Source organism: Brachypodium distachyon, chromosome 1 (assembly GCF_000005505.3).
Source record: "Brachypodium distachyon strain Bd21 chromosome 1, Brachypodium_distachyon_v3.0, whole genome shotgun sequence".
Taxonomy (NCBI): domain Eukaryota; kingdom Viridiplantae; phylum Streptophyta; class Magnoliopsida; order Poales; family Poaceae; genus Brachypodium; species Brachypodium distachyon.
In genome coordinates, this window is record NC_016131.3 from 21,677,782 (window position 1) to 21,746,279 (window position 68,498).

Genomic DNA, 68,498 nt, shown 5'->3' on the forward strand with positions numbered 1-68,498 from the left:
TTAGTGATTATTGCTCATCACTTTTGAACAATTATAAGAAATGATGGGGTTTTCTTGTCATTATTCTTTGATATGCACTGTACTACTTGAAGTTTTTTCTTCTCTTTTTACACATCATTTGCATCATTTGTATCTGCACAAATGTTAACATCCCTGATTCCCTGTTCTGTCTACTTTTTCCCCCAACAATAGTGGACTGAGAATAATTACTTGCATTCTCGCATCATGTTTTCCAGGACAAGATGGACCTCTCATCTCAGGATCAGACAACACAACAACAACAAAAACGAAATGGCCGAAGAGTAGTTGGTAGCTCTCAAATCTGGACAGTATGTAGCTTTTCCCTTATTCCTCTCACTCGGTAGTCTTGAGCAAAACTAAATACTGAAATATTCTATTTTCTACAGCGGTATGGTGTTCTGCTACCAAGCCAGCAGACAAGGAAGCTAAAAGAATGGGTCCTAACTGATGAACAACAACAGCTAGTCAGTGCTAGTGGCCTTGGACATCTTGCTCTTACCACCGGATTTACCATCGATCGTTCTTTGCTTACAGCCTTTTGTGAGAGATGGGACAATGAAACAAATACTGCACATTTCATGGGATTTGAAATGGCTCCTTCTCTCCGTGATGTTTCATACATTCTTGGAATTCCAGTGACCGGTCATGTAGTGACTGCAGAACCCATTGGTGATGAAGCTGTGAAGCGGATGTGCTGTCATTACTTAGGAGAGAGCCCTGGTAGTGGGGAGCAACTATGTGGCTTGATCAGATTGACTTGGTTGTACAGGAAATTCCATCAACTGCCAGAGAACCCCACCATCAATGATATTGTATTTAGCACCAGAGCATACCTTCTATATCTGGTTGGCTCTACCTTGTTTCCTGACACAATGAGGGGATTTGTATCCCCAAGATATCTACCACTTTTGGGTGATTTTGGGAAGATACATGAGTATGCTTGGGGGGCTGCTGCCCTTGCTCATTTGTATAGAGGATTGTCTGTTGCAGTAACGCCAAACTCTACCACCCAGTTCCTCGGCAGTGCAACTTTGCTCATGGTACTGTCTCTTTTGTGTATTTCTTTTGTTATTTATATTTTTGTTTATACCCTCTTCTTCACTAATCAGAGATTCCATTGTTTCCACAAGGCCTGGATTTATGAGTATTTTCCGTTAACTCAACCCCAACAAAAGAATCAGAACACCTTACTGCCTCGGGCATGCCGATGGAACTTTGGAGGAGTGACACGTGGACAGAGAAAGAATGTTATGGAATGGGGAAAGGTTTTCGAGCAGCTTCAGTTGTCTGATGCAAGTCCAGTTTACCTACTTTTATAAAATTATACCTATGTTTTATTTGCTGCTGAATTTATTTTACCTTCATTATTTTTCAGGTCAACTGGAATCCTTACAAAGACATAAACCCAGCTATTGTTCCAGGCTATTGCATTGCAGCAGATAACGTTTGCTACTCCCGTACATGGCTAATCAGCTTTAACATTAAAGAGGTGTATGTACCTGACCGGTTTACTAGGCAGTTTGGGAGGGAGCAAGGTCGCCTCCATGGGGTGCCAATGTGGGCAAGAAGAACTTGGAGTAAGGGGAAGGACTGGAGGATTGAGTATGCTCGTGAGATTGAGGACTTCCATCAATTGGTTGGCTGTCATTTCACCCCTTCTGCAGAAACTAATATCAACTCCCTCCCGAATTGGTCTATAGCCGGACAGAGTACTACAGGATGCAGTCGGAATGCCCCTCAAAACTTCTCTGTGATGGTAAGCCCCCAGTAGGAATCCATTCATTCATACATTTTTCTAAAGCATTTTGATTCTTGATATGACCGTTGGTTGTGGGTTGTAGGTTGAAGATCTGAAGAATGATCTCCCAGTAATTGATCGCTATCTGGAGGGACAGTTACTGCCTGTGGAGGTCGCAAGCTTCCTAGAGAGGGTCAGTACGATGATCAAAACTTACTCCCCACCACAGAGCAGTCAAAGAAAAGAGCAAGCAGCCCAGGGCCAAAATCGCACTGTTAGTGCAAAGAACCCAAGAAAGAGGGTAAAACCTTTGATCGCTCAAGATCCTTCGAGCCCTCAGGATTCCCTGCTATATCAAAATCCAGGTGTGCTGGTACCTAATCAGGCTACCAAGAGTAACAGGGTGCTGGATGGCACTGTACCTTTGCTAAACGGAGAAGTGTTCAAGGAACATGAGGCCATGGATCCCTGGCAAATGTCGCATTTGGCGGCGGAGTCCTCTTCCTCACCAGACTCTAGCTCCCAGGAATCAAGAAAGCGGAGGCAATGCCCTGACGAAGCCAGAACCCCAAGGAGTAATGAAGTCCTCCGAAGGAGTGGAAGGCTCTGCGTGCAGCTCAAAATGTTCAAGCACAAGGACGGAGTGGGGGCAGAGGAGACCAACCCGATCTTTCTCTGATGGACACCGACATCCCTGGCCGGTTTTCGCATTGTACAAAGTAGTGGACAGCTTGTGGGGTTCTGGGCCTTGCTCGTAGTGAGTGAAACCCAGCCTTTTGCGTTTTAGATAGCTTATCTCTCCCTCTAGCTTATGTGCAACTCTGTGGTATATGCACTGTAGGATGTCCTCTCCAGTCTTCGGTAAATCTGCAGCTCTTTTCTAACCTTTGTGTTGTGTGTTGTGATGACGCCCGAGCCTTGTTGCCTTCTGTTTTGGTGCAGACATGCAAGTGCTATGGTCTCTCGAGCTGATCTACTTTGATAACATCCAGACAATACACCGTGAAAGCTGGGAGAAATATCGTTTCCAAATAGGGCCTACTTGTTTCTCAGTTTCTAGTTTGTGTGGAGTAGTACCATTGGCATTGAGGTCTGTTTGATTCGCACGATTCCAAGAACGTGGAAGTAGGAAAACATTAAATGCCATAGCCTATTGAAACATGGACGAATAATTGAAAACCGGTTTTCCTATTGACAAGTTGTATGTTTCTTATTTAGAAATCAGTCGACTTGTTTGGCCGTCAAATCTTAATTCAACGGCTGGCAGCTGCACGTTGAAGAATGAAGAGTGGAGATGTCATCTAGGTAGGGTTTTGATACTTCATAAAATGAAATTTGATCACGTGTCTGAAAAATGACCACACCCATTGAAAACAGTAGTTGTTTGATCCTTTGTGCTCGCACACGCACAAAAGCAGAAATTTGTAGGGAAAGAAACAAAAACTTTCAAGAGGTTGAATTCAATGAAAAACGTTTTTATGAAATTTGCATGTAAAATGGTCCACGGGAAAAACTCCTATGCTTCTTATTGATTTTGTTCTTAATTGAACCGTTTTGATACTTCGTAAAGTGAGATTTGATCGGGTGTCTCAAATACCACGCTCTGAGAGGAATACATTGCTCTGTGAACGACAAACAGATTAAACTAATATCCCTAAAAAACAGATTAAACTAATAAACAAAGAAATGTTCCCTGAGTTAGATACAACATTCGTGCACGAGGGCAGCCAACCGGTCAAGCCATCTCAATAACACATACTCTCTCCGTCTAACAAAAAATGTCTCAAGTTTGTCAAAATTTAAATATATCTAAACATGACTTAGTGTATAGATGCATTCAAATTTGGTGACGTATCCTGTGAAAACTCTGGTTCAGTGAAAACCTGAAAACTTCTGTGAGCTGTTGGATCAACATCGTATGGTTCAGATCAGAGGTGGGATTCCCACAAGCTACTTAAACGCACTTCTGTGCAAAACCCCCGGACTAAACCTCCGCTTCACGTATCGAATTCGTCGCTAGGAGAGATCCATACGTCGCCAGGAGAACCGATGGAGCAACGCCGGCCGTCTTCCCTCCCTCCGCGATGGCCCCCACGAAGCTGCACCCTCACCGACGCCTACCTTCTGCCCCGCATCCTGCGCCCTCCGCCCGTTTTTCCCTGGCCTGCGCAGGCCACCGGCGGCAGCGGTCGCCAGACGTTGGCCGTGATGCCCCGTTCTCCTCTGGTCCCGTACGGGAGAACACTGCCCGCGCAGGCCACCTTCGAGATCGCTTGCCGGACGCCAACAATCAACTCCTACCCTCCGATGGCCACGGGCAGGACTTTGCCGGCCACGTGCGGGAGCACTAGACCTCCGCCGGCCACGTGCGGGAGCGTTCCCCTGTTTCCAGCTATGATCCCCCGACCTCCACCGGCCCCTAACGTGAGCCATTGTCCGACTTCTGTCGTGGCTCGTTCTTCAGAGCACGCTTCACCGCAGCTCGTCAGAAGCAACACCCTCGACCAACCTTTGATCACGAATACGCACCTGCCTCCAAGCAGCAGTACAGAGGTATGCATTGGAATTGGTTGACGGCTGCTTTCGTTCATTGATACCAACTGATCGCTGCACTTTCTTATTTTTATTAGGTTGATTGTAATTTGGTGAGGAATACTAATTTTTTTACACCATTGAATTCTACTCAGAAGAAATAAAACAAGTGGCATGTCATCAATCTAAAGCACTCAAGAGGCAACTAGTAAGATGCCGAGATCCATCGATCTATAGACTATAACCCCGTCTCCTAGTTCTACGTCTTCTACCACGGCAACCAACCCTTGAACCTCTCGTCCACCACCTGCGGCTGCTGTTCGTCCACCTTCTTTGGCCGTCCGTCACCGATGACGCCGACATCCCGCGCCTTCTTCTTCACAGGCAGTACAGCAGCGACCCCTTGCTCCCTTCTTGCGCACGGTTCGTTCTTTACAACAGCAGCAACCGGTGCCGGTTTGCGAAGCGGGCGGGCGAAGCAACGTTGGGCAAGCGAAGGTGTCGAGCAAGACAAGGATCCGCACGCCGCCCTTGGCGAGGCGCGGGTCGGCGCAGGCTCCGGACGCGTACGCCGATGTCTCCTTCTGGGCCGCGGCCACCGCGGCGCGGTCGAACTCGAACGCGTGCTCCACGAGGGGGATCACGTCGGCGGCCAGGGCCCGCTCCACGCGTTCGGGGCTGCGCAGCTTCCGCGACGGCTGCCGGCGGAGGGAGATGTCGTGGGCCACCTTCTCCGCCATGACCCGGTGGGCTGGCCCGGCCCCGGCGGGCAAATGCCTCCTGATGACGACCCTGACGTCCGCCATCAGCGCCGAGGGGCGCGATCCTGCAGTCGAGCCGCGTCGGCCACCGCGGCTTGACGACGACGGGAAGAAGGCGGCTGGACAGGCGAACTACTGGAACTGCAGGAAGACGCTTGTCCATGGCGTCGCGCGCACTTTCAAACCGTAGCTTGCTGCTAGCACGGTAGCTCCACGCAAGTCGATGACGATGAACAGATGGAAATTTCGAGGAGCGAGACGAGTAGGGGAGCTCGCATATATGCAAGGATCACAAGGAATGGATTAGAAACATGTTACTGATTGCTTGATTTGTAAGCAAAATGAGGTTGGATTTTTTCTAGCTCGGTTGGACTTGTTTTTAAATATATTTATTAGAACAATATTGATTCATGAAGCAAATTAAATATAATGAATCAATACAATTGAAACAAACACAAAAAATGAAGATACTCAATAAATTAAAAGCTCGATTTATATCCATCGTTCGCATTTTTATGTTTCTGCATGTATTCGGTGGCAGAATTGCATAATACCATATCTACACAAGTTAAACTAACCTTGTAAGTTTTGAAAATCCGCTCGAGTCGTCCACTTCTGGTAGTGGACACGTAAAACCATTGGGCGCATCATGACTGGAGACACCCTTTGCAAGGCAAGCAGTGATACCGTTGTTCTGTCACTAAATTAACAAAGAAAAAGACCAAAACATGAAAAGACGTGTGATGTGAGACTGCGACATCTCCACAGCCAAAACGCCACCGCTGATAACACACAAACCTAAAAAAAAAGAGGCACGCCATCACCGGCGTAGGTTCCTATCATCCCTTTGGGATGGAGAAATTATGGTTTCTTGTCACGCGTGAGCGCTAGTGAGATATGGTGGTAGGTTCTTCAAATCAATTTAAGGTTCGACAACGGCATTTGCGACCCCGTGACACTAGTCCTTAGGAGCACATGCACCAAGACTTCCTGACTATCATCGACAAGGTCAGGCCGGCTTCGGTATGGGAGTGGCGACATCATGCGCATTCTGGTGGCGGTAGTGGTCGTCCGGTGGTTCAGAGATCTAGATGTAATTTTTATTATGTTTGAAATGACTTGTACTTTTTGAGTAACTTTATTAGATTTGTGCCTTTTGGCAAACAAAGACTATGAGCGTCCATATATGACTTATTTGACTCGTGAGCTCTGTGGTTTTGCCGATTCTTGATTGCGAGCCCAACTTAATTTTGTTCTTGTGAGAATTACCATAACTTTATTCGAACTCAACAACTATTACATGTACAGTTATTCGGATTATATGCTCCCAAGAAATAACAAACTAACTCTTATTACTAAGAATTACGATGAAATATGTCAAACACATATTCTCCAAGGTATCAATCTTTGCAATACGAAATATTGTCAAGGCTTCAGCAAAGGGACTGTAATTAGATCAGAGCGGCAACATCGTCAATCGTACCCTTGCATGAATTACTTTACTATCATCAAAGGTTTCAAAAAGCCCCTTGTGTCACCCATCCAAAAAGATTGAAACCCATGAGGGCTGAATAATGTACTTTGGCAAAGAATGATCCTCTAAAGGTACAAGCTGCCGAGACATAAAATATCCACTGGAACGCCGGAGAAGTACTCCAAAGGCACAAAAGATCACACCAACAAAGCACCGTAACACAATCCAAAAATCTGCAAGACCGGACACATCAAACCTGCAGTGACTAAAACTCTATGCATGGCCTCATGGCGCCACCTGTCAAGACACCTCCGTAGAGGATTGCATTGCCACTGATGAACACACCATGCACAGGAATGGAGCTAGGGATCGATGTTGTGCCTGTGACCTTGATTGTCTGCACAATGTCGTCAAGCAAGTTGCTAAGCCATCACCTCGATTGTCTGCATTTAGCATGTAAAACGAATCAGAGTTTGTTTCTTACAAATGTTGATTAAGTCTCGGAGATGCAATTTCGAAATTCTGAAGGGTTGAGGTTTGAATGAGTCAAAAAGAAGAATATATATCTTCAAAAGGTTACCTGTGCGTTTGCGTGGCTAGATTTAGTCCATCTGTATTATGTGGTTTTGTCCATATTTTATATTTAGTCTTATTTCTCTGGAAGGTATTTTCTAGCGCAATCAACTTCCAGTTAGAATATAACAAAAAGATATGCCTTTAAGAAACAAATTGTACTTTAGTAGTCATGTATTTCCACTAATCATGTCGTCAACAGAACACCCTTTGTACCGGTTTGTTGGTAAAAATCTCAACTAGTCTTAGCTGTAATAATTGTTGGAAAACGATGGAATTTTGATGTTCTACAACAAAGTAGTATATGCCATCTTCATCTGTCTTAATGACACAATCTTGTAGCCCTATACGACCACTGGTTCAGACAGAGTTCCTTAAAAATCATCTCAGAGGACAGATTACTCACCAGGGAGGAAGATCGGCTAGAAGCGTCGAGCCCCCTCGAGCACGATGGTTCCGCCATCGGCAGCAGCAGGAGATGCTTGCGCGTGGGTGGACACCAGATTTACTTACGGTGGACTGCTTCCCGCCTCCGGCTACAGTTCAGATTGAAAACGAGACTGGCTCGGTTGCAGCTCGAAGAATTCCCGAGCTGATTCAGTTCAAGACATCCCCTTCTCTCTCAGGCGGCGGCGTGGATGGGTGGGACCGAGCATGGGCCAAGGCCCATTCTGTGCAGGTTTAACTCCGGCCTTTTTTTTTCAAAAAATATGCAACCTTTTTTTCCTGCTCTACTTCTTTTAGTTATTTTTATTTTTAGTAAATCTTAGAGCGGTAAATCTAAGTGGGGAACGAGCCCCACCATGTCTTAACAGGCGGCGCGCTTTACGATTCGCGCGGGCACCATCTAACGGCCGGCGCGGGGCCGCGTGGGCGCTAACGGGCGCGCGGGCGGTTACCGGGCGCGCGGGGCTGCAGCAGTTTTGGATCCGGTTTTGATGGGTATTACACGTTTACTACGGGCCCACTTGTAAGTCACAGGCCGTTCATCTTGGAGAAAGCGCAGCAACCACCTGAAATTAATCCCATTTCCCCCTTCCGTTTCTCTCTCTCCCTCATTTTCCTTTTCGGTTTCCTCTCTCCGCTTCGTCCCTGTCGCTCCCGACCACGATTCGGCGCGCGATTTCGCGACCGCCGCTCGCCGGCGACTGGTAACCGGCGAACCAGCCTCCCGCCGTCTCCGCCTCACCCGGGAGCTCCACACCCTCTCCTTCAGCGCCTCGCGCACGGTAAGTCCTTCCTCCCGACGTCTCCGCCTCCCTCGGTATCAACGGCGCCGCCGCGTTTCCAGCCGCCATGGCGCTCGAGCTCGTAGCGGGGGCATGGCGGCCGCGTTGCGGTGTAGATCCCTGACATGCAGAGCGAATGGTGGGCGGTAGTGGGCGAAATTTTGTCTGCGGGTATCACGAGCGCCACCGCGTTTCCGGCCGCCATGGCGCTCGAGCTCGTAGCGGGGGCATGGCGGGGGCGTTGTGATGTAGATCCCTGACATGCACAACGAATGGTGGGCGGTAGTGGGCGAATTTTTTGGATGCGGGTGTATGTGTTGGGGATAGCATATGGAGAGGATTACGTGGGGATTAGGTGTTTTTTGGCTTCGGTTGACATGCACAGTGAATAGGGAGGGGGAGGGGTGGCGAATTTGTGTGCGATTTTGCCTTTTTTGTTTCATGGCACATGCATAGGATTTCTAGGGTTTTTGTTTCATGGCACATGCTTATTATGTTGTTGGACACTATGCTGTTTGGGGTTGGTGTCCGGATTAGCATTGTCTGAAATCAGAGGGTTTGTAGTGTAGTTAATTGATGGATTTTCAGATGCAGGTGGGGTGGACTCGTTTTGTACCGATTTTTGTTCGTGCGATTTTTGTTTCATGGTGGTTGTGTATGGGGATCGAGTGTAGCGGTAGGTAGTTGTCTGATGATGCTTTTCATAGTCATGTTCATGATCTGGTTTTTAGATCGATTCCTTTTTTGCTGCTGTTTTGTTGTTGATCCAGGCTCTCATTAATGGGGGCTAATGGGGGCTTTTGTTTGCTGTTGTGTGGTACTCCCTCCGATCCTAAATTGTTGTCGATATATTACATGTAACTAGACATTTTTTAAGAACGGAATAGATACATCCATATTGTGGACAAATTTGAGTCAAGAATTTAGGATCAGAGGGAGTAGATTTCCATTTTTCTGCTATATAAATGTGAAATGTGGGACAAAATGTGTGGCTATGCTTAATGCCTCTGTCCTTGCTTAGATTAAGGTTTATTTACACTTGCTGGATGGTGTGTGGAATTAGATGGTGTGTGGATTTGTAACAGTTTTTCATGTGTTTTATCCAGCAATGGCTAGGCGAAAGAAGGCCCGGGTAGGTGACAATTCTCCAAAGAAGGATGAGAACAATGTTCGTACACTTAGCTAGATTTATGAGTTTTTAATACTAGCCATTGTTGTTTTTCGATGTGAAAACTACCCGGTGCTTTCAATACCACAGTTAGCTTGCCCCATTGTGTTTTTAATCTGGCAATTATAGAGTTTAGTTACGGCAATTATCTTGTTCTAGGGTGGCAACTACTCTGCTTAAATCTGGCAATTAGGGCATGTGTTTATTTCCCCCACTGGGCTGTTTTTTGGAGCTGGCAACTAGACTGTATAAATCTGGCAAGTAGATGGTTTTATTCTGGCAATTCAGTTGTTTTATTCTGGCAGGTGTCATGTGGGGTAGGTTTATGCGTTATTTTCCTAGATGTTATATTGTGGCATTTCCTAATCTGCAATTTCCTAGATGTTATATTGTGCATTTTCACTAGATGTTGTATTGTGCCATTTCCTAATCTACTATTTTTCCAACATGTTATGATTTGGTGGTAGTTATAGATCATGAACGGTTGTTTTTTTTGTTGTTCATGATCTGGTGGGCTAATGGGCTTGTTTCTCTAATCTGTCATTTTCCCAAATGTTATTTTGTGCCACAATTTCATTTCTAGATATGCAACAATTAAAATCTGTTGAAATTATAGGCATAGAGGACATATACGTGCTCGATCGATTTGTCCCATTGTGTTTTTAATCTGACAATTATAGAATTTGGTCATGTCAATTAGCTTGTTCTAGGCTGGCAGCTACTCTGCTTAAATCTGGCAATTAGGGGGTATGTGTTTATTTTTCCCCACTCTGGTTTTGAGCTGGCAACTAGTCTGTTTAAATCTGGCAACTAGCTTGTTTTATTCTGGCAATTTAGTTGTTTAATTCTGGTAGGCTTCATGTGGGGTAGGTTTAAATCATGTTAAATTGATCTTTTCAACTTCTTTTCACCTGTTTTTTGTTGGCAGGATGCAAAGGGTGCTCTGAAGCGGAATCGCTTCTCCCCCGCTGCGATCGTGAAGCTGTATGATGATCTGACCGTAGATAAGAAGACAGTGATCAGGAGGATGTTTTTGGGGAGTTTCCTTGACATAAAATGCGAAGTTTTGCACAACTATTTGGTTGACTATGTCGCTAGGTCTTATGACAACAGCAGTCGTTCTTTCATATTCCCCGGACGAGGTGTCCTCCCATTGACAGAACAATCTGTTCATGAAGTACTTGGAGCCCCGAATGGCCTGGATGGTGTTCCATATCACGAAGACCATGCCTTGGAGGATGAACTGGTTCCAGATCTCTTTGGTATAGGCAATAGCAGACCCAAAGTTTCTGATGTTGCAAAAGCCATCATAGCGTGTGAGGTAGCGGACGACAGGTTCAAAAGGCTTTGGTTGATTTACGTTGTCTCCACGTGTCTTGCTCCCACAACTGATACCAAGATCAGCAACAAGTGTTATCCTATGCTGGTAATTTTTTTGTCCTTCATTTCACTTGTTATTTTCCATCTTTTTTTGTTCGCTGGATCAGTCTTTATTTGTTTCCTAACGCAACCCCTTTTATGACTTGTGTGTAGGCTTATATCAATAGGATGGAGGACTTGAATATGCAAATTACTAGCCGACCTGCACATGCACTTTTCTAAAAACAAGTTCAGGAAGGGGTGCCTCCTCTATTGCATGGTAACTCCAATTGTTTCGTACTACTAGTTAGTCATTTTTCGTATGTGATGACTGCCATGTTCTTTTTGGTCCTACATGCCTTGTTTTTGTTGGGTCACGGTCCTACCCTGCCATTTTTTTGCTATACAATTTTGTGGTCGGTTCTTAGGTGCCAATTTGGTTCTTTTTATAGATATGCTATGTAGATGCGTTGGATTGTGACCATGTGGAGCTAGAATTAGAAGATGGGCCGTTCAGGATCAATGTGTGGAACAGGGTCACTGTTGATGCCGTTGCTTGTCTTGATGCAAATGAACAAGATCCAAATTGTTTTGTCTCTTTAAAGGTTAGTTATTTTTACCCCTCTCTCTAGCTGCTTCCACATGTTGTCTATTAGGACATTTTTTCAACATACAAGTGAAAGTTACTTTGCTCCATTTTTTTTACTGTTTCTTTTAACCTGTTTATTTGTTTACGGTCAACAAAATGCAGCTTAAACCTAGATACAGGAAGAGTACGGCCTGTTAGCGGGGTCGATCCTTTTGTGTGCTGGATGAAGTTGAATGTCGATCCCGAATGCTCCCTTGAGGTTTTTGCCGCTCCCGACATGTTTCTTTTTTGCCCTAAAATGTACATCTGTGATTTTTCGGGGTAGGGATCCTTGGCAATTATGTTGTTTTAATCTGGCAGTTACAATGTTCAATGTGTGCAATTGTGTTGTTTTAATATGGCAACTATTATGTCTTTTTTTTGGGGTAGTGATCCTTGGCAATTATGTTTGTTCTAATCTGGCAGTTACAATGTTCAGTGTGTGCAACTGTGTTGTTTAAATATGGCAACTATTATGTCTTTTTTCATGGTAGCTAATTTTCCTATCTTGTGATTTAAAAAAAATTCCCAACAGACACGCACTGAAGCCGCCAAGATGGTGACTAAATTTTCCATCGGCCTAAACAACATGTTGAGTGAGCTGGTGCAAGGCTTAACCGGTCTCGTGCCGCACGCATTAAAACGTCATGCCACTCATGGCAAACGGCGCATCAACAACGGCGATGACACGGATGATTCAAGTGACGAGGACGGAGATGATCCTGATTCCAGCGACGACAATGATGCTGACAAGTTTAAGCTTGCTAGAAGGGCTGTTATGAAAGGCAAGGGGACCAGTGCACCAGTTTCATCGCCTGGAGTTGTACTGTCACAAATCAACTTGCCATCAGATTCCGAAGGCCAAGGGGATGAGTTGAGCCCAGCACAAGATGACCCCCCAGAACATGATGATCGTACTGACAAAGAGGATGGGGAAATAGTACGCGAAACTGCTTCATCATTGGCTAATGTTCTCTCGCATGTCCGGCTGTCCTGTCTTGTTGTCCAGCGTTCAGATGAAGAATTGAGGACGCACAATGAAGTGAAGAAGATTGTTGCTAGAGAGTTTGGCTTGTTGAAGGATACATGCGCACCGCCACCTGAGATGCAGAAGAAAACAATTGTATCAGTTTTCGGTCGACGTTCACCAAGGAAAAGTGTGCCTTGGAGGTTAGTATCACCTTTTCTTTTTCCCTCTCATTTTTGCATTACCTTCTATCCTGGCAATTGTGCTTACTAAACCTGGCAGTTCTTCTCACTCACCCTGGCAATTATGCTTAATCAACGTGGCAATCATGCTTACTTTTTATGTTTTTTGCATAGGTGCATGTAAGATGATGTTCTCATTTTTTTTTTCTGTTTTTGTGCCTTTCTCACAGGAAAAACTCTATTCCTCCAGCATGCAATCAAGGCGCTGAACTGCCCATCGAGCCAACAACCCAAGCAATGTTTGTGCCTTTCAATGCAGCAAGCGAAACCGTCGATGTTTCTTCTGAACCTACTACCGAGGTCGTGGATGTTGCGAGGCAAGCAGCTTCTGAGGTTGTGGACCTGACAAGCAAACCAGATGCGGAGGAAACATCCGATGCAATGTATTTGACACCTGAAGCAAGTGCTGATACGCGAACAAGGAAAGCCCCCAAGAGGTACGTTTCCTTTTTCAGAAGTATCCATCTTATTTTTATTCCCCCGTCCCATTTTAATTTGTGTTGTGGGGTTTTTTTAATTTGTGTATCTCTTCTGTTTTGCAGGAAAAGTTTTGGGCCCAGAAGCGTCATGTGAAGAGAGTAGCCACAAGGAGATCCCCCCACTTTACACCTGAGGCGCAGCTGCTCGGTGATGTTGATGGCACTGTAGAAAGAGATGGCACAAGCGTCGGCACAACAATTGTTCTTTCTCCGGCAGCGAGGCCCAGCACCGGGGCAGGCCATGATGTTGTTGCATCATCAAATGTTGGAGAACCATCTAGCTCAGGTACAACTTTGGAGGCATCAACATCTGCACACGGCAACGATGCTGTTGGAGGCAGCCTGCGTAGAGCCATCATGCTGTCACCCAGCATGCATCCAGATCTTGGTCAAAGCTCTGGTTCAGCCACAAAGCCAATTTTTATATCATCTCCAAGTATCAGTGCACAACCACTTGTCAGCAAGCTGCCATGGAACACGGCGGGCACATCTGTCTTTGTGCCGCCCGGAGTGAAGGATCTTGTAGCTGGTTTGTCGGATGCAATAAGGAGGTCCGGCAGTTTGCCTTCTGATGGCTCTAAAAAGATGGCGGAAACAAGCCGTGCTTCAGTGAGGTTGTCATCAAGGATTGGGCGGAATCCGTTAGATTTCACGCCACCTTCTTTCGACCTCATGTCGCTAACAACACCTGCAGATGAGGCTACCCTTATTCCAGAGAGCCATGTACCAAAAGATGTATCACCGATATCGTTTGCTATTCCTCGAGGGTCTCAAGGTAAATACTTACACTTAAAGCATTCTTATTCTCCACACTAGAACCTGGCAACTCTGATCCATAGAACCTGGCAAGTGTGCATACTAAAACTGTCAACTCTGCATACCAAACATGGCAACTATGAATGGTGAACATGGCAGCCCTGCTTTTTAACCTGGCATCCCTGCATGTTTAACCTGGCAACCCTGTTGTTTTTAACCTGGCAACCCTGTTGTTTTTAACTTGGCAACCCTTCATGTTTTAACCTGGCAACCCTGCATTTTTTAACCCTATACAAGTGCATCCCTCTGTTTTCTTTTCTGATGAGTAAACCTGGGAACTATGAATAATTTTAACTGGCAACTATGATTATTTTTACCTGGCAACTATGAATATTTTACTGTTGGCATTTAAAAAAAAAGCTGGAGAGCATCAAGCCATCGTTGAGAATTTTATCTGGAATGCATCTGAGAAGGCAAAGCATTTCTTGTTTAATCCAGCAGCTGATCTTGACGACGAGAAGTCCCTCGAGATTGATCAGCTGGATGCTGCACTGACAGGCCTTGTTTCAAAGGTCCAGTTTGCTTCTGAAGGTGAAAAAAGCAAAACACCAAAGGAAAATCCTCACAAAACCAGGGTAAAGAGGCCTTCGCGTTTTGTGTGTTCTCCATTTGATGAATCTATTCAAGTCACTGCTGAACAACAAGATGTGTACGACAAACTTATGACATGCACCACGAAGTCAAAGACCTCCAACATCAAGACTATGAAAATCATTGATTACAAAACCATCTTTGTCGAAACTCAAGAGCTTGCTAATGATGTCCATCCGAGAGGTGAGCTCTCCAACAACCTTTGCGAAGTTGTTGTCCACTACATGCAAGAGACTAATAAAGTCGAGGGCAAGGTTATTTTAACATACCTGATAGCAGATTACATGATGACGGGCAACAACTTGCAAATGAGGATTATCGCAAATGCTTTTGAAAGGTCTAATAAGTTTGCACTCAGCTGCCAGGACAGGGTAAGTAGCAACAGTTTATTTCCTTTTTTAGTTATGCTGTCATTTAACTTGTTCAGGGATGGCAACTATTAGGCTTAAATCTGTAAATCAGTTCTTTTTGGCCTTTCAATGATGGGAATTATAGAGTTTGGTTCTGGCAATTAGCTTGTTATATTATGGCAAATACTCTGTTTATATCTGGCAATTAGGGTTAATTTATTCCCTACTCAGCTAGTTTTGGAGCTGGCAATTAGGTTGTTTAAATCTGACAAGTAGCCTGTTTTATTCTGGCAGTTTAGTTGTTTTATCCCGGCAGGTTCCATGCGGCATTTTTTTAATCATGTGAAACTGATAATTATAGAGTTTGGGTCTGGCAATTAGTTTGATATGTGATGGCAACTACTCTGCTTATATCTGGCAATTAGGGTTATCTTTTTATTTTCCCCACTGGTTAGGTTGGAGATGGCAACTAGTTTGTTGAAATCTGGCAAGTGGCTTGTATTATTTTGGCAATTTAGATGTTTTATTCTGGCAATTTTAGTTGTTTTATTCTGGCAGGTTTCATAGGGGATGTATCTCAATCATGTGAATCTGATCTTGTTAACCTGTCACATTTGTTACCGTGTAGATTTACTTCCCAGTGCTGGAGATTGTCGACAAAGATGTTGCTGGGGGCCATTGGTATGCGCTATGCCTTAACTTGGTAGCCCAGAGGTTCGAGGCTCCCGACTCAATTCGGGATGCTGGCAATATCTGCCTTGAACATCATGCAACTAGACTAATAGGGAAAATCAAAGAAGCGTGGAGTATGTACTATCATAAATCAAGTGTTCAGATCAGGGACTACAAATTAGTTATTATCGATGTTCCCAAGCAGGGCAATTGGCACGTGTCTTTTCTTCTTGTTTTGCTTATGGTTTTTTTTCTTCTCCAACATAAACTTTTTTTCCTTTTCTATGTACTGCTACAGCAAGGACTGCGGGTTTTTCAAGCTAAGTACATTGAGACGTGGGATGGGCAAAACGTGCCCCAATTGCGTGCTGCTGACATCCCCAAGGTTAGGAAAATCATGGCCCACCAGTGGCTTTCTGCTGAGTTCAACAGGTGCAAAGACTGGGACTGGCATCTAAACAACAATAAGTGAAGGTACCCTCCCCCCTCCCCTCCCCCAAATCCAATACCGTGTTTTTATAAATCTGGCATTTTTTGTCTTTTAAGTGGCAACTGTTTTGACACATAGTGGCAACTGTGTGCACCTGCCATGGCAATTTTGTTAAAACTGACAACTGCACAGCTTTTTTGTCATTGCGATTAGTTTACAGGAATCACAAGATGAAATTACAAAATCAATTAATATCAGAATTTTCGCAGTACTTTATTTTTGAGATCAAATTTTGCTATTCAATAGCAATATGAGGATTACATCAACTAAAATTAAGTGAATTTGTAGAAGCTTTCACATGCTCTCCACGTTTTCTTCTCTATTGGTTCTATTTTCCTCTTTCTAGGCATCTTCGTGCATCATGCTCTGCCGACCTACACAACTTGCATGTTCTTTTTTCCTTCACAACAATGTCCAAGGAATGCTGAAATGCCTTCTTTCTCTTCCTCCCTTTTGTGTTTGATTTTGGCGGGTCCATTATCTGTCCTGTTTGTGATGCTTCAGATGTCGCGGCACTGCCGGCCTGAGTTGCCTGGTTGGGCATGCTTGGAGCATGCACCGTGTGTGTTTGTTGTGTTGTTACTGGTGCTGCTTGCCTTGCTTCGTTTCTTGCCTGTGTTTCTTGCTGCGCCGGCGCCTCCCCTGCGTCTGTTGTTGTGTGCTGTGACCTAGGCACGTTAGCTAATGCTGTTGCCATTCTTGCTGCTCTTATTTTCTGATCCTTTTTCTAGATCTGCTAGCTCTTTTTTCATTTCCCTTGCCTGTTTTGCAGCTATGCGCTGACCATCATCTGTTAGGCAAGGTACTTTAAATAGGTTCCTATATTGTGCGCTGATCAATGCGAATTTCATCTTTCTTCTTGATTCTTCGGGCATCTCTGTTCTCCCTGCCCCGCCTTGTGCTGCTTCATCTATCAACGCCTCCTTTGCATCCCATGTCCATCTATTGAGTATATATGCATCTGGCATTTCAAGCACGTTCATTTGCAGCATAACCTGCATGTATATTAGAAGTCTCAATTAAGCAGCAGCAGAGTGCCAAAAAATTTTAGATGAAGTTGGCAATTTAGAGTAGTTATCAAGGCAACCCCTCACTCTAAAAACTGGCAATTATGAAAACACTGAATGACATTTCATCCACTTGTCTAGCCCTGGCAACTTAGGTTCATATCCTGGCAACTTAGTGTCAGCAAAGTGGCAACCGTGAAACACAAATCTGGCAACTTAGGGATATTTTTGGTTACCTTCAGAATGTGGCAACATAGCATGCCATCCCTCTCAAACTTGCAGCATTTGCATGAGTATTTCGCTTCTCCGACATCTGCAGTTACTCTATAGGATCTATTTCCATGGTCCGGCACAAACCTCGTGATGCAAACAAGCATAAATGAGTTGCTGTTCAGCTGGCTGCAATTGTAAGACATGACTTGCTGCATTTCTTCTTGGAACCTATTGTAGATATTCCGGGTATAGACCTTAGACATATGAACCTCTATAGGGTGCCAAGACCATGTTGTTGTTGTTGTTATTGCCGTGTCAGCCTCTTGCTTAGAGACAGCCCTCATGATCTTTTCCTGCAGAGCAGCATACTGTTCTACAAAATCAGATATTGAATTTTGCGGGTTAACATATTTTTTCAAGACGGCGTTGAACCCCTCACTTCGTGCCGTGGATTGCAAGAATGTGTAGAAGCTTTGCATAAAGTATGCGGGCACTCAGCAGCTTCTCTTGTGGTATAGGCTGATGAAGTCTTCATGCTCCTCCAATCCGTGTTTTTGCACCATAGCATTCCATTTCTCCTCAAACTCATCCGGCGTCATGCTGCTGTTCACCGAGTCATTGAATTCTGCCTGAAGTTCCTTTCTTCTAGCAAGGTAGGACCCTAGCTTTTCTGTGGCTTTCTTCATGATATGCCACCTACAATTCCGGTGCCTGGTGTTAGGGAATACCTCATCAATTCCGGCCCTCAAGGTGAAATCCTGGTCAGTTATAATGTTTATCGGTGCGAGACCGTCCATTGCCTCCAGGAATGTTCTGAATAACTAAACGGAACTCTCCGTCAGTTCATTCCGTAGAAAGCCACACCCAAATTGGATTGACTGTCCGTGGTTATTTATCCCTATGAATGGCGCAAACGACATCTTGTAGATATTGGTCATGTACGTCGTGTCGAAAGAGACACAATCGTTGTAGTGCTTGTAGGCCCTTCTTGCTGCACCATCTACCCAAAAGATGTTCTGGACTTGGAACTCCTCATCAAGCTTGTACTTGTAGTAGAAGTCCTTGTCTTGCTGCTGAAGCTTTCGAAAATAATCCATTGTGTCCTCCATATCAGTGTACTTGTGTTCCATTCGTATTGAGGCGTGATAGTTGGCAACATCCTTCACCGTGTATCCTAGGTTATCCAAATATCCATACAGCCTTGCCATCATTTGCATTTGCTTACTTGTTTCAATGTTAACCGAGTGGAGTATTCTTATGAACTGCTTATCTTCCTCAGGGATGTCCCTATGCGAACGCAAGAAACTTGTCAGCAACCATTTCTTGATCAACGGATGGTTGTGTTCATCCGTGAACTCAGTGACCAGCCATCCATCTGGCCTCCTCTTGATCATCATCTTAGCCTTACAACCAGTTCTTTCTGTAATGTTTCTGCTTCTCATTTTGACAACAGGCTCAGGATTCTATGTGTCCTTCTTCTTTGTGGACTGGACACCCGCCCTGTGGCACACAATGAAAACCCTACTGATTTCACCATCAACTTCATACTTCCTCTTGTAGTCATATCTGATGCCAAACCCATACCTTCTGGCATACATCTTGTAGTGCTCCTCCGCTGCTTTCAAGCTATCAAACACCATTTCCTTGTATGGACGTTGCGGTGTTGACATAACTTCTGATATCCTTTCATTCCCATCTCTCGTCCCTGCTGGCGGCGTGTGTGCACTTGATTCTTCCAATGTAGCTTCGGTAAATGCTGCCAGATCATGCCCTCTTGTATCTAGATCCCCACCCACCACTGTGTTACTCCCTTTGCTTTGTTGTGTTCCCGTTTATTTAGACAAATTCAGTTTTTTGTTAGCACTAATTTGGCAGTTTATGTATTTGTTAACAAGGCAATTGTCGAGTACTAATCTGGCAACTTAGCAGGTATATCATGGCAATTCAGCAGTACTATTCTGGCAATTCATCGTCCCCTGTTCTACCCTTTTTAGTTCAGCTGTTCTAATCTCTCTATCCATCACTACTTATATGGCAATATCCCTAATCTTGTTAGATAATGTATACGGCCACTCATTACAACAACTTACAACAACTATCCTGTCAACTTAGCTGGTATAACATGGCAATTTAGGCAGTACTAACCTGGTTAATTAGAAATTGGTACTGACCTGGCAACCTAGGTTTTATAACATGACAACTTAGCAGGCATAACCTGGCAACCTAGGTTTTATAACATGGCAACTTAGCATGTATAACCTGTCAACTTAGCATCCATAACCTGGCAATTTAGGATGTACACGATGGCAATTTTAGCTGTACATATACCTTGAGTCTCCATGTTGCTTGGCGCCCAATAGTCTTCCCTGATGACTTTCAATCCCTGCATTTTTGCACATAATGAAAAGTCTTTTGTAAGTTGTTGTGGCATGACAGTAATTATCTTGTTTTACAGGGGATTGGGAGGGGGCATTGCTGGCCTGGTGTCTTAATGGTCAGCATGCTGGAAGTAAAAGCCGGTGTTTTATGGAGGTGAAGCCTGAAGTATTGATGCTGGAGATATAGTACTACTTTTGGTGTGTGTTGATGCATGTAGTTTGTATGGACAAAACTCCGTTCAGACGCGCCCCTTGTTCAGATGTGCTTTTTTTTAGCCCAAGTCTGTGATGTAATTAGGAACAATATTGTTGTGTGATACATGTGTGTGGATTTGTCGTAATTGTGTTCATGTGTTTTACACCCATGCACCATGACTTTTGTTGTGCTGGATTCTATATGAAAAATTTCTGGAAACTCACTGGTTTATCCCCCCAACCCCTACCTCTCTTAACATGTTGAATCTGGTAAACTAGGGGGAAGAGGGGGGCCGTTGGGTGCCAGGGAAGGGTTGGGTTCCCAGGGGGTGGTTTTCCAGATTGAGGGGGGGGGGGGTTACCTCTGCCCCTTGTAGAGAGAAAATCCTTCTGCGATGTTGCTCTCTGCCAACTGCTTCAAGGGCATGTGATCCTCATGGCTTCTCCTCTATCCTTCTGCAAAAGTTGATCTCTGCATGTCTTGAGGAAGAACAAGATGGGGGAGAACGAGATCTGGTGTTGTCGTGGGGCTCAAGTTGTGGGGGGGGGGGGGGCGCGAGCTGGGCTGGCTGGCGTGAGCTAGGCTAGCACGAGCTGGCGGGCTGGCCAGACGCGAGCGGGCGTGGCCAGGCGCGCGCGTAACGGGCGCCGCTAGAGCGCGCACAGTGGGGCACGCCGCTGTGTAGTGCGGTCCATCTCAGAGTACCTTTGCCCAACTTCGATATGAACGGGCCACAGAACCATGTGTTTGTTGAAAATAGAAAAAAAAAATTAGAGTACCTATGGAGCTAATTGCTAGGATGGAGATACCTATTACATGATTTAACACTCTTTGTTTCATGTAATCTTCGAATTATCCTAGCATCTTTACACTAAATATGTGTTGACTAACTCTTAAAATGTTTTAGTGCCACAAACTTTGGATGTTTTTGTCTTCTTTGTGATACTAGTCATAACTGATATGTTTTTTCCTTCTCCATTTACATATTGGATTTGCCATTTTGTGAGAGTGTACACACATCTAATTTTGTATGATTTAATTGTTTGCTTTAAAAAAATTAGCTTATTGGGGTGTTACCGTGCATTGGTAGCGTGGGAACCGGTCATATACACTCTAGCGAGTACCACAACAGTACAACATGTATTCCGCTGAAAAGTGATGCAGCTATATATAGACATAATTTGTACACATATATTTTTGGGCTCAAGATTGCAAAATGTCATGATGCCGGACAGAGATATCCAGAAAGTACTTCAAGTATTGCATTCTATGGTCGGTAGGTATTAATTCCTACTCCCTCGATTCCAATGAATAAGGCGTATAAATTTAATCAAAGGACAACACCCTCTATGGTTGACCAATATTATATAGATAAAAATATGAACATTTCCGGTATCAAATCTTTATCAATAGATTCACCATAAAATATACTTTCATAATGGATCTACTTAATGGAATGGATGTTGATATTTTCTTTTATATATTTGATTAAACTTAGTATGTTTTCACTTTTGACTAAATTTACACATTTTATTCATTAAAATGGAGGTAGTATAATTTGGCAAGCATATACTAACAAAGGAATTTAATCACCTAGGTGTTATCACCAAATAACATTTCTCATTAATGCCAAGATAAGGCTACCATCCCTTATCCAGCTCAACGATAATAAACAATAATTAATTCTTGCCAAACTAGCAGATTGCTAGTCACAAATTTCATTGGTACCACCTTTTGCCAATCCTTTATAAATGCATGTCCATGTGAACAAGAAACCCTCGCAGCCTTGCTTCTCTATATCTCAAAACAGCAAACACCATCATGGCTTTCAAGATTGCCACCATTGCTGCATCCATCTTGATGCTAGCACTCTTGGTGCCTTCCAGTAAGTATTGAACATGCTCCCACAATTTAAAGATAGTTGCCATATACTCGTGAACAATTGTGTAATAGAGCATTTGTTTTTGGTTATGTAGGTGCGGTTGAACTCATATGCAAGGAGCACAGAGCTAGGTGGCCAAACTGTGATTCTGTTGACGCTTGCATTAAAAGGTGCAAAGTTGGAGGTTACAAGGACGGATATTGTTCAACAGTGCTTCCGTCAGCCTGTTGTTGCACGCTTGCGACTAAACCGCCCGCAGCAAGAATCATAGGTCCAATGTATAATGAGGGTTCGGGTGCTAACTAGATATTAATAAGAATGCATACCTCTTGTTGGCTCAGTTGTGAAAAATTGTGGAGAATGAACTATGCAACGGGTATCCTGACACGCAAACTCGCTCTTTCCCTTTCCCATCTCTTTTGTGATTTCAGGACTTTATGTTTTCTGGTGAGCAATTTATGGAAAACAAGTAATGGACAAAGGCGATTGGATTTTGTTGGGCCGTCCAAGCACGATGACCTATAGTTTTTAATTTATGGTTTTTAAATACCCCACAATATACGCTAGCATATTTCCAGTTTTTGAATAATACGCACTATACAGTGGCATTTTTCTTCCTCTCCCTAACCCTCAAAGGACAAACAAATTGTGTACATTTTGTTACTTTTGACCTTTTCGCCTCATCCTGCATCTCCATAGCATGCAATCCAGCGACTTCACAGCATGTTAACCGTCTTTGCATAAGACAATCAACAACGCTTCAATTGTGTAAGCGCGTAATAATAAGAATGGTTTTATTGATCCTATATTGATTCTAAATATTACAAAAATCTTAATCTGAACACGGAATGCAAAGCAATGAGAATGAAATATTGCAGAGTTCACCTTCTTATATGCACTGACAACCTATCTATGCATGTCTATGACCATCATCAGATAATTTATAGAAGCTATTAAAGCCAGCTTCAGAAAATCGAATGTGAAGAAAAAAGCACAAATGTTTAGCCAGGGAGGAGCACGGCTGGGGCTTGGCCTGTGCCCTCCAATTTGCAAAGAATGTACACATCTGATTTGTCCAATCTATACTAATATGCAGAGCAGCCCGAGCAAAATAATCGCATTTCTAATCTAGGCTAGACTAAAAGAACGTAACCTAGTAACACATTACTCAAATTGTCAAATACGAAGTACTCTCTCCGATCCTAAATTGTTGTCGAAATATTACATGTGTCTGGACGCTTTTTAAGAATAGATACATTCATATTTCAGCAAATTTGAGTCAAGAATTTAGGATCAGAGGAATAGTTGTTTACTTTGCAATCATGAATTAGTGTCCAGCAACAGTAATATGCACAAACCAACGCAGGTATAACTGACTACTGTCATGCTACAAGTTCAAGGTGTAGTATGAGATGATCAGACAGATAAGTAGACATAATGCTCCACAAAGCCATGGGCCTCATATGACAGTAGTGCAAATAAATAAATACGGGTGAAAACAACGAGATTATGATAATCCACCGTAATGTCAAACGGAGTCTCGGAAGTCTGATTGTAGGATTGGGGTTAGGGCTACTTGCAAATTGTTATCCCTAAAATGAAATTTTTGCGATAAAACATAAATTTAAAATCAAGAAAAGAGTGTTCGGTAGTAGTTTGTTGTAAGGAGATTCCATCAAATCAAGGGGCCACGAAACAAGAGAGGTGCTTCGACTTTAAAATAATACTCCCTCCGTGCCGAAAAGATCGGCGTGACGGACATTTTGCAAAAACGCCCCTGCCATTTGTTTCTTCTCTCATCTTCTCCTCCCCTCTCAGTTTTTTTTTCAATGAGAGACTATTTGAATCGTTACAAATTCCAGTTAGGATTTTTTTTTTCCCTTGGAAAAGCCCTCAGGAACGCCGTAAGCCCATAACTGCGTTGCGTGCGTTCAGTTGGCGCCGGAGGCGACACGTCTCACCTTCCCGGCGTCCACGGTCCACCGGCCCCAGATGTCAGTGGAGCAGCCAGCGGATTTCATCTCTTTCTTTCTCCGTGGAGTCATGGACTGATGGTGGTCAGCATCAAGGCACAAACATAAAGCATAGTAGCATACTACTGCGTCAAGGCCGTAGTTCAATGCGACAATGCCCACTGTTCTTCTTCGCCACTTCACTGCCTCCGTCTTACCTGCGATTCGCCTTGGTTTGCCCCCCCCCCCCCTATGTTTCACTTTCTCATTCTCGCGATCGAGTCGACTAGAGTTCCTTCCCCTTGTAGATCGCTCCTTGATCGCTAGCTTCGGCTTACCGGTTCCCTTCTCTGCTTCGCCTCGTGAGCTTAGGGTTTGCCCTTCTCCTCCCCCCCCCCCCCTTTTCTCTCTCATATTGCCATGGCGTGGGGTTTTGAGAGTACTAATTTTGACAAACTCACGACTTTTGGGGACAGAGCCACAGAGGTAACACATCGCCACTTGTTTTCTGTTCTACTCCCAAAAGCGAGTAGCGAGGGGTGTACTTTGTTCAGTTTAAGAGGGGAAAATCGATAATGGGTGATGTATTACAGTATTTTTCTGGAATTTTGTTATCCCACTCTGTGGTGTTTATTTTACTGTGGTACAGTAAATAACTGGATCATGTTTTTGATCTGGCATAACTATCAACTTGCTTAAGGGGTGCTATTCCTTTTCTCGCTGTAAAGTGAGTACAGAAACAAAAAAATCATCAACCAATATGATCAATTGATCATCTATGTTCCGTATAAGGAAAAAAACACAAAAAATAAATGAATTTCTCTTGGAGCTTTTGCACATGACATAAATAATCCTATTTTTTTTGATGAATTTTGCTGAGTTATCATTCCATACATCCATGATTTTTTTGCATGGGCACAAAATACAGAACCACTTTTCAAACCGACGTAGGGTCCATGTTAAGTCGTTTTGGAAAGTTCACAGTTTAATATAAATGGCTTTAGAAAGTTTAGGGTTCAAATAGGACTAAGCACAGTAGTGCAGGCTCAGAATGGACATTTTTCTTGTGTTTACTTCAAGTATGGCTGGTTCCATTAGTATCGTCTGTTCGTACTTTATGTGTCAGTGGCCTGTTAATGGAGCTGATTCTTATTATTGTGGCACATCACCGTGAATACATCATCATGAATAAGTTTGCTCGTTTTTGGGGAAAAAAGAACTCCTAGCTAAATACTTCCCCTTGTGTCATTGCAATCCTTTATGCTTTTTTGGGATTCTGAATGTTCATCTGTCGGAAGCCATTGTCTTGTGAACCAATTTCACATTCTTGATGAATACAAGCTGCATTTTTCTCTACCTTTTTCTATATCAACTCCTGATAACTCGCTCTGGTGATTATATTGAATCTCAAGGCCAAACCAACGGAATTCTGAACTCTACATCCTTTCCAACCTCTGTTATCATGTACTGTAGAACCTCACAAAATAACGGTTGGTGTGTTCCTTGGTATCAAAACGAACATTTCCAATTCTGTGTTTGTTAATATTTTTCATTTACTGGAGGGAACAGTATATACAAAGAGAAACACCTCTTGGTGTGGTGGTGAAAGCGTGGGTGCATGACTCCACCTACTAGGGTTCAAATCTTGGTGCTACTTTAGGGGTTTCCTCTACAGTCTTTTCCTAAAAAAAAACTGATCGGTGGTGTATGTTATCTAAACAATAGATCATGTATGTTCTGATAAATCTTACATTAAATTCACAATGTACTTAATTTTAGCAATAGATCCTGCGTGTTATTCTTATTTTGCATAATATCACGTATATTTTCATTGTGGCCTCATTAATAAACATTTACTGCAATTCATTTTGTTAAAGAGACAGTGTGATTCATCTCTATGCAGAACTAAATGGAGTCCTCGGAGGCAGTACCGACAGGCAAAAGCTGCAATCAGGTAGTTATTATCATGGACCAAGTGACACCAATTTTCCAGGCATTTGGCATTTCTTTGGTTCTTCCATAGATGGTTACGCAAAATCATAAGAAGAGGAGCTCTTCCATGCAGGAAACCCCTGGACTATTAGTGGGCCAGACGACGGAGGAACTCGAGTCATGGAAGCTGAACGAACAGCAGCAACAATTAGTCGATGCTAGTGGTCTTGGCAACCTGATACACACGGCAAGTCTGGCCATTGACCGTGCTGTGATCAGGGCCTTTTGTCAATTTTGGAGCAAAGAAACCAACACAGACGGTTCCATGACTTCGAAATGGCACCATCACTCAGGGACACTGCCTACATACTGGGGGTTCCGGTGATAGGACGTGCAGTGACAACCGGGGCTGTGCTCAACAAGTCATCGGAGCAGCTTTTTTCCCAGTACTTGGGTCGAATTCCTGGTCGCAAGGACTGCAGGGGTAGTCGTGTGAAGCTCTCTTGGTTACACTCCAAGTTTAGCAAGCTCTCAGAACATCCCACTAATATTGAAATCGAGTGCAGCACCAGAGCATATCTCTTGTACTTGATTGGAGCAACTCTGTTTCCAGAACATGAAAGAGGCTATATTTCCCCGAAGTACTTGCCACTCTTGTCAGACTTTGAGAAGGTACAAGAATATGCGTGGGGCGCTGCTTCTCTTGCTCATCTTTACAAGGCTCTCTCTGCGGTGATGTCTTCTGACAGAAAAAGGCTATTCGGCAGCGCGGCTCTGGTCATGGTATGTGAACACTCATCAATCTGGGACAAATCTTACTTCAGTTTTGAGGTGCAAATGTTCTTCCAATTCTATATATGGAACTTTCCAAACGTTCTTCTTTGTTCAAGAAATTTTTCACTGTTAGTTTTTGAGGAAAAGCGATAATATTACTGTAGGCTAAAAAAACGACCAACATGCACTAGCATCCATGACAATTTGATTAATACGACAATTGTGAGCACACCATTCAGAGCCCAACCTAGCGACGCTCAGTTCTCTAACGTTACTGTAGAATAAAAAGAGTTATATACACATGCACGGAGAAATAAGAACAGAGCTGTAAAAAAAGACCAGGAAAAGAATTAAAAGAGCTAATATACACATACACATCCTAATACATTCATATACGTAAGCATCTATAAAGTTTTCGCCGTTAGATGATGCTGATGGTACATTTTTTAAAACAAGAAAAAAGGCTTCAGCAGAGTATTACAACTGATAAAAGGCATTGATATTAGGAAAGAATAAAATACTTCCATTTTTGTTATTACAAATTCTGTTTGCAAATAAAGGTGTGCGAGTGTCCTGACTGTACTGTTACATTGTAAAACGCTGCAGAAGGGTGGATATATTAATATACTACAGCATTGTTGAATAATTTTTTTTAGTGATACGTTTTGAGAAACACCGATGATCTTACTATAGGTTAAAGATCTATATCCGCATGCGCAGAGAAATAGGAGCAGAAAAAGGTATGTGAGACCTAATCCTCGTATAGTCGTGAGAAAAGTATATTTTTCGTCCCTCAAGTGTCACAAGAGTCTAGTTTTGGCCCTTCAATTATAAAAACCAGGGAAACATAGTCCCTCAAATGTCAATACCGTATAGTTTTCGTCCCTCCCTCCAACTTAAGCGGTTTCGATAGAAAACTTGTCACGTGACAAAATATAGACTGTTGACCAATGCCACATCATCTACCTAGTCAGCCCAAGACTTAAAAAACTTCACTCACTCTCTCACTTTCTCGTGCACTATGATGGTCAGATTAGATCCTGATGACCAAAAGCAATTTTATTGCATCATATTTCCTATTGAGTGGTTTTTTTTAGGTCTTGAGATGACTGGACAGATGACATGACATCGGTCAACTGCCAACATTTTGCCACAGTGGCAATTCTTCAGTCCAAACTTGCCACATCAGCTATGTAAACTACTTAAGTTGGGGCGAGGGACGAAAATTATATGGTGTTGACAGTCGGGGGACTAAGTTTTGCTTGTTTTAGAGTTGAGGGACCAAAACTAGACTTTCGTGACACTGAGGGATGAAAAATATACTTTTCTCTGTATTCATATACATAATAATCCATAAAGTGAGACCTAATCCTCATATATTTATATACAACAGCATCTATGAAGTTTTTGCCATTGGATGTTATTTATGTTGGAATTTATGTGGCCCAGCCCACTATTTAATTTATAGTCCAATAAATTTCTGGAAAAATCCCAAAGGCCCATATTGACCTATTCATGTGTGGCAAGAGGTGGGACAAAAGTTTAGTCCCACATTGCTAGTTGAAGAGAGTTTGCACCACCTTATAAGGGGGGCTCCTCCACTTGTTGTATGAGCATGAGAAGAAGAGAACTTCTACGCGCTCCTCCTCCGCCGCCGCCTCGTCGCGACGCGACGCGGGTTGTGGGAATGCCTCGAGCCGAGAGCTTCTCTATCTTTTTGCCACGCATGTATGAGTTGAAACGAATTTGTCAGTGGGTTTTTATTGCAGCCGGGCTGAAACGAATTGTCAGTGGGTTTTTATTGTGTCGCCTCTTCGTTTTTGCCTCCCTCTGTTGCCTGTTCGGCTGCCTGCTATGCCTATATAAGAGAGGTCGCTCCTCTCTAGAAAGCACACCGAAAAAGCACTCCCGCCTCCTCTCGTTCCAGAGCATTGCGCTACCGCTCCGTTCTTCCCCATCCCGTCTTGCGGCGTGCACCGCAGGTCGGGACAGTAGGCCTCCGGAACCCCGCCTCTTTGAGTCCTGTACGGGAGAAGGGAGATAAGGTTTTTGGGGAGCGCTACGCGCGACTACTGGCTTCTTCCTCTTCGCCGCGAACGCACTGGACTTCGACGACTCCTTCCCCGACGACGACTTCTTCCCAGAGGTCGACGACATCCTCGGCATCAACATGACTGTCAACGGAAACACAAGCGGTTCCGCCTCTGCATCGTACGTATCACTGTTTCCAATACTTGAGACCATGTTGCAATTCGTGTGCTTAGTTCTTGCCTTAGATGTGTTTTGTTCATATGCTTGCATGGCTACTGTATTTGATCTAGTCATGTTTTTTCCACTATTCATGTTGATTAATTCTTGTCACGAATCATTCATGGTTGCAATATTCCACATGTTTTATTTACTGTTTTTATTTATTAAATATTGTGGTAAATTGCTCATATTTCCAACAATCCAAAAACCTTATTTTAGGCAATTTACCCCAAGTGGTTTTGCTGCTTCCATGAAGCCACCTGTGTTTGAAGGTGTCAATTATAAGAGGTGGCGTGCGAGGGCAGTGCTATGGTTTCAGACCATGAGCTGCTATAACGCCATCTATGGCCTTCCCGGGGGAAACCATACTCCTGCTGAGGAGGAGGCTTTTCAAAAGTTTCATACCACTTTCAAGGCTGCTTTGATCAGCATTCTTGGCGACAATATTGTCGATTCATACCTGTCATTTAACAATGGCAAGGACATGTGGGATGCGCTCGAGAGAAAATTTGGTGTCTCCGACGCTGGCAGTGAACTGTATGTCATGGAGCAATTCTATGACTATAAGATGGTTGAGGACCGCCCCATTGTGAAGCAGGCTCACGAAATACAGTCACTTGCCAAGGAGCTTGAGCACTTCACTTGTGTGTTACTAGACAAGTTTGTTGCTGGAGGCATCATTGCCAAGCTTCCTCCATCATGGAGGCATTTTGCTACTTCTCTGAAACACAAGAGACAGGAGTTTTCCGTGACGGATCTCATTGGGACTCTTGATGTGGAAGAGAAGGCGAGAGGAAAAGACACACGTGCTCGAGGTACTGAAGGAGGTTCTAGTGCCAACTTCGTACAGAAGAATAACTCTCAATCCCACAAACCCAAGAACAAGAACAGGTTTGATGGCAAACCGAAGTTTGATGGGAAGTACAAGCCCTCACAGTCTACCAACTTCAAGAGGAAGTCTGACAAGAAGAAAGGGGTCTGCCATGTATGTGGTGATCCTGAACATTGGGCTCCAAGTTGCCCAAAGCGCTTTGACAAGCGTCAACATGGGAAGGGCAGCAAGACCGCCAATGTTGTCATTGCTGATACTGAAATGAAGGAAGCTGGTGGATTGACACTGAGTATGTCATTCTCCTGAGTGGTGGATTGACACAAGTGCCAACGTGCACGTATGTGCTGATATTTCCATGTTTTCTTCATATCAGGTCGCAGGGACTTTCTCCATGCTGATGGGCAACGACTCACATGCTTCTGTTCGAGGTGTTGGTACGGTCGACCTGAAGTTCACTTCAGGAAACACCGTGCGCCTGAAGAACATTCATCATGAGCCCTCCATCAATAAAAATCTTGTTAGCGGATCTCTTCTGTGTCGAGATGGCTACAAGATTGTCTTTGAGTCCAATAAATTTGTAATTTCTAAATTTGGAACCTTTGTTGGTAAAGGCTATGAGTGCGGAGGCTTGTTCCGCCTGTCTTTGTCAGACGTTTGTAATAAAGTTGTGAATCATGTTTGCAACAATAATGAATCAGATGTTTGGCATTCGCGCCTTTGTCATATTAATTTTGGTTGCATGACGCGACTAGCTAAAATGAGTTTAATCCCTAGCTTCACTTCTGTAAAGGGATCTAAGTGCCAAATTTGTGTGGAAGCAAAGCAACCTCGCAAGTCTCATACGACTGCGGAGGTGAGAAATTTGGCACCATTGGAACTCATACATTCAGATCTTTGTGAGATGAATGGTGTGTTGACAAAAGGTGGAAAGAGATATTTCATGATGTTGATAGATGACTCTACGAGATACTGCTTTGTGTATCTTCTGAAGTCAAAAGATGAGGCCTTGCATTTCTTTAAAATCTATAAGGCTGAAGCAGAAAACCAACTTGATCGAAAGATCAAGAGGCTCAGGTCCGATCGTGGTGGAGAGTATTTTTCTATTGAATTTGATTCTTTTTGTGCGGAACATGGTATAATCCATGAGAGGACACTTCCCTATTCACCACAGTCAAACGGGGTGGCTGAAAGAAAGAACCGTACTCTAACTGATTTGGTTAACGCCATGTTAAACACATCGGGTCTCTCTCAGGCATGGTGGGGGAAGCGATATTGACCGCATGTCATGTCCTAAACCGAGTTCCCACAAAGAACAAAGAGATAAATCCATTTGAAGAATGGGAGAATAAAAAGTTAAAACTCTCTTACTTACGAACTTGGGGTTGTTTGGCGAAAGTCAATGTGCCAATTCCCAATAGGCGCAAACTTGGACCCAAAACCATTGATTATGTTTTTCTGGGATATGCTTTTCATAGCATCGGTTATGGATTCCTCATTGTAAAATCTGAGGTACCTGACATGAATGTTGGTACAATTATGGAATCAAATGATGCGACTTTCTTTGAGAATATCTTTCCTATGAAGGATAAGCCTAGATCATCAATTCAGGAGATGTCGAGTTCGTCTAGTCCAGAATTTGTTTCAATTCCCGAATCTACCATTCTGATCGAACACTCTGAAAATATTGAGGAGGATGACATTGAAGCTCCTAAGAGGAGTAAGAGACAGAGGACTACAAAGTCTTTTGGTGATGATTTCATTGTGTACCTCGTGGATGATACTCCTAGTCCCATTTCGGAAGTCTATGCTTCTCCAGATGCCGATTACTGGAAGGAAGCTGTCCGTAGTGAGATGGACTCTATCTTGGCTAATGGAACTTGGGAGATAACTGATCGTCCTTATGGGTGCAAACCTATAGGATGTAAATGGGTGTTCAAAAAGAAGCTTAGACCTGATGGTACAATTGAGAAATATAAGGCACGGCTTGTGGCCAAGGGTAACACCCAAAAGGAAGGTGAAGATTTCTTTGATACTTCCTCACCACTGGCCAGATTGACCACCATTCGAATACTATTATCATTGGCTGCCTCACATGGTCTTCTCGTTCATCAAATGGACGTTAAGACAGCTTTCCTAAATGGAGAGTTAGATGAGGAAATTTATATGGAGCAACCAGATGGTTTTGTAGTAGATGGTCAAGAAGGAAAGGTGTGCAAGTTGGTGAAATCTTTATATGGTCTTAAGAAAGCCCTAAGCAGTGGCACGAGAAGTTTGAAACAACCTTAACTGCTGCAGGCTTTGTTGTGAATGAAGCCGATAAGTGTGTGTACTATCGCCATGGTGGGGGCGAGGGAGTTATTCTTTGTTTGTATGTTTATGACATACTGATATTTGGAACCAACCTCATTGTGATCAAGGAGGTCAAGGATTTCTTATCTCGATGTTTTGAGATGAAGGATCTTGGAGTAGCTGATGTTATTTTGAACATCAAGCTGTTGAGAGATGACCATGGTGGGATTACTTTGCTTCAGTCTCACTATGTGAAGAAGATTTTGAGTCGTTTTGGGTATAGCGACTGCAAGCCTTCTCCTACCCCGTATGATCCTAGCGTGCTGCTTCGGAAAAATCAAAGAAGTGCTAGAGATCAACTAAGATACTCTCAAGTTATTGGCTCGCTTATGTACTTATCTAGCGTACGAGGCCTGACATCGCTTTCTCTATGAGCAAACTTAGTCGATTTGTCACTAATCCGGGCGATGATCATTGGTATGCTCTTAGAAAGAGTTTTATGCTATCTAAAAGGCACTGCGAGCTATGGCATTCACTATAATGGGTATCCAAGGGTACTTGAGGGTTATAGTGATTCAAACTGGATATTTGATGCTGATGAGATTAAGGCCACGAGTGGATATGTGTTTACACTTGGCGGTGGCGCTGTTTCTTGGAAGTCTTGCAAGCAGACCATCTTAACGAGGTCAACTATGGAAGCGGAACTCACAGCATTAGACATAACCACTGTTGAAGCAGAGTGGCTTCGTCAGCTTTTGATGGACTTACCTGTGGTTGAAAAACCAATACCAGCTATCCTTATGAACTGTGATAATCAAACTGTTAACATCAAAGTAAACAGTTCTAAGGATAATATGAAGTCCTCAAGGCATGTGAAGAGGAGATTAAAATCTGTCAGAAAAATAAGAAACTCCGGAGTTATTACGTTGGATTATATCCATACGTCTAAAAATTTGGCAGATCCCTTCACAAAGGGTCTATCACGCAATGTGATAGATAATGCATCGAAGGAGATGGGTATGAGACCCACATGTTGAGTTGTCCACAGTGGTAAACCACTCTATGTGATCGGAGATCTCGTGAATTAGAAGTGGGAGACAAGCTGTTGGTCAACCGAGAGGAGAGTATCCTTAAAATTTTACCTCTCCGTGAAGATGCAATACTCTCCTATTCTGCATGGCAGGTTGATATTTATCTTAATGTGTTCTAAGAGGCTTTTACAAGCAGAGATGTTGTCCTGCAGAACATCTTTTGAAGAACACACCTATATGAGCTTGACTGTTAAACGCCGCAGTCCGTGAGAGTTAGGGTACTCTCTAATAAACTCATGAAAGGCCCCAGAGTATGACGCATAAGCTCCACCCACGGGGAAGTCCTGCGGTAGCCTAGTATCGGTCAAGGCTTTGTGTGAAACTAGGTTCGCAGAAAACTTGCAATTCAAGGCACCGTCCACTGTTCAAGTTGCAACTAGTGTAACATAAAGTCCTAGGTGGAAGTTCAACTTAACAGTCTCCACCGTAGCACCGGTATATTAAACAATGTTTTGGAACCATAGGGAAATCTTATGTGCCTTTGGGATCTGGTTGGGGATTGTTGGAATTTATGTGGCCCAGCCCACTATTTAATTTATAGTCCAATAAATTCCTGGAAAAATCCCAAAAGCCCATGTTGATCCATTCATGTGTGGCAAGAGGTGGACAAAAGTTTAGTCCCACATTTCTAGTTGAAGAGAGTTTGCACCACCTTATAAGGGGGGCTCCTCCACTTGTTGTATGAGCATGAGAAGAAGAGAGCTTCTACGCGCTCCTCCTCCGCCGCCGCCTCATCGCGACGCGACGCGGGTTGCGGGAATGCCTCGAGCCGAGAGCTTCTCTATCTTTTTGCCACGCGTGTATGGGCTGAAACGAATTTGTCAGTGGGTTTTTATTGCAACCGGGCTGAAACGAATTGTCAGTGGGTTTTTATTGTGTTGCCTCTTCTTTTTCGCCTCCCTCTGTTGCATGTTCGGCTGCCCTGCTATGCCTATATAAGAGAGGTCACTCCTCTCCAGAAAGCACACCGGAAAAGCACTCCCGCCTCCTCTCGTTCCAGAGCATTGCGCTACCGCTCCGTTCTTCCCCATCCCGTCTCGCGGCATGCACCGCAGGTCGGGACAGTAGGCCTCTAGAACCCCGCCTCTTCGAGTCCTGTACGGGAGAAGGGCGATAAGGTTTTTGGGGAGCGCTACGCGCGACTACTGACTTCTTCCTCTTCGCCGCGAACGCACTAGACTCCGACGACTCCTTCCCCGACGACGACTTCTTCCCAGAGGTCGACGACATCCTCGGCATCAACATGACTGGCAACGGAAACACAAGCAGTTCCGCCTCTGCACCGTACGTATCACTGTTTCCAATACTTGAGACCATGTTGCAATTCGTATGCTTAGTTATTGCCTTAGATGTGTTTTGTTCATATGCTTGCATGGCTACTGTATTTGATCTAGTCATGTTTTTTCCACTATTCATGTTGATTAATTCTTGTCGCGAATCATTCATGGTTGCAATATTCCACATGTTTTATTTACTGTTTTTATTTATTAAATCTTGTGGTAAATTGTTCATATTTCCAACAATTTAACAATTTACGGAATTTCTGATGGTTGGCACTTTAAAACAAGAAATCATTTCAACGGGATCATGTCATTAACAATTAATGAAAAGCATTGGATGGAGAATCGAAAAAGAAATGAGAAGCATTGGATGGTAACAAAGAATAAATTGCGTTCCCATTTTCTGCAAAATCTATTTGAAAATCCAGTTAGTCTGAGTTGTGACACTGGCTGACTCTTTTTAAAACAATAAATAATTACAGCAGGACAACTACAAAAGCACTTGGTAGAAAACAATAAGATGCCCTCCTTTGTTCTTCCCAGAAATTCTGTTTGAAAATCAAGTTGTTCAGAGTTGTGACACTGTTCCATTATGGAAATGTTCTAATGTGTTTTGGGTCTCTGTGCGAAGGGGTGGATCTATGAATATATTCCAGCAATGTGCCCTCATATGGAGGATGCTCCAGCATTGATCTTCCCACAGTGTGCAGGTGGACAGGGGGCGCAACCTCCCAACATGAAAAGGAAATTTCAGATATCGTAAAAACTTTCGGCCAGCTTCGAGTTTCTGATGTGAGTCTACCTTTTGGTTATTCAAATGTACAGTTTAGCTTTTAATTTTGTTTCCATTGATTACACAAAGTATGACTCTCTATAGGTCAACTGGAAACCGTACAAGGACATGGATCCTGCATCCATACCCAGCAACTGTGCTGCACCCGATAACGTTTGCTCCTCCAGAACATGGTTGATCAGCTTTAACTTGAGGAAGTATATGCCCCAGACCGGTTCTCTAGTCGGTCCGTACAACAACTGTTTCCACTCAAAGACGTTCCTGCGTTCCAACGACATCAGTGAAGCGCATCAGTGGATTGGAGCCTCGAGTATGCATCAGAGATCAAACATTTCGAGCAATTGATGAATGCCAGCCGTCGTGCTCATACGACAGTTCCTGATGCTTATAGTACCAGCACATATGGTTTCACCCCAGCGAACAGCACGGGAATTTCTTGGCCTCAATTTACTAACAGTGACTACTTTCACCAGCTAAAAAAACAAAACAAATTAAGCGTCACTTTCGAGCTATACACGAAGAGCTCTCGCGTCGCTCCTCCACAGGGGCGGCACGGGAGGCGACTCCCGGCCGGGCCAGCAAAAACCCCTTCACCCAGATCTCTTCCCTCGTCGCTGCCGTAGAAGACTGACGGGAAAAATCCCGTGCAGTCCTCGAGGAGGGTGGCGGCGAGGTCGTTCGCTGCTGGTTTGCGGCGGCTCGGCGGCTGGTGCGTGTCGGGTGCAGGCGGGCTGGATCTGCGTCTTCTCCGGTGGGGGCGGCGCTGGCGTGGGCGGTTGCTGCGGCCCGCGTGGTGGCCGGATCTGGGCCGGCGCCTGGATCCGTGCGTCGGTGGCCGGATCTGGGACGGCTCGCCTGGATCCGTGCGTCGGTGGCCGGATCTGGGACGGCTCACCTGGATCCGTGCGTCGGTGGCTGGATCTGGGACGGCTCCCCCCCAATCTGCGTGGTGCGCGCGGCGGCGCCGGTCCGGCAGGCGGGGAGGTGTGCTCCTGCGGGATGCGGGTGAGGGCTGAGGTCGTCGGCCCGTGGATGCTGAGCCGTCGAGGTGGCTTGCTGCTGCCGTCGAGGTGGGGCGGTCCTATCTGGGATCTGCTTGGGCTTGGAGGGCCGCTCGTCGGTGCTGCCGTGCAAGGGGTGGCGGATCTGGCCACTGCTGGGGCTGCGGGGGATGGAGGTGCGGCAGTTCCGGCTGGCTGCGGATGATGGCGCCAGATTCGAGTCTTGAGGCGGCAGATCCAGGTCGTGAAGCGCAGATCCGGTGCGTTGGGACGGTTGTGGCGCCCTGGCCGGTGTAGGTTTGGTCCGTGTGGGTGGCCTCTGGTCAGTCCTTCGGTCGTTCGGCTCGCCGCGAAGCCGGTTGGGTGTGTGGGGCTGTGGGTGAAAATCCTGCACGGACTTTGTTGTCGGTGCCGGCGACGGTGGCGTTCTTGGATGTCGCTCTCTTCTTGAAGGCGTCATTGTGTAGTCCCGCTACATTCCACCATTTGCAGACGAGCTTCCTCCGAGCGAAAGCTCAGATGTGTTTTTCGTATCGGGTAACGGTGGCGTCTATGGACGTCGTGTCCTCCTTAGAGGCGTTGCCTTTGGAGCCCTCGTTTGGCGGCGGAGGTTGCTTGTTGCGGTGAGCCTTGCCGGGGACTTGGACAGGGGTGGCGACTACTTGGTGCGCAGACTTGCCGATGCGCTAGTTGCCCTTGTCGGGGCAGCCTCTTTTTTGCTCCGATCGTCGAAGAAGCCTAGCTTTGCCTACCTTTTCTGGCGCAAGGAGCTGCTCCCTGTTCGGCGTCGTTGGAGCAGGATGGGTGTTCGTCTGAGCGGTTGCAGCTTGTTGTTTCGGTTTTGTCATGCGTATGTTCGTAGTTAGGATTTTTCGTACGGCTTTTCTTGAATAAGATGTGCATTGTATCGGTTTTTAGGCCTTGTTTTCCTTATAAACGAGGCCAAGTCTTTCTTCTAATCGAATCACGGAGATCGACCGTTGCGTCCTAAAAAAAAAATACTAACAGTGGTAAACTCTCGTTCATAAAGATAATACTTCCTCCGCTCTTAAATATAAGATGTTCTAGGTTTGCCGTAAGTCAAACTTTTTAAAGTTTGATCAAGTTTATAAAAAATCTACCGACATCTCTAACAATAAATTATTTTTATAAATCCGTCATGGTATATATCTCTATTTTGTTGATATTTTAGATATTAGTACATTTTTGTATAAACTTGGTCACACTTGAAAACTGTGACTTAGGACAAAGCTAGAATATCTTATATTTAGAAACGGAGCTGGTAATAAATATGAGGGTATGCTTTGTTGTTAACTCAAGTGCCCTTGCCCTTTACACTATGGTTGTAGGTGGAGAACATCAAGAAGTAGCTCCCAACCATCTCACGGTTTCTAGAGCAATGTTCACTCCCAGTTGAGTTGGCCAGGTCTCTTGCTCGGATCCATGAACTCGTCGAGGCTTCTCACTCGAAGGAAGGCAATGACAGCGCTGTCGATGCTCAGAGCGAAGGGACATCACAGCCTCAGCTGACAGTTCCACACCCTCCTGCCATACCAGTGTCCAAACAAGCGACGATGATGATGACCACTGGCGTGCGACATTGCCCTGAGATCGCAGAACTTACGGAGCATGAACCAGTACAGCATGGTAGCGGTCCTGTGCCGGAATGTGGTGGCGCGCCAAGGAAGGGAAGGGTCGAGGACAGCGAGGTGGAGAACGTCTCTGGCACGGAGGAGGAGGAGGAGGCAGGGGAAGGGAGCAAGGACGGTGAGCCAGAGGCCACAAGGAAGCGACCGCGACGGTGCACGGGAGGCAGCCGCGGGCTCCAGAGGAGCAGCAGGCGCTGCGTGCAGGCCAAGAGGTTCAGGAACCGGGGAGGGAAGGGGTCTGAGGCCTCTGACCGCATCGTGCAGCGATGCATCCCCATTGATGCCTCTACCATTTCATTTTTGGATGTGACGCAAATGGCATTGTATATGACTCCATTCGACATTCGTCTGCTCAATTGTTGTGATTCTTACTGCATGTCAATTTATGCGTACCTGGGACATCTGTTCTCTTAAGCTAATTGCAAAAACTAGCAAGGTTTGCATCCGTGTTACCGTTTCACGTGTTTGTTGATTGGTTTACTGGGGAGAGCAGCCATGGTAGTAGCTGGGCAACGAAACATTCATGCCAACCTCTTTGGTCGGCCAAATGGAGTGAATAGAGATTTATAACTTTCGAGTTGTCCTCCGTGGGGATGGGAGCATCGGGAGACAGAAGCATATGTGTAGTTTGAAATTTTATTATCCGCGTGAATAAAAAGTACCAGTGGTCAATGAATTTGACAATGTGCACTTTGGTCACTTATTTAAAAAAATGTTGTAACTGGTCACGAACTTGGCAAGCTGTGAACCAAAGTGCACATTTTCATGCTTGAGAGTGTAAACTTGGCCTTTTTAGTTTGCAAAATGTGCCAATGCTATGAATATGTCTTCTTCTACTTTTGATTTCTTTAAACATTATGGTTCAACCTACATCATCCTAAATGCATTACACTTTTTGTATTGGTTCGCGTCTTGGTCTTCTCGTGAAAAAGCTTTCTCACCTTCTCGTCCTTGACATACCTACACGTCTCATCTCTTCTTTCTCCTCGCCATTTGCACATTCATTCGTTTCTCTTGTTTTGTCACCAGATCAACCGCCCCTCCTCACCATTGGCGGTCGATAGGTCACTCTAAGCTCGGGGACGCGGATCTCGCCGTAGCTTCAGCTCTCCTGTGTTTGATTTTTCTTTTTTCCTTTTTCTAATCTCCTTCCTGCCTGCAGCAGACCCCACATGGCATTCGGCCATCCTCGACTCGCTGAGCTCCCTTTCCCTGGCTCCCCTGTCCCACCTTCCAGCCCTCCCACGAGACCCCACCACCTTGGCCACTCCAACTCGCCCAGGCTCCAGATGAACAAACCAAACACCTGCAACAAATCTCGGGACATGTAAAAATGGGCGACGCCCGAAGCTGCAAGGCGCCGCCGAGGAGAGCGTAGCCGGACACGAACGCGTTCCGAACCCGAACCCTAGTTCCGGAGGAGGAGAAGGAGGACGAATCCTGCGATCCCCTCCCTCCAAAACCCTAGCCCCGGCGGCGGCGAGATCTCAGGTGGCGGGGGACGATGTCGGACTCGGCGTCGATGGCGGCCGCCACAGAGGCGCGCTTCAGCAACCGCGACCTCATCGGCCGCGGCTCCTTCGGCGATGTGTACAGAGGGTTGATTCGCTGATCCCCCCTCCCCCCTCACGAACACATAGTTTATTTAATTTTTATTTTCCTCCCTTTCACGCGCATTTTTAGCTGATGTGCCTAGGCGGCGGCTAGTGGAGCCGTTCGTCTCGCTTTTGATCGAGCGGCATTGAGGATTAGAGTCTCAGGTCTCGAGACATTGCACAGCTCGTGGAGAATTGGGGCGTACAGCTCAAGCAGACAGGATTAAGACAATTAAGTAGCCAATCTAGTGGCACCCGTGACGTTTTTCAATGATTTGTTCCTTTTAGTAAGCTGGCATTGGTAATTTGCCCGGGATCTTCGTGTAAATGATTCAAATAAATGCTGGGTGAGGGATTTAGGGAAATTAGCTGTTCTAATTTGGCCAATTTAGTGCATAACTGAGATAGGCACCCAAATTTGTTAGGATGGCAGGGTAGTATAGTTTGGTTGTCTGACACATTCTCTGGCTTTCAATCTGGTGTCAGAATCTAACTGTATTATGAATTTCACTGAATATTTCCTGCCCAATTGGATGAAGCATGATGTTTTTTATTCAGGGAGAAAACGTCTACTTCTAAATCGGTACTCATGAACTTGTTAATGATGTTTTGGTTGAAGGAACACAGGAACTTATTTAGTTTGATGGTACCATTTGCACTTAGAAAAAGTCACTACTCTGTGATTCGCTACATCATTGATTCACTGAATGCTGAGTTTTCGTGACCATTACTAGCGAAATGATAGATACGATCTCTCTCTCTCTCTCTCTCTCTCTCTGCTATTTTGTCCTGTATTCTATTATTTGAACAGAGTGCTATGCAGTACATACTATGCAGATAGAGACGTCATAACATATGCACTAATTTATGTAAGCTGCTGGATATTTTCTCACATACATTTTCTTCGCTATATGTAGCCATGAGTTGCACTTCTAATGCTTCTGTTCTCCTATTCTTTTGAGATGAATTTTAATGCTTACCTAATACATTCCTGTGCTTGTTCATAGGTTTGACAAGGAATTGAACAAGGAAGTTGCGATAAAAGTTATTGACCTTGAAGAAGCGTAAGTCCCTAGTCTAAATTTCTTCTTCCTGGAGTAATATATTAATTTTTTAGGTCTTACATTATAAATACACATGTTACTAATTCCATTATTTGCTGCTATTGACAACCATGGTATCCATTTACTTTAGAATGTCAAGAAGAGGTAATGTGCCAATACTAATATATTTCTTAACCTGTATTTGACACAATTTGCTTAACTTTAATTGAGAAACATCCTCTTTTGCTGTGAAATGCGTCCTTGATCTGGTGAGTCTAGCCTGATTATTGTATACAATCATACATTACATTTTTCATGTTTAATGTTGTAATTCGAGCGTACAACTATATCATCATTTTCATTTTCTTGTGCTATTGTCATGAAAACGTGTTTGTTTATGTAATGTATGAAAATATAGACTGAAGGGTGATCTAATTTCATATTGGTAACTGAATTCAAGAATTTCGTCCAAGTTTCTAATGTATTTTCAACCTCCTCTATGCAGCGAGGATGATATTGAAGATATCCAAAAGGTTGAACTTCCATCTCATGTGCTAAACTGAATGCTAGATTTTCATGCAATCAACTTATTTGCAGTTAATATATAATCTTAAAAAAGATTGTTTCATGTTGCAGGAAATATCTGTTTTGTCACAATGCCGGTGCCCATATATAACTGACTATTATGGCTCTTACCTTCACCAAACCAAATTGTGGATAGTAATGGAGTACATGGCTGGTGGTTCTGTTGCTGACCTAGTATGTTCTGTATCTTGATTTACTCGAAGCTATACTTATCACCATGTAGATTGTAGATACAAGTGAATTTAACGAACGGATTGTTCTAGTTTCATAATCAGTACAATCTATTTTGTCTCAAATTGTGATGTTGCTCTGACTTCTATTTCCATATTTAGCTCCAAGCTGGCCCTCCTCTGGATGAAGTATCTATTGCGTGCATTCTAAGAGACTTGTTACATGCAATTGAATATCTGCATTCGGAAGGAAAGATTCACCGTGACATTAAAGGTCTTAATTACTTCCCTCCTTTCCTTTTTTTTTCCTTACCAGCATGTTTATCGCAAACTTCAACTACCACTGTGGGAAGAAAAACATTCTTTTTTTTGGCCAGATTAATCCCCTGTTGCTTAGTGTATTAGAGCTTGGTCAAGTCAGTCATCCCTTATTGCAATTTTGCTGCAAAAGTTAAGTTAGATAAGTTCAAGAGATAGAGAGAGGTGATATGGTTCCAGGGAGCATGCGCTGCCAGTATGAACAGTAAATTCGTAAAAAGTATGTTTAAGTGTCAAACAATTCCGGAAATATCTACACATGTATCATGGCTTCTTTTTTTTGACGAAAAAACAGTAGGGAAGGTCCCTACTGTGTCATTTTATAAATATAGGCGAGATATTTACAGTGGAGGATATGTACAGAAAGAAGAAAGAAATTACAAGGTATCTAGCCAAGCTGACATGCCCTCTCTCAAACTAGTCTTTGCCCTGTGTCTAACCGGAGAGAGAAAATCCTTGAAGCTATGAAATGCAACATCAATGCTCTTGTTGGCTGCATCGAAGATGATATGATTTCTATGGTTCCAAATACTCCAGCAGCCAAGGATCAATGCTTCTTTAGGGCATCTATTGAGCTCGATATGTTCATTACCTTCCAGCATATCCAATAAGGGGAGAATCAGTATTCCATTCCAGTTCGAGCATCCACCAGAACTGATGACTAAATTGGCATCCAAAGAAAAGATGTGTAACATCCTCATTGATGGATTCATCACATAGGACACAGTGCATATCTTGGACGAAGAAGTTCTTTCTGGCCATCATGTCTTTGGTGTTAAGCCTGTCTTGTATCAGAAGCCAGAAGAAGAATTTCTGCTTAGATTGGCAACAGGACTTCCAAATCCATTTGAAAGGACAACGGGCTTGCTCAGATTCAGTATATCGAAGATATACATTGCGTGATTGATACCTCTCATTGTTCCAGGGGAATACCCATCTGTCATTTCCATCTGTAGTTCCTGGCTTCTATGTGCTTGTAAAGTTCATAAAAAACAAACATTTTTACGTCATCACTGAAAAAAAAATTGGTGTTATAAAAATCCAAAATTTAAGCAGTGGACTGTTTTTAACACGTTGCAAAAGCAATCTTTATATCATGAAATTTTAAAATCACATAAAAGACTCCAGACATTTATATAGCTTAATTTTTTAATATTTTCATATTTGGGAAATTGTTTTTTTTCACCTAGGAGCACCTTTTAATTACTCGCTGAACAGACTGCTTTGCCAATTATTGAGCAAAACCCGTGTGGAAGTTAAGTTGGCTAGTTGGGAAGTGAATGCTGCTCATGAAATTAACTTACTTCAAAAAAATTCAATCCATAGCTAGTTAGTCACGTGGCTTGATGGATATAAAATCAGGTTTTGGCCAGCTGGTGGATATTGAGGGAGAGTAAAGAGCTCAAAAACTTACCCTCTCCACAAACCGAAGAGGATCACGTTCAGCGCTGGACAGTTTGCAACCCCTGCCATTGGTTCAACGCTGTGCAGAATTATGTTAAATATCTACCTAAAAGTTGTGTGTGTGTAAATGTAAGGGAGATTTTGCAACTTAGCATTGAGTTATATGGGTTGTGAATCTATACCATTCACCGTGCAGTCTTGATGATATGAATACATTTTGTCGTCAGCGCATATATTTTGTATATCGTTGTTTGATACCAAGGATAACACACATTGTAATCGACAACACCATGTGATGTTTTGCAGCGGCAAATATCCTCCTGACTGAAAGTGGAGATGTGAAGGTATCACTTCTGTAGAGCTTGTGGATGATTCCAGGTTTTATTGATAAGATTATTTCTAACATTAATTTGTATCCGCAGGTTGCAGACTTCGGTGTTTCTGCACAACTGACTAAAACAATGTCTAGGAGAAAGGTACCATCGTAACCATGATTCTGCAATGCCAAGTACCTTTCGATTCTTCTCAGCTGCAGCTTTAATTGACTCGGCTGTAGTGGTTATACTCATAAATGAAGATTTGAAATAGAAGTAGGATTAGTGTCATTATTTGGTATTTATCCTAGTTGCAGTCACTTAAATTAAGGACATTAAAACTCAGCTGTATCGAAGCTTCCATGGTGATTATTTTTGTATGCTTAAACTGTCAGTTCCTATTACCAACCAAAACTTGCTGTGTTTCCCATATACACCATATGCTATTAAATGTCCAGAAGCGATCTGTACCAGCTTGAATGGATGTTGCATCCACCGCACATCATTTTTCTGTAAAATCCTGTCTTTTAGTGCAAAATATAGCTTCACCGATCTAGTGTCAGGGTTCCAAAATTGAATAGAAACATGATACCTTTCTGTCTGGCAGTAGTTCCAGCCTTCCAGCTGGTAACAGGTCAAGCAAGGCAAAGTACTGCTTTCTGGAAACTGGTAGCTGACTGTTCATGAGGGACCGACTACTAAATGACTAAATTTCAGTGAAACTTGGTAAAACTAATGAGTTATATACATGCATTTTCCTGTAAAACGATGTTTGAACATTTTACACACACGGCTTGATCGAATCAGGGTTGATATTCATAAACTGGTTTATTATAAGAAAATTGCCCAAATAGATTCAAACAAGCTTGATTGTGATTGCTGCTTAGATTGGCATTTACAACTTCACTGGGGTAACTGGGTGGCCCTGGTATGTTATATTGTATGTTGTGGTGCTCGTCATTTTCCATTTACTATCGTAATTGATAGTTATCTTTTAACTCAAGTGGGAGAATATTATCATATACTCATGGTAACATGTGGTGACCGGTGCGTGACAAAGATAGGGGGGAATCAGCCTTGATTATTCTTGTGCATTTTATTTTTGTTGACATCGCTTTTGCCGGTAAGAGAGGCAGAATGTAGGGAAGGAAGGGGAAGGAGTGGATGGTTCATGGAAAGAACGCTGCTTTATTTTTTATTTGGGCAACCACACATATGTTTGTATGAACTGAACATGCACTAGATGGAAGTCCTCTTATCCGTAATGTTGCTGCGGACCCGTGCTAGTATTCTAGCTTAACAGCGAACTTACTCCCTTTGTTAGGATTCCATATAAGAAATATGTTTTGGTTTTCAAACTGACATACTCCCTCCGTCCAACAAATTGTCTCAAGTTTGTCAAAATTTGGATGTATCACATGACTTAGTGTATAGATGCATTCAAATTTAGTCAAAGTTGAGACATCTTTTATTTGACGGAGGAAGTAGATTAGTTCAGATATACGAACATATATACTCCCTTTGTCACTATATCTGTCCTCAACATCGGGATACTCTTAAAAAATAACTGTCGTTGAGAGGAAATCAAGAGTGTAGTTATTGTGTTGGTTCCACACTTCCAGCTATTCCCCTATCAAAATGCTTTGCAAATAGTTAAACGGTTGTGTTCTGTTATTTAATAGGGGTATACCCCTAAAAAATGGTTAGGGAATAATGAAATGGTCGTATCATGTTATTTAATAGGGGTATGCGTGGTCATTTCATTTACTTTTCATAGACTTGATGCTTCATTGATTTGTGCGCATGGTGTGCTGAGGAAAAATAGAGTGAAACAGAGGTTATTCAGAACATTTGTTTGAACTCCCTTTTCCATAGATGGTACTACTGTTGCTAATACATGATGGTTTTTGTTTGTCCAGACATTTGTCGGAACTCCCTTTTGGATGGCACCTGAGGTTATTCAGAATTCTGATGGGTACAATGAAAAGGTAAGTGTGCATTAGTTAAGATTTGCTTCTTATTGAGCTTTGTTGGATAAACTTGTGTCTCAAATGCAGGCGGATATCTGGTCTTTAGGTATAACTGCTATAGAAATGGCAAAAGGTGAACCCCCTTTGGCAGATATTCATCCCATGAGAGTTCTTTTCATAATACCCCGCGAAAATCCTCCCCAGGTCACTTTAGTATTTTGTAACAGCTATTATCAAGTGCTTCATTGCAATTTATTGAAGCATCTACTATGCACTTTTTTCCAAGAAAATAAATGGTATATATATTAATGTGCAGCTTGATGAGCATTTCTCTAAACTGATGAAAGAGTTTGTGTCACTATGTTTAAGGAAGAATCCATCAGAGGTAAAATTCTTATTATGTGGTCTGCCTTTGCGAGGAAGCACTTGCTCTTCAGTTCAATAGAGAAGTTCTAGATTCACTTGCTTTGTTCTCTTGAACGTATGCAGTGCCACTCTTCTCTTTATAATTTCCTGTTATCCTCTGAGACATTACTAGTTTTGTAGTACTGGTTTGGTTTGGGAATCCCAGCTGTAACTAAGATTTTTATATTTGATGAAGGGCTCCAGTTTAGACAGATATGATCATAATATTAATGTAATTAGAGAAGAGGGAATGAAATATATCTGAGGATATTTTATGAAGTGGGGACCACACAGAGGTTTTGTTGATACATTATTGCTATGCCTTTATCTTTACTCCTATAAGTCAAATATAAATTGGTGGCGGTTGTCTGTCTGTCCACTTCTCCCTTCCTCTTGACATGAGCCGTTAGATCAGTTGTAAACGACCGAGATGGCAGTCATGCTTGCTACCAAAAATGAGGCAAAATTACCCGCAAGTGCCACTAAGCTATTTTTGTCATGGGCTAAAACTACAGCCGAATTGGGATATACTCCCTCCGTTCCATAATTCCTGTCTCAAATTTGCCCAATGTATCTATTCCTAAAAAGTGTCTAGATACATGTAATATTTCGACAAGAATTATGGAACGGAGGAAGTAGTAGCAAACAAATGAGTGTGTTGGATTGCCTAAGCTTGGTAGTACTTGTGACTTTGTTTTATTTGTAGAACCTTCATGAATAGACTAATTTGTTTTATTTGTAGCAATGCATGGGTAGTTAGCTAGTCATAGTAAGTTGGTACACAATTTTACGTAGATTTATTGTCAGTTTAGTTGCTCCGTTGTAAATTCAGGACACCATTTTCCGTGTGCGAGTCCCTGGGTCAATCTTATTTGAGACTAATTAAGGTAATGTCATGTCTAAGCTGTGTCATTTCGCTTAATAATGTTCCTGTATATTGCTTTCTCAGAGGCCTAGTGCTAAGGAACTTCTTAAGCATCGGTTCATAAAAAATGCCAGAAAAACTCCGAAGCTTCTGGAGAGAATAAGGCATGTGATATTTTTTCTCTCTACATTTTGTTTTTGAATAAAGCACATTGTTGTTTGACTGATAATGAAGTGTATCAATATCCATCACATTATCCTTGTGTGCCTCTCTTGCTGATATCGGCAGAGAGCGGCCAAAGTTTACAGTAAAAGGCAGCATCGATGCCACACAAAATGGTCAAGCACATATTGAAGAAGATGATTATGGAGGTACTATGAAGGTTGAGGCGAATACAAAACATGCAGCTTCTCCTTCCAGGTATATTTATTACCATAGTTAATAACCTTTGTTTTGTCTTCATGCACCTGATTATTTTTGTTCTACCATAGTCAAGGAACAGTTAGGAAAGCTGCTGGATGGGATTTTCCTGATAAATCGGAGGTCACAGGAACTGTTCGAGCTGGTTTAAGACCACCGCAAGTAACGTCCACCAAGGATGGTAGATTTGATATGCCTTATAATCCAAATACTCTAAAACGTACAGCTGATCGAGAAAATCAGTGGAGAACATCTGGGACTGGATCTGAAGAACCGCCATCAACAACCATGTCTAAGAAAGAAGCGCAGAATGATTATGGGAGACTAGAAAGTTCTACAGAAGATGTAAGATCTTCATCTGACAAATGCAAAATCTTGGTTTATGGTTAATGCTGTTTCTAACTTTGGTTTCTTGCCAGAATGAGCAGTCTGTAAGTGGGTCTGGCACTGTTGTGTTACGCTCTCCAAGAGCGTCTCAGGTCTACTCAGCAACTCCTAATCACAGTTCCAAGGTACATTTTGTTTTTCGGTTTTTAATATTTATGGTGTTACCTTTCTCTGGAAGCAAGACACTCAAGTAAGCAGTAGCATCTGATTTATCGTTTTCGTTAGCCTCCTAGCAGATTCTCCTCATATGAAGATACATCTTCCAGTGGGACAGTAGTTCGTAATCAAAGTGAAGAACTAGAAACTCCACGATCTTCAAGATCAAGACTGGGGATCCAAGAAAAAACATCAAATGCTTCACTTGAGGATAGTGCTATTAACCTTGCAGAGGTGATGCGCATGAATGTTTTGTTGCCAAATTCTTGCTTGTATGGTCGATGCATAATTATTAATGTACCTGAGCAATACGTGCAGGCAAAGGCTGCTCTACAAGCTGGGTTCAGAAAGGGAAATGCTCGAGAAAGACCAGTTATCAACAAACATGAAAAGGAATCACATGAACCTAGATTTTCTGGGGTAAACAGTCATGAGGGTAGAAGGTATTCCAAGTTTAGTTTAAGCATTTTTTAACTTAGCTTTGTGTTGTTTATACCATTCCTTAACAAAAATATGTTATTGTCCCTAGTGAGAGTGTTGACTCGCAAAAAGGTCGCAAATCACGGCAACCATCTGATGGGCAATCAGCTCCTCGTGCTTCTGGTTCTGCAGCTTCTCCTGCACTCTCATCACTGATAACTCCTTCTCTGAAAGAGGTAAAGAATATTTGGCTTGTCCCTTCTTTCAATGGTAAGCGTCTGTTATCGTTGTACTAATTTTGCATTTGTATCTTAGAAATCTCGTAAAGACCAAAGTGTGTTCAACTAATTCTTGACGGTTTTTGTAAGAACCAATAAGTAGTACTCCAGATAAATAAATCTCAATAGTTTAGCTGTGCCATCACTGCGATATTATGCTGATATCGATCTTTCCAGAAATATCTTACAACTTTGGACTGCTTACTATCCTGTTGCAGGCTACTGGTGACAAGTTTGAAGGTCCTGTTGTTAACACAGTTCTCAATTCTCTGATGGATCTAGAACATGAGATACCTGGATCCTGTGAGGTATTAGTTGGCAGATTGCTTCATCGCCTAGGGAGGTATGGCCTTCACTCTCACTGTGTGCGCTTGCTTGGTTGCTTTTGTACATGTGCTCAGCTTATTGTGGTTCATGATACCTCTCTTTCAGCTCGAAGGATTCCTCTTTGCAAAGTCTTCACGAGACAGCAATCTCGATTTTTGCAAAGAAACCTGAAACTCCCTCTGAACCTGCAAGCAACAAGAAGCTAGTTAGTATTCCACCATTGGCTGCTCCTACCGTAAGCCCTCTGGCGAAGTTTCTTCTTACCAGGTTGGTTTAGGCACACAATGTGTTTTTTTCCACCTTGCTATATACCCAAAACAAGAAAGGAGGTAATAGCTGCTCTCGTTGGTGCAGGTGGCAAAACCAAGTTACCCAAGACCTTAACTCCGATTGATCCAGGCAATCCAAAATTCTTCCATCTTTGATTCAGTGTATAATTAATTTTGAGTGTACATAACTCTTATCTTTAGAACTCTTTTTTCTCTGCTAGATGTTATCAGCGGCTTGTGCTGCCATCTGTTTGTTTCATTTGTTGTGTTCTTAGTGAATAACATATTTCCAACCTTTTCTAATGTAACTGCTACTGCTAGTCTGCTATACATGTACTGCAACATCTGAGGCTGCATCAATAACATATCCAGATCTTGCCGGTAACTAATACTGAATTTTGTGGACTATTTGTCGTGGGATCTGTTTACTCTGGATGCACAATCTTGTTTAAATCTGTTCTTGGAGACAAATGTTAACTGGGAATGTATGAAAGTGAGATCATCGATATGCTGACAAAATCTAGAGTAGTATCTGAACCAGGTGGATTTTACTATGCCGCCTGTTCAGCGATTATTCTCACTGCTTTAGGGAAAACGGATGCCAGTGCGATCTGTGATACGGCAGCTGCCCGTCCTCAAACTCCTTGGCCGATAAAAATGTGTCGGTCCACTGCCCGTCCTCAAACTCCTTGCCGGTAACTAATACTGATGGCAAGTCCTCTCAAAAAGAAAATACTGATGGCAAGTTTTACCTTGGATCATGACTGCAGTGCAGATCGCCTCCTCCACTGGGGTCCCAGTATCCAGGGAGCCGTGTCCGATCTTCTTCGCCTCTGCCGCCTAATTGGTTGAACCAAACCCATTAACCTGGCTAGGCCCACTCGCAGCCGCCCCGCAAAAATAGCCGTTATGCGCACAACACCCGGCTCCGCACGCGCGTCTCCACGCTGTCTCCTCTTAAGACTTGCTCACTTTGGCCACTGGCACAGGGTTCAAAACTCCCGACCGTTGGACTATCTCCTTCCCTTCCCCAACGTTCTTCTCCCCCCTCTCCCATCGTCTCCCCACTCCCAATCATCAAACAAACAATATAGACACCACGACATTCGCGGAGAGAGAGAGAGAGAGAGAAGAGAAACCCTACCTCGTGCGCTCCTAACCCTAGAATCCCGCCCATCCATGGCGACGGAGACGAAACCCTCCTCCGGGACGACGGCCGCGGTGGCGGCGCCGCAGTTCCAGGTTGACGAGGCGTACGAGTACCGCGCACCCAAGTACTTCGACTTCGTCACCGACGAGACGGAGGACGACGTCCGCGCCGCCGAGCGCTGGTTCGAGGCCAGCGCCAGCCACGCGCCCTCACGTACGCCTCCTCCTCCCCCCAAACGCTTTCCCGCGCCGATCAGCGGCTTCTCTCCCGAAAATTTACGCTGACTTCATCTTCCCCCCTTCCTGCGCCGCAGCGTTCGCCCCGAGGATCAAGGAGTCGAGGGCGGAGGTCAAGATCGATGGACTCTGCGACTTCGCGGACGCGGAGGAGCCTGCTCCGGCGACGAAGGTAACAGAATTGCAAGGAGATTGCTCCGATTTTGCCCTAATTTCGGCTGTTTCGTTCCCTGTTCTCATTACCCACCTGTCATTGGATTTGTGGCGGTAGAAGGAAGCGACGGAGGCCGCGGCAGTCAACAACACCAATCCGGCAGGGGATGTTGATGGGTAAGCGTTGGGGGTTCTATTTCTAAAATTTATCTCCGACTCAATTATGATAACAGTTTGATTGTGTTCTGTGGCTAATGAAAGACTGCCTATTCAAGCTCGATTTATTGCTGAATTCTATCTCTTGTTCCGTGTTTGGCTTATGGAATGTATGCCTGCTTTGGTTTGTTTGTCCAGTGTGGCTGCTTGTCCTGATGCCATGTTGGAGTCGCCGCCAACGGTAGAGGAGGAGAAAGCGTCGTCCAAGTCTTTCGAGTTTCCCCTGTCGAAAGACTTGGTTGCCAAATGTGGGTTGTTAACTAGCATTTTTTTTTCTTGGATGAGTGCCGGTTGGGAATTGTTGTTCCTCAGTTCTGATCAATATTGCCGTGGTTTTAGCAGCTGATGGTGGGTCTAGCACACCTAATATTCGGAGGCAGCCTCCACCTGTGGAGATTGTCGTCACTGCTCCGCCTGCCCGTGTCAAGTCAACAGTGAAGACCGAAGCGTGCACTCCAAAGGTTCAGGCTAACGCATCCAAGGGAGGTTTGACAGACTCAAAGATCATGCAAACGTCTGATCTGAAGCAGTCTTCGCTGAGAGTCAAGAAAAGTGTGATCAAGTAAGAAACATATACTGACCCGTAGAAACATATACTTGCACTGTTGTCCAATCTTTGATATGCTTTTATTAATCAAGTTTTGGGTTGTTGGTACTTAGGGGTGCTTGTGATTCGGTGGCCAGAAAGGCATCTACTGCCGCAAATGACATTGCGCAGGAAAATCAGGCTGTGAAGAGGCAAAAATTAGAAGATGGAAGGACTAGAGAGGTACAGTAATCATATTAGCACATAATTTTCATGCTATCGTGAACTTATAAATTGCTTGTATGGCCAGATACTGAACGTCAAGACCCGGTTGCTGCCGCACAAGGGAAGAGGTGGTTTAGCAGGAAGCACCGAGATGACCCTGTCTTCCATGAGGATGAGGAAGCACCATGATGATGCCCACTCGTTGAAGGTGACAAAATCCTCTTCTGTGACTCTTGAAGTAAATTTCATTTTTTATGTTCAAAGGGGTGAGATAAAACTTCCAGTGTAATGTGATTTCTTTTTACCTTGGCACTTACAGTAATTTTGTGCTGTTTTCCAGGAAGTGTCACCATACATTTCTGCAGCTGAGATGGTCAAGAAGTTCGAGTCTGGGACCAGAGGTTCAGGCAACCACCCCAACAGATCAATGTCTCACGTAAGTATTCCTTCCACACATGCTGTGAGTTTATGTTACTTAATTTGCTCATTGGTGCATGATATCTCCACTAGCAGTCAGGAGTCAGGAGTTTGGTAAAATTGCATACACTTATCAATAAGAATAATTGATACAATAATATTGGTAATTAACTATGGCTTTCACATCCATACTGCAGTTTGCGTAGTTTTAAGTTTTAACTTTTTTTCTGTCTTGGTGCCATGATATCTCCAGGGGGGTTTGACAATATGCCAAAGTCTGGCATTTATCAAAATGCAAACAAAAGCGTAGCACATTGTCCAATTTCCTAGCAGTCCAGAGTTTGATGAATTGATTAGGAGTGCAAACAATTTATATTGTAATTTGGGTGCACAACGCAGGAGGATGCAGGAACTGCAGTACAGAGAAAGCCCAAACTTGTGCTTACAAGGCCAAAGGAACCTGAGTTCCAGACTACCCACAGGGTCCGAGCAGTCAGAATGAAGAGCTCTGCAGAGCTAGAGGAGGAGATGCTTGCCAAGATCCCGAAGTTCAGAGCACGGCCATTTAACAGAAAAGTGAGAATTGTCCTGCTTTTGTGTTTGACTTGATTAATTGCATACTCCAGACTTCAGAGCATGAAGCCTAACTTAATTACATGCTTCTGATTTTTTAGATAGCTGAAGCTCCTTCATTCCCTCCTCTTCCAAGGAAAGCTCCACAGTTACCTGAATTCAACGTGCGTAGTACATTATCATAACAAATTCACCGAATGAACATCCTTTTCATCCAATAATTAAGTTGTGTCTTTGCATTGACTACAGGAATTCCACCTTAAAACGATGGAAAGAGCGTCTCGACATGCAGACACATGTTCAGAAACTTCTTCTGTGGGAACTATGCGCGTAAGCATACTACTAACACATGATTGCCACGTTTGGATGTTGACTGAACATTACTGAATTTAAATGCTTTAATCTTGTAGTTTCAGGGTAGTAAGACACTGAAAATGACAGAAGCGAAACCACCACAACTTGAGACAGCACTGCGTGCCAGGCCATCAAGGTATTTGTTGAGAACTGAGAAGCCCTTTTACAATTAATGCTGCTGCTTCTCTTATGTTCGACTCTGACATCATCTTTAACAGGGTGAAAAGTTCTCAGGAATTGGAACTCGAGGAATTGGAGAAGGCCCCCAAGTTCAAGGCCAGGCCACTGAACAAAAAGGTCCTCTTATCACGTGTCATGTATAAACATTAATTACGTTATGCAGCATAGTCTGAACATCCTCCCATGCAGATCCTTGAGAGCAAGGGTGATATTGGTGTTTTTGCCCATCCGAAGCCTCAGGCAACAGAGCCCAAGGAGTTTCATTTTTGTACTGATGATCGCTTGGGTCCTCCTCCTGCAGTTATGGATCTTTTCGATAAGGTGAGCAAATATCATATAAGATATCTCGCCATAGATTTCAAATGAACTCAATGAATTGTGTTGCCAGGAACTTTTCATTCTACCCTTTCTAATTAATTGTCTGTTTTGCAGCTTTCTCTGTACTCTGAATCTACGTCGTATAATGACAAGAAAGATGTGCCGAGAGTGACAATCCCTAACCCATTCAATCTACATACAGATGTATGTAGAATGTGTTTATATTTTACTATATTATCATTGTTCACGATTTTCTGCAAGCAAATAATATTGTAACTGTGTTACAGGAAAGAGGGCATGAAAAGGAGAGGCAACTGGAGGCACAGCTAATGCAGAAGAAGTTAGAGGAAGAGAAGGCCAGGAAATTTAAGGCTAATCCCTACCCCTACACCACAGACTATCCAGTGGTATGTGCAAAGTTATATTTTGGTGAACATCTCTTAGTTGCAGGCCCTCTCTTAAACCCTTCGTACCTAACATTTTCACCTCAGGTACCACCAAAGCCTGACCCAAAGCCATGCACACGCCCCGAAGGTTTTCAGCTGGAGAGCTTGGTGAGGCATGAATTGGAGCAGCAAAGATTCATGGAAGAAAGAGAGAGGATGGAGAGGGAAGAGGCTCAGAGGAGACTTGTCAAGGCACAACCAATACTGAAAGAGTAGGCTCATATACAGTCTTTTGGTGTAGAACTGTTCATTTATCTATGAGGAAGGTTAATAATAGTCGTGAAATTTCGTTGCAGGGATCCTATTCCTCTCCCAGAGAAGGAGCGGAAGCCTCTAACCGAAGTCCAGCAATTTCAACTGCATGTTGATGAAAGAGCTGTACAGAGATCAGAATTCGATACCATGGTCAGTAATTCTGACTGTGCACTTTACTTTTCACCATTCATTCATTCAGCTCACCTGATTGGAGTATGCAAAATTGGTTGATACCTCTGAAAGAGATAGAGATTTATTAGGAAGTTTATGGAGTATTTGGTTATAATGCAGTTGAAAGAGAAGGAAATTACTTACAAGAGGTTGAGAGAGGAGAATGAATTTGCACAGAAGGTACACATATGTCTTTATCTCCTGATCCTCAGATGATTCAGTGGGTGCAACGTTTAACTTCTGTTCTATCGATTATAACCGCTTTATGTAATATGTGTGAAGATCGAGGAAGAGAAGGCGCTGAAGCAGCTAAGGAGGACCTTGGTGCCACAAGCACGGCCTCTACCAAAGTTCGACAGACCCTTCCGTCCACAGAGGTTAGCAGAAAGGGCCGAACTGTGTCATCTCAGTTGCTGCTCAGCTAACTGAAGTTTCTAGTCTCACAAACCTGCAACTGCTGCTTTCTCACAGGTCGATGAAGCAGGTGACGAGGCCCAAGTCACCACAGCTCCAGGTGAATGAAAGAGGCGCGAGAAGACATGCCTTCATTAGATGATCTCATTCTCGACTGCGTCATCTCAGTTGTACCTTTTGTTTTCTTCTCCTTTTTCCTGACGCCAAGATCACCCCTCTCTATCTTGGCACATGGCGAGATTGTTTCTGATTAATATATAGGGCCCAGAGTGATTGTTGTTATCATTGTTTCTAGGCTTCATGTTATAATAGTCAGTCGACACAGCTGACAGTGTGTGTATATTAATTCCAGGTTGTGTTTATTGTGTGTGACCTGTAAGTTCTGCTTAGCTATCCAATTGCTGCGTAACTGTGTTGGGGAACTGGAGTTTTGTTATTGACTTGGTGTCTTGGTCAATAAAACAAACAGACGTTGGTGTAGCGCCGTAGTTTTGATTGCTGTTGTGCTATGCTGTTCAGACGTTGACTACTTGGATTTTTCGCATTTCACAACTTGTCCATTCACCTAGACAGAATGCGTTGAACTACGTTTGTCAGTTTTCACACTCCTGGCCAATGTGTCGAACTGAGTTGAGCCTGAGGACCAAACAAGGTTCACATTCTGAGAGGAAGCCATAGAATTAGGCTGGGATCCACTGGCAACTTCAGAACGTTGCAAAGCTGGCAGCTTCCATACGCCCTCGTCAAGAAATCCTGAAAAGAAAACGATGCATTGTTCAATACTTCGCCGTGGAATGATGGGGTAGCAAGATTAGAAATTCAGCAAGTGGGATCTGGTGGGATATAAACATTGGAGGAGAGACAACTACCTTGAATGGCTACTACTACTTTGAACGGAAGAAAGGATCAACGCTTAATTGAAGCAAATCTAACCTACTCCCTCCGTACTATATCTTCTTGGCGTATTAAATATTCCATCTCAACTAATCCTCACTGCTAGCTCTGCATGTAATTCTAACATTCTAGAAAACATACTTTTTTATTTTTTAAATAAATTGTAACAACCAACTTTCATGGGACATGTGAAAAACTATTTGGAATGCAGGGTCAAAATGAATATCATTAGTTTTCAAATAAATTTACTTCTCTCTAAACATTTGCTGGTGTATTTTTCCTTTATTATTTTCTTTAAATGCACAATATAGTTTGCCAGGGATTTTCATTTCCCCCGAATGAACTGAATTTAAACTATATCGCTTAGATGTTGGTCTGCTAGAGATTGTTTGTTGATTTGATGCTCAAACTAAAGTAATTTGCATGATTGCATTTAAAACATATCTGTTACAGTAACACTGGCCAGGTAGTAGCATCTACCTTTTCCCCTTTACAGCTATTTGTGAATCTTTTTGCCCAACATTCTGTCAGAATGTATTGCTTATGCAATTTCTTCTGCCTTTTCAATTAGTTGTAACTGCATATAAAATTTAAAACGTTCTGATGTGAGAAGTCGCTTACCATCAGAAAGATGTATAGTCGAAACGATCCGGGGCTGCATATGAATGCTCCGTTCGATGATACTATTCAATTTTATAACTTCATGTTATTTGCAGTGGTATTGAGGAATAATTCTTCGAAACACGAAGCACTTTAACATTAAGAAACTAAAAACATTTGATTATGATATTTGGATTTGAGGCATCAGTTTTTATCTTTCCAACTGAAAGTTGACTTGATTGTGTGACTGGGAGCAATAAATTCTTCCATCATGTAAAAACGGATGTAGATGTTACGGACAACAGCTAACCAGACTAATTTTGCTACAAAAACTAAGCCATTTGGATTTTTACCAAATCACCGACAATTAATATGTTGTACTAAATCAGCGACAATTAATATAGACTGAAGGGAGTATATAAAACTGTAGAACTTTTCATAAGAAACTAATACGGTGGCCCTTTCAAATGCGCGGAGGATGGTGGAAGTGTTTCACAAATAATTTATAGTTTTGTAGATATTTTGGTTGAAAATAGTATAATTCTATAAACACCCACATCTTCTGATAGAAGAGAACCTTACCTTGACAGTAAACATTAAAATCATACTTATTGGTAGAATAAATTATTATGCCATTTTGTGAGAACACTGTATCAATGACAATACATGTTGATTGTATGCAATATTGATTCGGTACATAGAATTAAAGCTTACATCTCAAGCCAAGATAGTTGATAGACTCTTATGTGATGTTTGCATACTTTTTCGAAAGAACATTCTTGTGTGCTTATGTTATCTATATGAACCTACAAAAACAGAGGAAGTAGCAAAATCTCAAATTGATTAAGCTAGTGAACCATGCATCCTTCATGCCGGTGGCTAAAAACACGATCAACATACTATTGGATTTTATGTATATCTTTAAATTCATTTTTAATGCAGTTTCTAATTGTGAGTGTAGAGATAATACTTTTTCAGAGAAGATTGTAAAAGGCTACCACTTCTATTCTGAAATGCTAAAAGTTTGTATACTCCCTTTGTTTCATAAAGATGTTTTTGTACATAGACAAAGTCAAACTTTGAAACTTGAACTACTAATATCTTAAAAAAAACACTTAGATTGGTTACTTAAAAACCACATGTGTAAATTTATCTTGATAGGTATTTTCACAAATATAATGTTATTTGGTTTTATGCATACATTGATGTAGAAATAAATGAGATGGTAAAACTAAAATAATCTGACTTTAAAATGTTATAGTTGCACAAAAATGACCCCCTCTGTTTTTTTCTATGCAAAACACCTACACATTGATGATTCAGATTTAATAAAAGAATGTGGGTCATGTGACACGAAAGATATAGAAAATCTTGATGTAAATGTTGGTCAACTTTAATTTAAGATACACACGGTCCTTACATTTTTGCAAGGGTGCACTCCCTTTTCAAATGTAAATATATGTATTACCGGCGCGATTGGTTTTTCTTCTATAGGAGTATTGATCTAATTGGATACCCATGTCAGAAAAGAAAAATCAGTTGGATAGAAACATCAGCTATTTCTCACGGAACTCCGGATGAATCAGGAGCCAAATCTGTCATGTTCACTGGGTTTTTCTTTGGGCAGAACAAAAGCCTCAGCTCTATCTTCAGTCTTGCCGTCCACCCGAGATCCTCCCAAATGTGAAACATGAAAAACAAAGGAGAAAAATCAACGCTTTTCTCCTGTCCGCACCTGACAATTTCCATGTCCAAATCTCCCCTACCCATCTCAGGTCAACCGACTCTATCCAGCAAGATCCAGTCCCCTTGGCCTTTGCCCCGTTCCCAACCCCAAAGCAGACCACCATCCCCCACCCCCACCAACCCCTCTCCTCCCACTCCTCAATTATTATAAGCTTTCGCCATTGTTAATCACTTCGGATCGATCCATCCAACCATTAGCCATCTTGTTCGGTGGAAGACAGCAAGAGACGGTGCGATTTTGACTTTTTGTGGGGCGGCTGGATTCCGTCCAAAGAAGCCATACTTGTGTGCTTGCCAGTGCCAGGGGTGGTGGAAGCAGCGACTTCTGAACCGGAGGTTTCGAGGAGGGACCGATGGCCGGCAAGGAAATCTACCACAAGATGAAGGACAAGGTAACAGGAAATGGAATATGATGGGATACTGTTGATATCCGTTATTGGTCGTTTCCTGTTCGCGCTGATTAGCGAGTTAAGCTGTGCATCGCTTGTTCGTATGCTTCGCTTCGTTCTCTGTTCCTTCATCGTCCTCCGAAGATTTGCGCTATAGTTTCAGGTTGCCTCGAAATGGCCGGCGTCCGATGGCCCTTATCGAGATGCCTTGTCTTGAGGAATTTTGGAATGACGATGCTGTCGATTGGGCGGCTTTGTTGGCCAAACAGGCAAACATGTACCTTTTGCAATGATTATCCATGAGGACGCATACGACTGTGATTTGTTATGTTTGGTTTCCATGGCTAGTAAGGAGCCATGGATCTTTGTATTACCGTTTTTCATGGGGCTCGGTGGAGTGGTTCAAGGTATATATTAGGTTTCATTAGCTGAATGGATCTACGTGCAGGCATAGAGATTAATTTACAGTAAGAAGGGCCAACCTATATATTGTTCTACTACTGCTAAAAATAGAAAACGCTAATATACATGACGTTTTAAATTTTGCAAAATAGGCGGTAACTATTGGATGTCTGTTTAGGTATCGAGTGCTCTGAAATGAAATGCAATCAATAATCACAGAGGGCTGCAAGCCAAAGCTATAATTCACATCGTGCATATGCATTAGTGCTCTATGCCTACGGAATTATGGCCCATTGTTTGTCATTCCATTAGCGGACAATGAACATTTATACCTGTTTCCTGCTGAAAGCACTAAAGAGAACAAATATTGAGGAACCAAAATCCTTTAGGAACCTCTCTAAAAAACCATTTAGGTACACAGAGTCTAGTAGGAAAGAACAATACTAGATTTGAGTTAACACTCAGAAGCAAACACAATCAGCATCTTCATTGCTTTAGTATGAGCTTTGTTTAAGTATGATTTTGGATCAAACATAAACCTATGTATCACCATGATTATGAGCTTTGGGCTTTGGATTTATCCTATGTATACAAATGGAATGAAGTTTCTACAGGTTCCTATTCTATAATAACCACAATTAAGTTTCATATATATCAATTTCGGCCTAGAAATCTAAATCTTTGTGTTGTGGTCCAAATGAAGCCTCCTTGTTTTTGGCATGTATTGGAAGTTTGACTACATATACTAAATTGTGAAAATCTGCAATCTCTAGCAAAAGATTGGAGCATGTCAGAAGCCAAATCCTGAATGACATTTATATAGGAAAGATGGAATCCCGTGTGAAAATTACTTGAAATGCAATGCTGTAAATGAATGTTATTCTGTAGGCTAGGCTTACTTTAGTCCTTACTGATCCCTGATTCTTTTTGCTAATGAAGATCTTCCTTTTGGAGAATAAGCTTGTTTTTCACCTACAAAGTTAAAATGAAAATAGCCGAGGAGCAGAGGAACAGATTTTTTGGAAATATGTATTATCATTTGAGAAACCTTGGTAATTGGGAACTAAACAGGAATTATTCTATGCAAAAGGCTTGATGCGAGTTGTCCATGCTTGTGAGTTTTAAGTTTGCGATCTTAAAGAAATTATTAGTTACCTTGAAAGTGTTATGCGTTACTGGATGCACACACGATTAAGTCCTGACAATTTAGATAAGTTTGTTTTGGTTAACTAACTTTTGATATCCACTCTTCTCAGTGCAATAAATTGAAATATAATGTCAGTGGTTAGCTTCTTTGTGCTGGATGGTTTTAACAAACATATGCAGTTACTTATTTGCTTTGCTAAACATTGGGTCGTTCTCTGCATAACATGATTGACAACTGATCTGTATATTGTGACAGGTGAAAGATGCTTTTAGTTCATCAGGGCCAGAAACAGGGAAAGGCAAGACAAAATTGTCAGGCAAGCGTGTCAAGCATGGTTACCATCTTGTGAAGGGGAAATCAAATCATCCAATGGAAGACTACCTGGTAGCAGAGTACAGGCAAGTTGGCGAGCATGATTTGGGTCTTTTCGCCATATTTGATGGCCACCTGGGCCACACTGTTCCAGATTTTCTGCGCGCACATCTCTTTGATAACATCTTGAAAGAGGTAATGCTCCCATTCCACTTGCTTTAGATGTTTTATGGCTTGAAGTTTAGTAACTGATTCCTTGCTTATATTCTCAAATGTGCTAAATTATGTCTCAAGTGTTTTGATATGATAGCTTTATATCCATAAGTAGAAAAATAATACAACCCAATAAAAACAACGTCGGTGGCATGCTTTAACAAGGTTAGAAGTCTTGGATTTGGTTATAGGTGAAGAACTGCATATATTTTGAATGTTTTGATGTCTGTTCTGCAATCTACCTGCTGTGACCATACTAGGAAGAGCAATATTAGTAGATAGCAACTTAGTTCGCGTCTTTTATATCTGTATGGACATTGCCAACTGAATTCACATTATATTTTTTTACATCTGCACCCTCAGCCAGAATTCTTGAGTGACACAAAGAGTGCTATCAGGAATGCGTATCTACTAACCGATGAAAAAATATTGGAAAGAGCAGCTGAGTTAGGAAGAGGAGGCTCCACAGCTGTTACTGCCATCTTAATAAGCAGTGATGATAGTGTGAAGCTAGTGGTTGCGAATGTTGGAGATTCACGAGCAGTTATTAGCGAGAATGGTAAAGCAGAGCAGCTTTCAGTTGATCATGAGCCGAGCATGGAGCGACAAACTATCGAGGAAAAAGGTGGTTTTGTCTCAAACCTACCAGGTAATGACCATCTCTTGTCTGTGCCTACCAATGCCGTTAGACTGTATCTGTATGCCTGGAAAAGTGAAAACATCTTCCAATTTAATGGTTCTGAATGTGGTAGTATGTACTCCCTCCGACCCATATTACTTGTCTCAAATTTGCCCAAATATGGATGTATCTATGTTTAAAATGCGTCTAGAACTCTAGATACATGTAATATTTCGACAAAGTAATATGGGTTGTAGGGAGTAGAAGATTTTTGCTGTCTAGTAGCTAGAAGTAACTGGCAGTAGCACTTCCATGGTTTCGGCAAATAAAAGCTTTCCTTTCTGTAATGGACCTAATGGTCACAAGTAATTTATTGAGCTTCAATTGTGAACATGTCTGATGTGCAGGAGATGTACCACGAGTTGATGGGCAGCTGGCAGTTGCAAGGGCATTCGGAGATCGGAGCTTGAAAAAGCACCTCAGCTCTGAGCCACATGTGGCTGAGATAGTTATCGACGAGAATTCAGATTTTCTAATTCTAGCAAGTGATGGCTTATGGAAGGTGATGCAATCGTCTGACCTCTCCGACTCTCCGTGCAATCGTCCGCGTGTGTCACAATACATGCTTGATTTTCCACATAGTGCATGCAATAGTGTTTAACTGCTTATTCTCAGATTTAGCCATGACATTTGATGTGCGCGAACACCACATCAATTGAGAACCAAAATTGTTCTGATTCAGCATGTTTATTACACTTAGACAGGCTCTCATATCTTGTTTGGCTCCGTTCCATTTTTTTGTTGTGCTTGTACTGCTTCGATTAGTTAATGTTTTGGTCGTTGAGTCCATGCATGGGTTTGCCAAGTTGCATCAGCTATGAGTTTACCATTTGCAAGTGACCACATAACATAAAGATGACACAAATTCAGGTGATGACGAACCAAGAGGCGGTCGATGAGATCAAGGACTTCAAGGACGCGCAGTCAGCTGCAAAGCACCTGACTGAGCAGGCCGTGAACAGGAGGAGCAAAGATGACATCTCCTGCATTGTTGTAAAGTTCCACTGCTAGCAGGGCGTCAAGCTGTTCGCCTCCCAAGTGTACAATTGTTGTCATGTTATGTCAGATTGGTTTTTTCGGTTTGCTGTTGTTCGTCAAATATTGTGTTTAACCTTTTCTGGTTGGGAATAATCCACCAAGGGGATCAAGGCTTGTAGAATATTGTTGTTTGTTGAAAGGCTCTAATAAAAACATGTTCTTGTAATCCTTGCAATTCTTACAGCGAATGTCTTGTTTTCATATTTTGGGCGTAGTTACGTTCCAGGCGGGTTTGATTTCTGGGACCAATTTGACTTGTAAGAATTAAGTGGAACTTCACTTCACCAGAAAGTTGCAATTTAGGAACAATATTGCAAACCCGCCCCAGGAGAGGCCGAGAGGTGTTAAAACACTTGTCTACGGCCAGAAATGAAGTGAGGAAAAGAAAACGACTGACGCAAATACACCGTGCATATGGACGCTGGTGTCCTTGCTCATTTTTTTTTGCGTGATCTATGCTTCTTTTTTTCTGAGTGCTCTTCTTTTCTGTTCTTATTTTTAAAACTGTTGTAAAGAAGTTTCCAATGATACCGTGTGTGCGGAACTGACCGTCCAGGTCTAATTCTAACATGCTCTATAGCTAACCGTCCCAAGGATCAACGGTGGGCAGAAGCCAGCATAAAATCATCGCCCTAATCAATCATTAAAAATATAAGCTTTTACATCAACTGGATCATAAACCCTTAAATTCACTCTTCTATCAGAGCCTGAGAAAACACAATGGAAATAATAAAGATATGTGACGTCATCTTGAGCAACTTCATAGGCAAAAGTCGAAGAAACCGGGAAGCTGCCACTTGTCTTGATCGTACTCTTCTGAATAGAATTCCTCGGTTATGCAAAATTATGAACAAACATGCAATGATTACGTGTTTGGTACTCAGCCTGCCGTGCGTAAATGCGAACTTTAACTTAACAACAAACTCTATATGAAGGTTTTATGCTGGAGGCTTCTCATTTGCAAAAAATAGCACCAGTTTTATTATTTCACCAAAGCAATAATTAATGATAGGAGTTCTCTGATTACTAGTAAAATGTGGTTCTTTCCGTAGGGGAGTGTACCCGTGGGTCTATAATCCTATGTGTGCCGTTTAACCCATTAGAAGTGGTTGTGCATTCATATAAGAGCATAACACACACGAAAGAAATGATAATAATATAAGTTTAGTTATCGTTTTAGGCTGCGTTTGGCATTTCCCTGGATTATCATTTTTTTTTCACCCGCTTATCGCTATTTTTCTGTTTTGCTAACCGATTTTTCGCTACTTTCGTGTGTATTTTTCCACAACAGATTATAAATAAGTCCAATGCAACACAATTCAGTAATGCCAAACTAAGCCTTAATTACGCATCAATAGAAGATCATATTTCACATAAAAAGGTAAAAGTTCATTTTCATATTTATAGTTTGTCATAGAAACGTCATTAAAAAATATTAAACGAGTGACCCATGGACAACCTAGGGGTATGAACTTAGACACGCAGCCTACCATGACTTGTCAGGTTACCCATGATCGAGACCCATGGGCGAAAAATGGTGACCCATACCCTACCCAGTCGGGTATTCATGGGGCAGCACTTGCCCGTGTGCGAGATCATCACCTTTACTTAACATATCATTTGGTTGAACAACTTATCCTGTGTGTTAATTATAAAAAAAAATACGAACATACTTCTTATATCAAAAATATATACGAGTACTGTACTTCACACACATGATAGATTTTAGGGGCTGTTTGGTTGGTGACCTGAGACGCGTGCCTAAGAAAACTACATGCGTGAGAGAAATCTTAAAATTTGATGATTTGTGCCTAGCCAGGCTTACCTCACGTTTTCTTGTTTGGCCGGAGCCTGAGCATTGGAAAGCACGACAGCAATAAATATGAGCTTTATGCAATAGTTTAGACCGAATAAACAAACTTTGGTTCGGCTGGCGTTGCTTGCCTGAGCTCGGGCGTCCGTTTTTGGAGGCCTGAGTCCGGCTAATGATGCACACGAACTGGCAGGCCAGGCAGGCTACGCAATGGTCCAGGCAGCAACCAAACAAGCTGTGGACAGCACCCAGGCAGCGCTCCGGTCAGGCATTTTGGTGTCAGGAAGGCATCCAAACAGCCTCTTATACCGTGAGAACGTCCGCGCCGTGGATTTTTTTTTTGAGGGGTCACTCGCGGCCGCTGCTTTTTTTTTAGCGGAAAAAAGAATACTCGCGGCCCTCTCCACAGAAGTTTGCGGCCCGAGAGGCCGAGACCGCCCGGCCCAGATCCCCAGACAAATCCGGCGCGTCGACTCGCCCTGCTAAAACCCTAGAAACATGAGAAGTTGAGAACCCCTTCTTCCCCTTTTGTTCTCTTGCCGCCCCCTTCGAGCCGAGGAGAGAAGAGCAGAGACGCGAAGGATGCCGCGGCTCACTTCGGTGGAGAGCCCTGGCTGCCCGCCGCTCCGCGCCATCACCACCGACGTCCTCGGCCTCGTCAAAGGTACATCCACCTCATCCTCACCCCACCTCCCGCCGCCGCGTCCTGCTGACTGACTGACTGACCTCCATTCTTCTCCTCCGGACGCAGTCGTCGAGGCCCGCGCTAGGCCGGCGGGCGTCGCCAAGGTCGTCGAGACTTGGGGCGAGCCCGACGCCTCCAGGTCCATCCTCGTCGCCTCCCTCGCCGACCGCGCCGTCGACCCCGTGAGTCAGCGACGCCCTTTTCTCTCCCACGAACCCTTGATGGAATAGCGGTCGCTCGTTTACTGTAATTACCATCATAGAAAGGTATTTACGGTGTTTTTGTTGCTGTTGTTCTTTTACAGGTTTTGGCTGTGGCAAGGAAGAATGGTGTGGTGAGTGACCGATGCTCCTGCGACTTGACATGTTTATGTCTTTCAGTTGGTTGTTCATTCGAGAGTTTTTGTGTAGGTTGAGCTGCTAAACCCCCTCAATGGAGATGCTCTGGCCGCTGTCAAGTCCTCCTGGCCAGAGCAAACTGACGGAGCTGCCGGAGATGATCCCCTAGTTGCGCTCCATCTCTTCAAGAAACAGGCGCCGGACTCGTCCACGTAATTTTCATATGCCGGTTCACAATTGTTCATTTTATTTGACTTGTTTCTCGTATAGATTGGTTAATACACCTGTATTGGCACCCTATTAATGTAAAGTCCATTGCTCTTTTGTATTTGGTTTCACACTGTATTTATCTAACTGCTTGTAGGCTCTTATGTATTTGATTGTCAAACTATACTTATCTAGTTGCTTTTAGCAGGCTGGGAACATTTCTTGCTTGTACGGATAAGGGAAAAGCATGTGTGAGATCGGTCGCAAAGGAGAACACAGCGTCTGACTTGGATGTTGGGCCATCAAGCACATGGGATGTGTGCAATGCGGGTAAATTGCAGTTTTCTTCAGTAGATGCCGGTGAAAACTATGCGATGTTCGGAGGGTGAGTGGGCTACTTTTACTATGCGATTATCTACCATGCTTCAAAAACTGTCTGTTATTGCTCATTGCTTTTGTTTACCAGCATTTCTATTTAGATGTGTAAATCTTTCATGAAATTTGAGGCTGTAGTAACAGTTATTACTTCCATTTTAGGAAAGGTATAGAGGTGAACTTGTGGGATATCACATCTTGTAGTAAGATATGGTCTGCTAAATGTGTAAGCACTCTTAGTTTTCCCACTTTTTACCTGATGTTCTAGCAAACTTTTACCTATTGATCATTTTATTCTATTTTGATCTGAAGCCTCGAGCGAACAGTCTTGGTATATTCACCCGACCTTGGTTCACTGCTGGAACTTTCTTGTGCAAGGATGATCACCGTAAAATTGTAGCCTGCACAAATAATCACCAGGTACCATATACTTACCACTCATCAAATTAGCAGATCCAGCTCTGTGATTACAAGTCTGCTAGTTGTTGGTGTTTTATTTTGATATTGGCTACAAGTACTGCTGTAAATAATGAAACCATTCTATTTGATTAAATGGCTGTGTTTCTAATTTGTTGTGCTAGGCAATGCATTGATATTGAATGTCTCATATAAGATCGTTTAGCCTACCCCAACTTGATTGGGACAAAAGGCTTAGTTGTTGTTTGTTTGTTTGTTCCATATAAGATCATTTGCATCTGTAATACATTATGCTTCACTGATGATGATTGATCAACTTTATTAACTAAAGTTGTTCTTTTTTGTGTCTGCCAGGTTCGTCTGTACGATACTGCCTCGCAAAGAAGACCTGTCATTTCAGTTGATTTTAGGGAGTCACCAATCAAGGCAGTTGTTGAGGATCCAGACGGACATACCATCTATATTGGGACAGGAACAGGAGATCTCGCTTCCTTTGACATGAGAACAGGTATGATTAGCAGGTGGTGTGGTGCTTTTACTGAGTACTCCCTCCGTCCCAATATATGAGGCACGCACACGTCCCAAGATCGTCAATTTAACTATCAAAATATAAATTATATGACGTAAAAAATATATCATTAGAAAATTCATTTGATTACGAATCTAATGATATATTTTTTATGAAATATAATTTATATTTTGCTAGTTAAATTTGAAATTTTGGGATGCGTGCGTGCCTCATATATTGGGATGGAGTTAGTATTTTGAAAACATGTTGAGTACTCTTTTCTTCTGAATGTTGCAATATCTTAGTTTCTACTTTTTTAAACTAGTTTTCGATGGACAACGTTGAAATGCATCTTCTTTTTTTAAACTACTATGATCCATATGTCACAAGTCAATTCCTTATTGATCACCACATGTACTTCATGCTCTGCGGCCTTGTTTATGTAACAATGGTACCGGATAATGGTCCATTTCCTTTTTCTTGCCTCATCCTGCAGTTAGGTGATCTCATGCAGATGTAGCTAAGTGTTTGGTAGAAATTAGAACCTGTTATACTGACATGTTTATCTAAAATTATCTACTCCCTCTGTCCCTAATTAATTGGCGCCGTTTTTTTTCCAAAGAAACCCCTGTAAATTTCTGAAATAAATCTGCAGTCCACGTTCTATTGGAATTTTTGAGAAAAAACCCCTGTAAATTTTCAAAATTAACACGCAGTCCACGTTTAATTGAAGATGTGGACTGCAGGTTTATTTCGGAAATTTACAGGGGTTTCTTTGCAAAAAGGCCGGCGCCAATTAATTAGGAACAGAGGGAGTATGCCATAGTGAGATGTATAAATTTAACAGATTGGAGTATAACTTAATTGTTAACACTCTAATTCTAATTGCGATGAATATTATTGTGTATACGAGTCAACATTTCTAGTACTCCCTCCGATCCATATTAACTGTCGCTGATTTAGTACAACATATTAACTGTCGCTGATTTAGTTTTGTACTAAATCAGTGACAATTAATATGGATCGGAGGGAGTATTAATCTTCCAAAGGTTATCATGTTCATGTGTATTATTAAGTGTAATGAGATGAACAGGTGACTATATACTTACAACAATCCAGGGTACAATGTACAAATAACTACCATTTCACAGCTTTGTGATAGGTTCTTTACTTTTTTTTGCTTCACCAACCTGCAGACTTAACCTTTGTTTACCCCTTTTTCTAGGAAAACTACTTGGATGCTATGTTGGTAAATGCTGTGGAAGTATTAGATCGATTGTTAAGCATCCAGAGCTGCCTTTGATAGCATCTTGCGGTGAGTAATAAATTATATTTGTTTTGGACTCATTTATGTTGAATGCAATATACAAGTTTATGGTCACTCAAATTTGTTATGCACCTTTACAACTTAGTGGCTGTCTGTTTGCACTTGCTTGCATTAATTCAATATATTATTTTGATATCTGTAGGATTGGACAGCTACTTGCGCATCTGGGACACAAATACAAGGCAGCCGCTTTCTGCGGTATGTTAGTTAATTTTCACAGCATTCAAATCAAGCTCATAGTTTGCTGTTGCTCATTGCAATTGCTCCTTGCAATTAATTAATGCTATTATTGTTAAATTGCTCTGCGGTGCATTAAGACATTTTAGTGTATATATAAATGAATTATTGTTGTTGTGGAGCATAAAGATATACCATGAACTAGCCAAACATTTGATGACTTAATCTTGCGCTACTCTTTACCCTCAAATCAATTGTGCTGATTCTTTGCCAGTGCATTTGGACATCTCAGTTTACATATAAAGGATTTACTGTTTTTGCTGTTCTATTTACTCCCTAGTTAATTGCTTTTCAGTGGTTGTATACATGATGGTTTTTGTTCGCTTTGAAACTGTCCTTGATCTAATACTCTTTGATTGTCCTGTATGTTAACAGGTCTATCTCAAGCAGCACCTCACGACCGTGGTTATAGATTCACATTTCTCAGCTGAAGGTTCTTGTCTATCCTCATTAGCTCTTCCATCTTTTGTCTTCCAATGCTGTAACGGTAGCTACATCAAAAAAGAAATGCTGTAATGGTGGCAAGGGCAAAATGCTTTCTTTAGCAATGGACCATGTAAACCCATACTCTTAAAATGGCACCCCGTGTTATATATTTTAATTGCTTTTTGAAAGCTACCTAGGCTGGAGGTAATGTGCTAACACTAATGTTATGTGTCCAGAATCTGAGGAGACTAAATCCAAGCTGCCAGAGTCTTCGATGGTTGCTGAAGCTACAGTCAGAAGGGAAAAGAAGAAAAAGAATCAATTGGTTGAAGAGGATGAGGAAGGAAGTCGAATGGTCAAACCTGATGACAATGATGCTGAAACAGTCACCAGAAAGGAAAAGAAGAAAAAGAAAAATAGAATGGTGGCAGATGATGAGGAAGGAACTCGAATGGTTGATCCTGATGACAGTGATGCGAAAACAGTCAGAAAGGAAAACAAAAAAAAGAAGAGCAGAATGGTTTCAGAGGATGAGGAAGGAACTCAGATGGCCGACCCCGATGACAGTTATGCTGA

General features: G+C 42.8%; 6 protein-coding genes, 1 long non-coding RNA gene and 1 pseudogene across 16 annotated transcripts in view; all 8 read left to right on the forward strand.

Moving 5' to 3' along the window:
• Positions 1-2,793, forward strand: part of LOC100830395 (protein MAIN-LIKE 1) — a 5,644-nt gene extending 2,851 nt beyond the window's left edge. For 4 of the 5 annotated variants that reach the window (XM_010239610.3, XM_024457914.1, XM_010239603.3 and 1 more), the window contains 5 exons: positions 237-329; positions 408-1,061; positions 1,152-1,313; positions 1,397-1,777; positions 1,863-2,793. In XM_010239610.3, the coding sequence (XP_010237912.1) occupies positions 243-329; positions 408-1,061; positions 1,152-1,313; positions 1,397-1,777; positions 1,863-2,438 (1,860 nt within the window). In that variant the 5' untranslated portion in view covers positions 237-242 and the 3' untranslated portion in view covers positions 2,439-2,793. The remainder of the gene's footprint in view (positions 1-236; positions 330-407; positions 1,062-1,151; positions 1,314-1,396; positions 1,778-1,862) is intronic. The other variant, XM_010239616.3, reaches the window with a different exon arrangement.
• A 5,324-nt stretch (positions 2,794-8,117) lies between these two features.
• LOC100830705 lies at positions 8,118-20,124 on the forward strand. Of its 3 annotated transcripts, XM_014897832.2 has the most exons (14): positions 8,118-8,328; positions 9,435-9,496; positions 10,425-10,922; positions 11,030-11,135; positions 11,308-11,460; positions 11,607-11,703; positions 12,019-12,653; positions 12,863-13,129; positions 13,235-13,946; positions 14,426-14,761; positions 14,858-14,949; positions 15,557-15,813; positions 15,899-16,074; positions 19,766-20,124. In XM_014897832.2, exons 9-13 carry the CDS (start codon positions 13,529-13,531, stop codon positions 16,056-16,058), a joined length of 1,263 nt encoding a protein of 420 aa, XP_014753318.1. In that variant the 5' UTR covers positions 8,118-8,328; positions 9,435-9,496; positions 10,425-10,922; positions 11,030-11,135; positions 11,308-11,460; positions 11,607-11,703; positions 12,019-12,653; positions 12,863-13,129; positions 13,235-13,528; the 3' UTR covers positions 16,059-16,074; positions 19,766-20,124. The 3 variants fall into 3 exon arrangements, with proteins under 3 accessions (XP_014753318.1, XP_014753317.1, XP_014753319.1); XM_014897831.2 differs by having other exon boundaries at positions 14,426-14,949; XM_014897833.2 differs by having other exon boundaries at positions 14,426-14,949; positions 15,557-15,609.
• Positions 20,125-20,508: 384 nt separating this feature from the next.
• LOC112270145 lies at positions 20,509-22,159 on the forward strand. Its single transcript, XR_002962518.1, has 2 exons — positions 20,509-21,769; positions 21,861-22,159. It is a non-coding gene; the product is annotated as an uncharacterized LOC112270145 (long non-coding RNA).
• A 3,468-nt stretch (positions 22,160-25,627) lies between these two features.
• LOC104584640 lies at positions 25,628-38,023 on the forward strand (annotated as a pseudogene).
• An 851-nt stretch (positions 38,024-38,874) lies between these two features.
• On the forward strand, positions 38,875-48,924 carry LOC100831012 (serine/threonine-protein kinase svkA). Of its 2 annotated transcripts, none has more exons than XM_014897276.2 (20): positions 38,875-39,208; positions 40,212-40,268; positions 40,753-40,780; positions 40,884-41,006; positions 41,165-41,276; positions 43,031-43,068; positions 43,147-43,200; positions 44,958-45,026; positions 45,096-45,212; positions 45,325-45,393; positions 46,363-46,442; positions 46,567-46,698; positions 46,770-47,043; positions 47,127-47,210; positions 47,311-47,475; positions 47,560-47,684; positions 47,771-47,897; positions 48,158-48,282; positions 48,372-48,533; positions 48,621-48,924. In XM_014897276.2, exons 1-20 carry the CDS (start codon positions 39,114-39,116, stop codon positions 48,658-48,660), a joined length of 2,076 nt encoding a protein of 691 aa, XP_014752762.1. In that variant the 5' UTR covers positions 38,875-39,113; the 3' UTR covers positions 48,661-48,924. The 2 variants fall into 2 exon arrangements, with proteins under 2 accessions (XP_014752762.1, XP_003563051.1); XM_003563003.4 differs by having other exon boundaries at positions 38,876-39,208; positions 47,118-47,210.
• Positions 48,925-49,512: 588 nt separating this feature from the next.
• Positions 49,513-54,657, forward strand: LOC100842911 (protein TPX2). Of its 3 annotated transcripts, none has more exons than XM_014897273.2 (21): positions 49,513-49,898; positions 49,999-50,093; positions 50,193-50,251; positions 50,429-50,538; positions 50,630-50,852; positions 50,951-51,059; positions 51,127-51,249; positions 51,382-51,477; positions 51,858-52,034; positions 52,133-52,195; positions 52,281-52,361; positions 52,442-52,521; positions 52,604-52,682; positions 52,755-52,886; positions 52,998-53,087; positions 53,171-53,290; positions 53,375-53,541; positions 53,626-53,734; positions 53,876-53,935; positions 54,038-54,132; positions 54,227-54,657. In XM_014897273.2, exons 1-21 carry the CDS (start codon positions 49,715-49,717, stop codon positions 54,309-54,311), a joined length of 2,337 nt encoding a protein of 778 aa, XP_014752759.1. In that variant the 5' UTR covers positions 49,513-49,714; the 3' UTR covers positions 54,312-54,657. The 3 variants fall into 3 exon arrangements, with proteins under 3 accessions (XP_014752759.1, XP_014752760.1, XP_014752761.1); XM_014897274.2 differs by having other exon boundaries at positions 50,633-50,852; XM_014897275.2 differs by having other exon boundaries at positions 50,196-50,251.
• Positions 54,658-57,328: 2,671 nt separating this feature from the next.
• On the forward strand, positions 57,329-61,757 carry LOC100831620 (probable protein phosphatase 2C 62). The gene is made up of 5 exons (XM_003563005.3): positions 57,329-57,801; positions 59,603-59,854; positions 60,236-60,521; positions 60,899-61,053; positions 61,422-61,757. The coding sequence occupies exons 1-5, from the start codon at positions 57,763-57,765 to the stop codon at positions 61,560-61,562; spliced, it is 873 nt and encodes a 290-aa protein (XP_003563053.1). The 5' UTR covers positions 57,329-57,762; the 3' UTR covers positions 61,563-61,757.
• A 2,146-nt stretch (positions 61,758-63,903) lies between these two features.
• LOC100831318 (WD repeat-containing protein 74) overlaps positions 63,904-68,498 on the forward strand; it is a 4,940-nt gene continuing 345 nt past the window's right edge. Inside the window, exons 1-12 of the mRNA XM_010239647.3 lie at positions 63,904-64,066; positions 64,154-64,269; positions 64,392-64,421; positions 64,498-64,637; positions 64,841-65,017; positions 65,170-65,233; positions 65,320-65,427; positions 65,779-65,932; positions 67,158-67,247; positions 67,402-67,457; positions 67,872-67,929; positions 68,159-68,498. The exon at positions 68,159-68,498 is cut by the window's right edge and continues 345 nt beyond it. Of these exons, the coding sequence (XP_010237949.1) occupies positions 63,985-64,066; positions 64,154-64,269; positions 64,392-64,421; positions 64,498-64,637; positions 64,841-65,017; positions 65,170-65,233; positions 65,320-65,427; positions 65,779-65,932; positions 67,158-67,247; positions 67,402-67,457; positions 67,872-67,929; positions 68,159-68,498 (1,415 nt within the window). The 5' untranslated portion in view covers positions 63,904-63,984. The remainder of the gene's footprint in view (positions 64,067-64,153; positions 64,270-64,391; positions 64,422-64,497; positions 64,638-64,840; positions 65,018-65,169; positions 65,234-65,319; positions 65,428-65,778; positions 65,933-67,157; positions 67,248-67,401; positions 67,458-67,871; positions 67,930-68,158) is intronic.

What these genes read in the sequence shown, in the direction of transcription:
- LOC100830705 (XM_014897831.2), top strand. Translation starts at nt 13,529, where the DNA reads ATGCTGTCACCCAGCATGCATCCAGATCTTGGTCAAAGCTCTGGTTCA. An exon ending in TATTCCTCGAGGGTCTCAAG is followed by an intron (nt 13,947 to 14,425) that starts GTAAATACTTAC and finishes TGTTTAATCCAG; the next exon opens with CAGCTGATCTTGACGACGAG. An exon ending in CACTCAGCTGCCAGGACAGG is followed by an intron (nt 14,950 to 15,556) that starts GTAAGTAGCAAC and finishes GTTACCGTGTAG; the next exon opens with ATTTACTTCCCAGTGCTGGA.
- LOC100831012 (XM_003563003.4), top strand. Translation starts at nt 39,114, where the DNA reads ATGTCGGACTCGGCGTCGATGGCGGCCGCCACAGAGGCGCGCTTCAGC. An exon ending in TTCGGCGATGTGTACAGAGG is followed by an intron (nt 39,209 to 40,211) that starts GTTGATTCGCTG and finishes GCTTGTTCATAG; the next exon opens with GTTTGACAAGGAATTGAACA. An exon ending in TAGAAAGTTCTACAGAAGAT is followed by an intron (nt 47,044 to 47,117) that starts GTAAGATCTTCA and finishes GTTTCTTGCCAG; the next exon opens with AATGAGCAGTCTGTAAGTGG.
- LOC100842911 (XM_014897273.2), top strand. Translation starts at nt 49,715, where the DNA reads ATGGCGACGGAGACGAAACCCTCCTCCGGGACGACGGCCGCGGTGGCG. An exon ending in CCAGGCCACTGAACAAAAAG is followed by an intron (nt 52,683 to 52,754) that starts GTCCTCTTATCA and finishes CCTCCCATGCAG; the next exon opens with ATCCTTGAGAGCAAGGGTGA. An exon ending in CATTCAATCTACATACAGAT is followed by an intron (nt 53,088 to 53,170) that starts GTATGTAGAATG and finishes ACTGTGTTACAG; the next exon opens with GAAAGAGGGCATGAAAAGGA.
- LOC100831620 (XM_003563005.3), top strand. Translation starts at nt 57,763, where the DNA reads ATGGCCGGCAAGGAAATCTACCACAAGATGAAGGACAAG. An exon ending in TTTTGTCTCAAACCTACCAG is followed by an intron (nt 60,522 to 60,898) that starts GTAATGACCATC and finishes TCTGATGTGCAG; the next exon opens with GAGATGTACCACGAGTTGAT. An exon ending in CAAGTGATGGCTTATGGAAG is followed by an intron (nt 61,054 to 61,421) that starts GTGATGCAATCG and finishes ACACAAATTCAG; the next exon opens with GTGATGACGAACCAAGAGGC.